This window comes from Chenopodium quinoa, unplaced genomic scaffold (genome assembly GCF_001683475.1).
Source record: "Chenopodium quinoa cultivar QQ74 unplaced genomic scaffold, ASM168347v1, whole genome shotgun sequence".
In the NCBI taxonomy this organism is placed as follows: domain Eukaryota; kingdom Viridiplantae; phylum Streptophyta; class Magnoliopsida; order Caryophyllales; family Amaranthaceae; genus Chenopodium; species Chenopodium quinoa.
In genome coordinates, this window is record NW_018744080.1 from 1,130,589 (window position 1) to 1,202,677 (window position 72,089).

The 72,089-nt window shown below is 37.7% G+C and overlaps 1 protein-coding gene across 1 annotated transcript; it reads right to left on the reverse strand.

Annotated features, from left to right (window-relative positions):
- Nucleotides 1–5,439: 5,439 nt before the first annotated feature.
- Nucleotides 5,440–10,688, reverse strand: LOC110691422 (protein ABHD18-like). Its single transcript, XM_021868344.1, has 5 exons — nucleotides 9,680–10,688; nucleotides 8,255–8,339; nucleotides 7,963–8,129; nucleotides 7,517–7,791; nucleotides 5,440–5,762 (listed from the first exon to the last, which is right to left on the reverse strand). Exons 1-5 carry the CDS (start codon nucleotides 10,059–10,061, stop codon nucleotides 5,586–5,588), a joined length of 1,086 nt encoding a protein of 361 aa, XP_021724036.1. The 5' UTR covers nucleotides 10,062–10,688; the 3' UTR covers nucleotides 5,440–5,585.
- Nucleotides 10,689–72,089: the final 61,401 nt, after the last annotated feature.

A 72,089-nucleotide genomic window follows, 5' to 3' on the forward strand; every position in this document is an offset into this window, starting at 1 on the left:
GGTCGGGTAATGGGCTGCCTAATTCACTACTCGCATTTCTGGATAACCGCAATTTCGGATACCCGAAAACCTGGGCACCCGGTTATGAACACCCCTAATTAGAGCTGCCTTTACACATCTACCTGAACTTGAACTCGCTAAGCCTGCACTATGTAATCCACACTACATTCGTCCTCGGTAATGGTACATTCAGCAGGAGGATCCTTATTCAAGTCAAAAACCTCCCATACATCATCATTCAAATCATCATTCACATCAAAAATGTTCACTTTCATCACTGTATGAACAACTATATGAACTACAACTTACGTATGTTCCCCCCTCCATATCCTGGTTCCAATTCACAACAATACACACCTAACCAAACCAATCAAAAAATTAATTAAAACGTAGTTTTCCCTAATCATAATAAAACACAAATCAAGAACAAAACACCATAACAGGATCAACACATGTCATGAAATAGCAGAGAGTAGATATTTCCGCCTATATAAGTAGTTCATTTACCTTTTACCCATTTATAGTTCACATGTACTAACTAGTATTTCATGTATGATTGTTGGTATTACCAGTACGTACCATTAACGATTTAGATGGTATACAAACGTTAACGTTGTTGATATATTTTATCTTCAGTATGATAATGTGTACCAGCAACACTTGTATTCATACATGATGGTATTTTTAGAATTGTGTATTGTTGCATAACTAGAAGATAAGTAACTATAAATCAAATACAAATTAATCAATTACTGAAAATTATACTTTTTGACGCATACTCAAGAAAAAACAAATGTCACCATATTGTTCAATTTCTCAAAATTCGACTCTCAAATTTCAGTTCTCAACATTAGGAAACCGATTTCATAAATATGAAACTAAAATAAATTGTTTAATTTCTCAAAAATTTGTCAAAATTCAGTTCTCAACTTCAGGAAACCAATTTAATTTTTTTGGGTACAAAATAAAACAAATCAAAATCATAACTTACCCCAATCATCTCATTATCTTTGTTCCCCGAATTACCATAATCCCTTCCACCAACCGCACCTACCACCTACAAATCTTCACCAAAACTTTATTTTCATATCCATAGCTGTAGCTCACTCAATTTCTGATGTGTCTATTTTATATAGTATTTTACCCCCGTCCCTTGATCATAATTAGTAGTGTTTTTGGCTCTTTAGAGCCACTTTTATTATTAATTGGTGTTTTCTAGTGTTTTCTAGATTTGGTTGACTTTTGCAGGGATTTATACTTTTGGAGTATTTTCCCGAGATATTTTGGAGCAATCACGAGCACTGGAGAAGCACGACCAGAGTTTATAGCCCAGGGCCGGTTAGAGCCATCGAACCGGTGATTAAGGGCTTGGTATGTGTGATACCGGGTCATTTGGACCGAGTATTCAAGACCCGAAGAGGAACCCCAGATTGGCCCGAAGAATTGGAGCCCAATCGTAGTTCAAATTGTGGCCCAAGAGAGCCGCCCGGCCAAAAAGGCTAGCGCCCGGAGGCGCGCCCGAAGGGCGGGAGAAGCAAAGGTCGGCGCCCGAAGGCGCGCCCAATCGGGCGGTTCCTCGCCCGATCGGGCGCGTGTTATTGTTAACCGCCCGATTGGGCGCGTGTTATTGTTAGGAGACGATTAGCGTCGTTTAAGTTTGTTTTAGTTTAGGATTCTTACGGAGTATAAATACTTCTCCGCAAAACGAATTTAGTACTTTTCTTTACCTTCTTTTTACTCTTTCTTAATTTTTCTGAGACTTTCTCTCTCTAAATCTTTTCTCTCTCCTCTTAAACTCTTAGTATTATTTTCTCTCTATATAACTCTTGGTTTAATTTCAGTAATTTATTCTCTTTCTTTGATCATGTTTCCTCTAATATTCTTGATTAGTTTAGTTTTAATTATGTGTGAGTAGTTTTATTTCTAGGGTTTGTGGGGATCCATAAATAATATGAAGGGGTAATTTATTATTGTTAATTGTCAATGTTAGATTAATTTCCTATTGATTGATTTAATGCTTTGTGACTAGATTTGCGCGGATCTTTTATGCATGAGTTTGGCAATATTGATTCGAGATTCGACAGATGAGAATTGATGTTTAGGTCTAGTTTCAATAGGCAGGTTAATTTATAAATGGTTGAGTCGAGATTCGAAAGATGAGATTTAATACCGGTAAATTAATTGTGTGATTGTAATACGTAGTGAAAGCCCTTTATGATCTGATTAATGTATGCATTGATGATTGATTATTATGTTTTACCCTGAAATATTATTTATTGGTGAACCTATACCCTAGGTCTTTTATTCATTGTTTCTCCACCCACTTTTATTATTTCCCACTTTTACTCTTAGTAGTTTAGTTTCCTTCTATTATTATATTTTGGTTACTTTATAATCTAGATTATATTAATTAATTAGGAATAGAAAGACTCGTTTCTCTGTGGATTCGACCCTACTTCCCTATCTACATTAGTTAGAGGATTTAGGAATTACTTTTGATTAGGGGATACGATTTTACCCTGTCAATTTCCGGGAATTAATTACTCGCAAAATAAGGGCTTCTCTCAAATTTGGGGCCTTTACATCACTTTGGAGCTTCAATTTACTGTTTTGTGCATTTCTCTTGCTTTGAGGTGGGGGAATAGGGGAGGGAACTCCATTAATTATTTCACCAAAATTTGAGAGGGAAAAAATTGGGGGAAATTTTGGGGATTCTATTCCCTGCTGTAGTTTCATTGTTGTTGCTGGTGAAATTTTGGGGAGCGAATCTGATTTTACAAACTGGTGGTCCTCTTCTCTTTTTTATTTATTTTGTTTTATTAAGCCTTTTTATTTTATTTTTTCACCTAGTTGAGTCCAAAGTATAGACCAATAAAATCTCTTTTACCTCATTGGGTTTTGACTTTATTTCAAAGCTGATGCATGAGTTTTATGTATCTACCCAACAATATACTACCTCCTTTAAGTTTTATTTGCAACTTTGAGGTGCAACACGGATCCCAAGTCAAAATTTCATGATGGTGATTATAGAATGAAAGGGTTTGTGATTAAGGAGGAGAGAGATAAATTAAACAAGATTAATAAACTACCCAAGCCACCACTATTAGAAAACAACTTGTTTCCGACGGAAACGGAGACACCCCAAAATCCATCGGAACCGGTTGCAGGAAAAGCCCTTGTAGGAAAAACGACATCTTTTGACAAAATTCCGTCGAAAAGTGTTTCCGACGGAATTTTTTCGTTGGAAAAGGTTTTTCGAGGCCGGAAAAATCCGTCATAAATCTACGACGGACACAATTCCGTCGTATAATTTCGAGGAAATTTCCGCGGAAATTGCAACAAAAATAAAAAAAAAATACGTCGCACCACCATCAGCGCGGTGTATCACCACCACCGCCACTACCACCCCCGAACCCTAAACCCAACTAAGCCTATATGCACCAAACCCTTACCCAAATCCACCCACTGCCACCACCAAACCCTTACCTATGCCTAGACCAAGATCCACCCAGACCCATACCCAGACCCAACACCAACCAAAACCCCACCAAACCCATACCCAGATCCAGCCAAACCCACCTCTCACCAAATTAACCCACACCACCCTAACCCTTAGCCCCTGGCGGCGATTTGGAAAACCCAGCAAAGACCACCGCCACCAACAACCCCCCCACCACCACCACCGCAATTACCCGAACTCAAACCCCCCACCACCGCCACCGCAATTCATCCAAAAACCATAAAATAAAAAAAAAGTCTCACAAGCCAAAAATAAGTAAAGAAAAATATAACATACATGTCTTGAATTTCACAAAAAAAAAAAAAAAAAAAAAAAAAAAAAAAAAAAAAAATCGAAATTGGCTTGAATTTGGGTTTTAAAGGTCAAATTCGACCATGAAAACTCTAGAAGCGAATTTGACATGAAAAACCTTACTTTGTTCATAAATTAAAACCTTGTTCATTAATTCACTAGTAGAAAAAACATAGTGGTTTTAAAAATCCGCCTGTCATTTACCCAATTTTTTTTAAAAAACAAACCCTCTAATATTGAATGGCAAGCGGTTTTGGCGAGAACCGCTTGCCAATATATATAATGACAAGCGATTTGGGGTTGAATCGCTTGCCATTAGATATATTGGCAAGCGGTTCAACCCCAAACCACTTGCCATTTTTAAAAAAAAAAAAAAAAAAAAAAAAAAAAAAAAAAAAAAAAAACCCTAAAACTAATAGTACTTGTAGCCGCCCACCCCTTATTAGCTCCTTCTCCCTTCATTTCCCTATTCTCTCTACTCTTTCTTTATTCTCATTTTCGCTGCTCTCTCTGTCTCTCCTCTTCCATATCTCCCGTTCTCCCTCTCTCTCTTCTTCTCTTCCCTTTTCATCTTCGATCTCCTTCTCTCTTCTCTGTCCTTCGCTCCTCTCTTCTTTCACTTTCTCATCTCCAAAAATTCGAACCAAAACCGGATAATAAAACCCCCAGTAAAATTTCGAGCAGATTTCGAGGACAATTTCGAGCAAATTTCGAGTACGATTTCGAGAAAATTCGTGCATGCGTGTGGGTGTTCAAGTTTTTAGGGTCCCATGAAAACTCTAGATTTAAAAAGACAAACCACAATCACATATATGACACATGTCATCATAATTCACCCATATGTCACATAACACATCCATTAATATTGCCTCTTTATACACCCTTTCAAAGTAAAAGATAAAATAAAATGTTATTGAATACTTAAGTCTTTATGCATTCCTAACTTGCAAATTTGAGTAAGAAAATGGAGTGTTCCATCTTCACTATAAAAAAAAAAAGTTGTACTCCTCTCTATATCTCTTTTAATGTAAAAGTTAAAACAACAAATTATTTAATGTTAAATTCTTTATGTGTTCCAAACTTTTAAATTATAAGTAAGAAAATTAAGCAAATTATTACAAAAAATCACCGACACATACAACACAAATAAGCAACACATTTCATGAAAAATAAAATGAGCTACAACCCGTTTGTTAAACGGGCCAAAATGATAGTTTTGCACTTTTGCTCTATCTTCCACCATGAAGAAGTCACGAGCACGATGTAATAGGTGAAAGGAAAAATTCCGAGCACAATGTAATAGGTGAAAGGAAAAATTCAACTGAAAGGAAGGCCATTATGCTCAGTTTAAACCAACTACTCAAATGATACTGGTACCAATTCTTGTACATCACGAGAGGTTGTTATACTTACCCGGGTGTACCATACACGCATGAGTATTTGTTCTCATTTTGATGATTTTTTTTTATTATTATTTTTTTTTATGATCAAATGAATAGCAAAAACTAACCTTAGGTTAGCTGGGTATATGCTACGCCCGGGTATACATAAAATATTCTAGCACATCCTCTCTAGTAAAGCAGCAATGACTAAAGGGGGAAAAAATAATTAACTTACGACATGTAAAGTGGATACCCTAATTTTTTCTTTATGGAAGGGTTCTCCCTAATTTTTTTCCATTATTTCCATTCAAATAGAGAAAAATAATCAGAAAGATTAAAATTTACAGTTTACAGATCTGTAACTTTGAACATAATAATTGCTATTGTATTTGTCACAAGGGAGATCCCTTCCACTTTAATCTGTCAAGTCCATCAACAATCGCCCTGCGAAACTCACCATTATGAAGAATGAAAGATGATACGTGCCCGCCACTAACCCACCTCACTTCTGATCCTGGCCAAGCTTTCTGAAGCTCCAGCACTGAGTGATTTGGTATATACCCATCATCCTGAAACGCATAAACATGGTCAAGATATAAGTTCAATCGATTATTATTTTAATATTGCCCTCTAGCCAGGAAAATCCTGCAATCCGTCCACATATACAGAAATGTATACACACTGGAATAAAAGATGGGCTCATCAATGCTTAAAAAAACCATCCAAACAGATGAATCTTATAAAACACAAATGCCCGAGAAAGTATACACATACACAAGTAGTCAAGTACACAACTAACAAAGGCTAATGCATATTTCAAATGACATAATTCGTACATTTGAAGAATGTCTATGACTTAGTTTTAAAGGTCGCAAGGCACACCAATGCGCAAAAAGTCCTTAAAGCCTAGGCGCAAGGTAAACGCACATGCCTTTTCTAGGTGAGGCGCACTGTATTCATATAGAAAAGAAATAATAATTTCAATTATAAGTGTAAAAATGAAATTATGAGAAAAGGTGAAAGGGCCATGTGATCAATAATAAGGGTTCTTCAAATCGAATTATAGGATATGAGATTTCTCTCCCCACTAGAATTGAAGAAAAACTGCCCATAACAAATTCTCATGGTATACTTGAATAAAAAAAACTTACACAATAGCTATTGATGCTTTAAAACATTGAGCGCAAAATAAGGTGCAAAAGCGCAAAAAGCAACCTAGAAAAAAGCACAAAGGCGCTAACTCTCGAGCCTCACCCTGCCTTGCGCCTAGGCACACTTTTTAAAACTAAGGTCTATGATTGAGTATATTTGGGGTTAATAGCCTAATACATCTTGTGCACTCTTCTAAGCAATATTAGACTTTGTTTTCCTCACCTTATAGTCACTTATTTCAAGTCAAATAAGTTCAGCTAATATAAGTGGCAAGTAGCTCCAAATGAGCTAATAAGTTCATCTAAAATAAGTTTGGGACTCATATGTTCAAATAAAAATTTGATGGCTCAATTCTCCCCTCATTATTACTTATTTCAGGTTTGATAAGTTTTAAAAAGATAAGTTTAAGGCTAATAGGTTCCAATAAGATGCCCGTAAAAAAAAAATAATAAAAAAAAAAATAAATAAGTGGAGAGAATCCTGACTTGCTTGTGTGTCTCAAACCATTTTCTTGGGTGAAAAAAGAGGAAAGAAATAAAAGGACCAAGGGAGCAGAGGATTATATCAGCATCAGAGGTTAATAGGATTGGCATGAATTTGACTAGCCACAAGAAGCAGAAAAGGAAACAGAGCATGTAACCCACAGGATAATTCAAATTATACTAATTGGAGAGTGCATCTATGCAAAAATGATTGTAAAAATTAAAATTATGACAAAATCGCTATCTTACAACATCATTTAAAAGTTTAATATGAGAATCCTAATAAAAATTTCACTACACAGGAATTCATAGGAAGAAAATAACACTAGATTAACAGACATATAAGAAACTGAAAAGGCAAAAAGTTTTGCCATCAAGAAGAGTGAACAGTGCAGCAGTGACTATAGTACTAAACTGCATTTTCAAAAGCATCACATGTACCCCGAGAATGGTTCAATGTGAACTAAGGGTTTGGCAATGATCAAACAATGCAAACATCCAGATGAAAGAGATACAATGATAGAAAGCAAAAGGTTCAGAAGCTTGTTTTACTTTCTTTTAGACCTAGTTGAACAGGTGTTCATGAAGTAAGTTAGATAATTCAACATTAATACAGTATAGCACACTTGTTCAGCTAATACAAATAATATAAACCATTACTGCCTGAGCATATGAAAAAGGTCACTTACAGTAGCAGCAACAAATATAACTGAATTAGGATTTTTAGGAATTGGAAAGCGGGTGACATCTGTGAGAGACAGCACCTCTCTCATCCTCTGTCTGACATCTTCTTGAGTCAATGTAGCCTGCTGTACTTCAAGTTCAGCTCTCAATGCGTCCCATGCAGTAGCATGCTTCAGAACGCCTTCACAAAATGCTACAACAGCAGAATGAGGGGAGAGAAACGGGAGGGTTGCTATTGGCGTAGGGTGCAAAGATCCAACCATCGCAGCATGCACTCCACCTAGTAGAAACAGAATTGATCGTCACATATGTTTTATTTGGTCTGAAGGCAGAGCTCTACATAAAATGGTCAAGCTAAAAGTCTAAAACGTATATTAGAGTTTTTAGACAATGGCTAAAATCTTAAACGTTCAAGTAAAAAATTTCAGCATTCAGAATTCAGACGCCTAACCCATGCTAAGTCCACAAACACCAAGCTTGCCAAACCCTTCCTCATCTAACCAGTGTAAAAGAGACCGAGCTTCATCTATAGTCGCTCTACCTAATAGCAACAAATCACTTACACAACGAAGTTTTGAGCCATATTGAAGCATGGGACGCCTCTGTCCATAGAAAGGGCTGCAAGTTGTCAAGATTATGGAGTTAGAAACTTTAAAGGCCGACAAATATAGATTTCAATTTACCCAACATAAAAACTGACTGATTTGCAATAGTGAAGTAAAATATGACACAGGGGTTCCCACCTCTCAAGAACCATTGTTGCTATATTTTCCTTTAGCAACGGTCCACCTAAACGCAACCTCCGTTCAAAAGTGTGGTCCCCAGTGCCTATGCAAATAGCCATACACATCGTTAACTCATACAAGTATCAAATTTTTGATATAAAAAAATGACTGCAAGTCTGCAACAATGACAGATTGACAAGAACCACAGTATAGCACCACAACATGGAGCATGTAACGTGCATTGCATCACATTTAATGCATTATTACATGATCATTTACAAAATATCAAATTGGCAAAGACAGTAAAACGTTAGTAAAACTGCAAATTGGTAAAACCCGAAACTTATCAGTACAATTAGATTGAGATAGAAAAGAAAGAAAACAACAGCTACAAAATAAATCCACAAACTACCCCAATCAAAATACCAAAAGTTCCAAACTTCCAATTCTGAAAGAAAAGTTCATATTGCTGAAAGTCCACAAGAAGCAAGTTGCTCTTCTTCAACAATTCACATAACAATTCATTTAATTTGGAACACTTAGAAAATTATACAACCAAAGCTTCCTAATGTATTAACTCCTAACCTGACTACAAGACTTTATTCTGCTAGCTATTAAGGGGGTGTTTGGTGCAAATATTGGAGAGGAAAGGAAACAAATAACATGGCAGAAAGAATCATTAAATTCTTACCTTTTGATTTGTTTGGTTTGACCATTAAAAGGATTTACTCAAACTTAACTTCCTTTCTTTTTGTTTAAGGAGGGTAAGGGTAATTGTTACCTTAGATTTTAGAGAGAGAACAAATAGGTGGAAACCATTATCCTTAAGTAATGGTAATTGCTACGCAAACCTTCAAACGAAACACTTGGTAACAATAATGGTTTAGTTGAACCTGTTTCCAACCCAAAATATACCCTTACTGAAAATGCTTTTGATGTTTTCATTGATCACACTACCTGTAAGGCTGTAACTCTATAAGAAACGCGTACAAAAATGCCTTTTCTAAGATGGGATAGCGTAGGATATACTAGGTCTAACATCAAACCAGGCAGTCAGGCACCTTCAATTTGACTACATTGCTCCAATCAATAACATATGTCATCTCACACTCCCCCGTCTAGTAACTCAAATGGAGGAATTTATGGATAACCAATCTTTAAAATTAATCCAGCTAGAGCAATTTGAATCATAATTGAAGAAATTAATTATCAAACAATCAAAATTAACAAGTTTTAACTCTAAACTTAACCAATCATATCAACCTTTCATCAAAATTAACCTCACTAGTTAAGCATACATGCTAATCTAAACTCAAATAATTCATGCTTGAGACTAAATTACAACAAATCAATCAACACTACCATTTCTATAACAAAACTCAAACAATTAATGATCAAAATTATGTCATGGAATCGAAACCGAGCATTAAAACAACAATGTACCTGCAAGATGAACCACACAGGCCATCTTCTCCGGATCAAACGACTTAGGAGTTAGAAAAGCAACCCTAGCAACATGACTTTCAGGGGGCAATGCGCTCAAAAGCTGTTCATCACAAGGAGTTTTGAAAACCCCTTCTCTCAAACAAGCAGTTTTCGTCTCCCAAACAGTTTTCCAACTTGGTTGAATCAATTGAGGCGGCCAATTCTGGCCTTCAATTTCTGGAAAAAGCTGCTTAATTAGCCTTTCTAGCAAATCAAGCTTGGTTCCACCCCAACCTCTTGAAAAAAATAGTGGGCTTATTCTTGTTCTGTGTACAAATGCACCGTATACATGGTCTAATACATAGTGTAACATTCCCAGTTTCACTTTCACTGCCACCATTTCAAACAATTCTCAGAAAAATAATTCACCCAAAAATCCAATTTTTTACACAAATTGGGCGATTGATTTGTATTGAACCCAGAAGATCTTATCCTAAATTATATCAAAAATAATAATAATGACAATATTATTAAGATGATTCACTCAGGAATCTCAACTATAACCCAAACTTATCAATTTGGATTGAACCAAGAAAAGCTTATCCTATAATAACAATGCAGAATCATACCCAGATGCAATTTCAGTATATTTGACACAACCCCATGAAATTTTTCACTGAATATTTCAAATTTAGAGCAATTTGAACAAATTTGTAATTAACCCAGAAATATTTACACTTCAAATCTTCAATGAGGCCAAATTACTGGTAAAAAACCCAGATTATGGAAGCTCATAATATACCAGATCTGGAATAATGAACAATTAGGAAGAAATTTAATGTTTAATAATTGATTTAAAATAAATTGAAGTTTAATTTGAAAAAGGATTTGTTGTTAGGAAAGATAAAAAGATAGAAATCGAAATCAACATTGAGGAGAAGAAAAGAAAACCAGGGGCAGAGGAAAAAAAAAAACTGGTAAAGAAATGGATTGGCAGAAAGGAGAAGATGGGACCCACTATGACGACACGTGGCACCACGACAGGCTCTGACAGTTGATGGGTTAAAGGTCAACATCATATCGTACGACGTAAAAAATAATTATGGATAACATTTGATTGGATTACTCGAATATGCTTAATTTTGTGTTTATGTGAATAAATTGTTGTTCGGTGACATTTAGTGGTGGGTCGGTTGGTCGGTTTTTTTTTTTTTTTTTTTTTTTTTTTTTTACAAAGGGAACACCAAAAAAAAACTAAAAAACAAAAGAAAGCAAATTTCTACGACGAGCAGCTCCAGCTAAGAAATGGGCTTCAGCAATCACTGATCTGGAGACTTTCTGAATCAGACAAGTAGAAAAGGCAGACAAGAACTCCCGAATCTCTTCTAACACCCAAACCACAGAGATATCTTTGGAACCAGAATCCAAAAGAGAAGTAGTGAGGAGCATACTATCAGTATACATTCGAAGCCAAGTAACACCTGTTTCGGGGTTTTCTGATGTCCTGCGGGAGAGTTACAATTCTGAGACTGGAACCGGACGCCTGTACCTGCAAAACAAACGGATGCTCCGGATGATTGGAGATCCGCCTCCAACGGTCAAGTTAGTACTTGATTAAGGAGTAATTAATGCGGAAATTAAAGTGATTGGGTCTCTCTAGGTGAGAGTGTTTAATGTGTGTAATCTGCGTTTTCTGCGTAATCTCCCTTAATGAGGATTAAGGGAGGTATTTATAACCTCGGGAAACGTGCCAATCTAGGTTTAGGTTAACCTTGGGCTGATTGGGCTTCCCTCGGAAGTTGGGCCTAGGTGACCGGTTATCCCAGGTGTCATGGGAAGGACACGTGTCGTGTCGTAATTGGTCCATAGTGGACGGATCATTGCTTCACACGTGGCAGGCTCCTATTGGCCCATGTGACGGACACATGGCGGAACCTGATTGGTCCACTTGTCAGATGGTGATTGGTGGGGAAAAATCCCCTAATCATTTGCCCCTCACAGGTGGCACGTGACTGGTCACGTGTTACCTGTGACAGGTATCGCCCTGTAACAGGCCACGGCCTGCTACAGGTGTCACTCGGCGAGAGGCCGAGAGATTCTCCCGCCAAAATTTTGAATTCTGGAAGTGACCCTTCGCCTTCTCACTTCGCCTATATAAAGGAGTGTTGACTTCGGTCATTTTCACACTTGAAAACTTTGTGAGAGAACATTCGGACCCCTGAACTTGCTCTGACATTTTGGACCCTTTCTGCCTACCGCCTGCTCTGACAAGCCGACTGCAAAGGATTTTCAGAACTTCATCAATCGTCACTCGTTCAGGTAACCGTCGGTTCTCTTACTCTTAATTTTCTCTTTACTTTATTCTTTTTTGAAATGGCACCACGGAAGCACACGACACGACCTAGGTTAGTGATTAACCGGTCACCGGGGACGGCTGAATCTAGGACTAGGAGTGCCGCCTGCCTTTTTCTGGACCCATCTTTGCCCTTTATACAAAGTCCGACTGTATCTGTGTCTATGCAGAGCATGATGGCCAGAACAAAAAAGACTGCCAGGATCTCAAACTCAGACGGCTCCTCCCACAGGGTGCCGATTAGTGAAACATCTGACCAGGCGCCAGATGTGGAAGTGAAACAAAGCGGCTTGAAAGCCGGCAGTTCTGAGGGAGGAGTCAAAGTGACCCCTTCCCATTTTACAGTTGACAATTCTACATTCTCTCCTGCTCCTTTTAAAGGAGAGGAGGCGGGCCCCTCCGGGAGAGGGGAGAAGTCGTCCTCTTCGGACTCGTCAGAGGACGATTCCGAGTCTAGCTCTTCTGGCCATGCTTCTCTGGACACAGAAGAGAAAAACAGTCGCCTACAAGAGGCGAGGCTTTCTCACGCAGTTGAGAAGGGGGACGATTGGGCGGAGCCATCCGCCTCTCACCGAGAGCAAAATACCCCCTACTACTGCACGGTACCTCGGGGCCGGATCACAGCCATGCAAGAGAAAGTGGAGAGCTTTATCGCAAACCACACAATGGGCCCCGACTTTTTAGTGTTCGTGCCGGATCCAGAAGACACAGTCGTCTGGCCGGCTGGTACCAGTTATGATGGCGCCTGCTTTGGCTGCTACGAGGTGGCCATCAAGGCTGGGCTGCGCTTCCCACTACATCCGGCTGTTCAGCGGATCTTGGATGGGTATGAGTTGGGGTTATGGCAGTTAGCCCCGAACTCCTGGGTCAACGTACTCGGCTATGTGGCCGGGTGCGAACTGCACGGGGTGGAGCCGAACTTCGAGGCTTTCGCCCACATGAACTACCTCAGCCGGACCCCTAAGGCAGGCGGTACCGGCTGGTATCAATTGACGAGCCACAGGGGCTACCTCATGACGAGAGGTAAAGCAAACAAATGGAAGGACTGGCGGAGCACCTTCCTTATCATTGAGAGTTCAGACACAGAGCTGAACAAGCGCTTCAACAGGTGGAACAGGAATCCGCCCCTTCTTACAGGCGGTCGCAGCATGCCGCCTGTTCCCCCCAAGGCTAAGAAAGAGATCCTAGATAAAGGACTCTTCAAAGTAGAGTCGAAGGTGAACTCTACTTCAGGGGTACGAGAGCAAGTACCCCTGCACTGCGTCCCGAGCTTCAAATGGCTCTACGACGAGTACTTTTTGGCCGCCTGTGGCCTCAGCAGTCGGTGCTCAAGAGGTAGCCGGCCTGTCGAATACTCTGTTGTTCCATGCATTTCTTGTTATGACTTTTATTAACTTTGCTATTTGTTTTTGCAGCGGACGCCATGAGCAAAATTACCGCCTCCAAGACTGCGGCGGCCATGTTGCGGGCCTCCATCATGCAACAGTCTTCAACCGACTCCCCCAACAAGGGGGCACCCTTGGTGGGCTTCGAACCTTTCACCCTCTTTTTGGAGTTGTGTTTATGCATATACTGACTCTTTTCTTCTTTTTTAGACGGGCGCTCCAAGAGCTTCTTCTTCCCAACAGCCGGACCCCAAGGCCCGGAAGACGACTGTTGCGAGCTCTCCTGGTTCTGCCAGGAAACATGTGGCGGCTGAGAAACAGCCGACCACTTCTTCTAAAACTCCAGCTGGGCCACCTAGAAGTATGAAATTGTCCTTGTAAATTTTAGACTTGCTCCCTCCTTTACTAGGTCTAATCCGTTTGTTTATGCTTGATGCAGCCGGCCCTCAGGAGCCTGACTTGGTCGAGGTGGCCAAGTCTATGATTAAGGCCGTTCCTCCAGCTGAAAGGGAGGCGGTCAGGGGTGTCGGCACCCTTGACCTAGACGGGATTGCAGGGGTCCTTGCTGAGGTATACTTAGCATATTTTTGAGTATTTGAATTCCAGGACGCCTGTTTTCTTTTTTGTTTGGAAACTGACGCCTGTTCCCCTTTTTACTTAGGCCCTGCTCCGAGTGAACGGCCTTCGCAAGTCGCTTGACCGGAAGAACAAAGAGGTAAAGGCTGCAAAAGCTATGGCCGCCTCTGACTGTGATAAGACAATGTTTCAAATTGCCCAAAATGAAGTTCTGACCATTGATATTCTTTATTATCAGGCGCAGGCTACCGCCGCTATCCGGGCTCAGTTAGAGGCGGCCCAGAAGAGGAATAGCGAGCTGGAGGCGACCATCAACAACCTCAAGGCCGAGCTGAGACCTCTTCGCCAAAAGATGTCCTCATACGAAACCTTGGAGAAATCCTTGGCGAGCGTAAAGGAACGCCTGGTGACCCAGGAGAAGAGTCTTACTCAGGAGCTCTCTGAAAAGGCCGAGCAAGAAAAGAAAGAGCTAGTCCGGGAGATGATGGAAGACTCTGCTCAAATCCAGCGCATGACTTGGGGCCGCCTCTTCCCCAATGCCGACTTTGCCTCATGGGAAAAAACGTACCGCCAGTGTTCTGATAGATATAATCAAGAGATCCTGGCGGCTGCTGAGGAAGAGGCGTTGGAGGAGGAGGAGCAGCCGGTAGTGGCGCTTGTGCCGCTTGGGGGTAATGCATCAAAGAAGGATGCAGCTGAAGCCGAGTCCAGCAAGAAGAGTGCTGACCAGGCGGCAGCTGCTAATATTGAAGATCTGCCCCCTTCTTAAGCTTTATTTCTTCTTTCCACGGCCTGCGTGCCGTTTGTTTGTATTTACCCGGCCAGGGGGCCGGGGCTCTGAATATTTTGCCGGTCTTTAATGACCGGCTTCTTTTTAATGAATATTTTTGTTTTGCTTCAAATTTGTTTAAGTATTGAATATTCTGATATCCAATTGTACACTATACCGACTGTTTTACATGGCCGATAGTTGCAGACAGGTACGGATAGTTAGTCACGCCGCCTATGCCCCTGGACGACTGGTTGTCTGTTTCCAGGCTAGACGATCAGTCGGCCATTTATCCAATCGGTATTCGAACCATTTTAAAGACTGGATCCCCTTTAGACAGGCGGTCCTGTCATTTGTAAAATTAACCAAGTAGGAAAGTTGTTTCCTACTTGTCATGCTTTTAGGCTAGAGACTTTAGGCCGTCTAGGCCGACTGTTTCCCGCCATATTTAATCTAGTGTGAACAGGTGCTGTATGAACACCTTTTTAGTTTCATACTAAATTTTTAAGGAGTGACCAAGTAAACATGATTGTTACCTAGTCGCCAAGTAACTGAGTAGTAGAGGTATCAAGCGGTGGGTACCGGTTGTTCCCCTTTATTCGCCAATGTTTGTTGGCTTTTAACTCATAGGTTGTTAGCCTAGCAGGAGTAGTGGTTGAGAGCCCCTGTTTGCTAAAAACAGGCGGACGACTCATACCTTTTAGGCTCCATACTAAGTTTGAGAGAGTGACTATGAGTTAACTTTGGTGTTACTCAGTCGCCGTCACTCCTGCTTGAGTAGTAATGGTACCAGGCGGCGGAGGCCGGCTGAACCTTTTGATTCGCCAATGTTTGTTGGCTATTAACTCAAGAGGTACCCCCTGCATTTATCCCAAGTAATACAGGCGATCATCTGACTCAGATGCCAACTGCTACCACTAGTTTGGTTAGTGATAGAGTTATCCTTGTCTCAAAAACGGCTACGTGGTTGCCCTTGGGGACAGTCGTATAGGTGCCGTGTAATTAGTTTATAGAGCAATGTTCCACCCAAAAGGGAGCTGCTCTCTGCGACGAATTTCATCCGGAGGGATGCCGCCGGACGCCTGCTATGATGTTGGGACAGGTCGTATTAGTTTAAAGATTGGATCAGTTGACAGGTCGTATTAGTTTAAAGATGCTTGTGGAATTGGTTAGTTCTTGGTGAACGTAGGTGCTAAGTAAGAGGAGGGTAGCCGCCTGTTTAGGCACAGGGTCGGCCAGGCCCTGATCATTTTTAGCTAAGTATAAGGGGGGTGGCTGGTGCTTTGGAACCAGTCGGCCCTCTTCTATGGAGAGTAGCCGACTATATATCCAGACGGCATGCCCCTATGGTGATAGAGTAAAATATTCAATGGAGAGTAGCCGACTGTAAAGGTACAGGCGGCATGCCCCTCTGAAGATAGAGTAAAATACTCAATGGAGAGTAGCCGACTGTAAAGGTACAGACGGCATGCCCCTCTAAAGATAGAGTAAAATACTCAATGGAGAGTAGCCGACTGTAAATGTATAGGTGGCCTGCCCCTCTTAAGTAAGAATAAAAATTAAACATGGAGAGTAGCCGACTGTTTGTCAGTAGGCATGCCCCTCTTAAGTAAAAATGAAAACTGAGTATGGAGAGTAGCCGACTGTTTGTTAGTAGGCGTGCCCCTCTTAGTACAAAATTGAATATTAAGTATGCAAACTTTTATTAAGTAGCCCTTGACTATTTATATCATTCAAAAGAAATATTTCTTAAGATTATCTGCATTCCAAGTTCGAGGCAACGGTTGGCCATCTGGTGTTTCCAGACGGTAGGTACCGTCCCTGACCTCTTCACAGATTCGGTAGGGTCCTTCCCAGTTGGGAGTTAGTTTGCCAGACTCATTAGCCCTTCCAACTGCTTCCATTTTTCTAAGTACAAAGTCCCCCACTTTGAGTGGACGCCTGTGTACTTTTTTGTTGTATGATCTAGTCATTCTTAGGCGGTAAATTTCATGGCGCAAGACAGCATTGCCCCTCCTTTCAGGAAGTGAGTCTAATGCCAGGCGCATGGCTTCCCAGTTTGCCTCTTCGTCATATAGCATTACTCGAAGAGTCGGCTCGTAGTGTTCTATTGGAAGAACAGCTTCCGCACCATAAGTTAGGAGGAATGGAGTTTCTCCAGTCGCCCCTTTTTCAGTCGTCCTAATGGCCCAGAGAACATGTGGTAATTCATCCGCCCATAGGCCGCCTGCTCGTTCAATCTTTTTCTTGAGACCGTCTGAGATGATTTTATTAAAGGCTTCTACCTGGCCGTTTGCTTGTGGACGGCCGACAGATGCAAAGTAGTGTGCAATTCCTTGGTCACCCAACCAGCTTTTGAGAACAGGCGTCTCAAATTGGGGACCATTATCAAAAACCATAGACATGGGAACCCCGAACCGAGTGATGACATTTTTCCAAATGAATGAAATTACATCCTTCGTCTTGATTCCCTTTACAGCCTCCGCCTCTACCCATTTAGTGAAGTAGTCGACGGCAACAAGTATGTACCTCCTTCCGCCTGTAGCAGGCGTATATGGACCTAGAATATCCATGCCCTACTTAGCAAACGGTAGTGGGCTATGAATGGTAGTGAGGTCAGTAGCCGGACGGTGAATTAGTTTGCCAAACCTTTGGCACTTGTCACATTTTTTCACCATCTCCATCGCATCTGCTTCTAAAGTAGGCCAAAAGTAGCCCTGCCGCCTTGCCCGTTGAGCAAGCGTCCTACCGCCTATATGGGAAGCACAGTAACCAGAGTGAAGATCATCTAGTATCTCTCGCCCCTTTTCAGGAGTAACACACTTTAAGAAGGGTTGAAGGTACCCCCTTTTGTGAAGTTCTCCCTTTATTATTTCAAAACTGGTTGCTCGTTTTTTCAGTGCTGCCGCCTGTTGATGATCATCCGGCAGGGTACCATTTGTCAGATATGCCCTGATTGGATCCATCCAGGTTGAGCTTCTGTCTAAGATTCCAATAGGTTCTTCCTCAATGCTTCTCCTCTCCATTACTTCCCAAAAAACAGTTCGAGGAGTATCACAGGAGGCGGATGATGCTAATTTTGAAAGTGCATCCGCCTGGTTGTTTTCTGATCTCGGCACTTGGGTCAGATGGAAATCCTCAAGGGAGCCGACTGCTTGTCGGACCGCCTGTAAATACTTGATCATGGCCGGATGGGTTGCTTCGTATTCGCCATTGTACTGACTCACTATCAATTGTGAATCGGAACAGGCGTCTATTTTTCTTGCTCCTGCCGCCTTGCACATGCGGATTCCGGCTAGTAAAGCTTCATATTCTGCCTCATTGTTTGAGGCCTGAAAACTGAAGCGTAAAGCATACTCGTACCTGTCGTCCTCTGGCGACTGACATATGACTCCTGCTCCACAACCATTTGAAGTAGAGCTTCCATCCACATATACCTTCCAGACTTGGTCTGTAACTTGAGAGTCAGGAGGACGAGTCATGTCAACAATAAAGTCAGCAAAGGCTTGCCCCTTCACTGCTTTTCTAGGCTCGAAAGTAACTTCGAGGCTCTGTATTTCTATGGCCCATTTGATCATTCGGCCTGACGACTCCATGATGGTCAGTGGCCGCTTGATAGGTTGGTCTGTATACACGACGACTGCATGTGCCAAAAAGTAGGGCTTCAATTTTTTAACAGCCATGAAGAGTGCAAGACCAAATTTCTCCACTAAGGGATACCTCAACTCGGCATTTTTCAGTACATGACTGACAAAGTAGACTGGGAGCTGACAGCTGTCTCTTTCAGCAAGGAGAACAGCGCTTAACGCATGATCAGAGACGGCCAGGTACATGTAGAGTACTTCTTTGGGCAAAGGGCTGACCAGCCTCGGCAAGGAATGCAAGTGAACTTTCAATTTCTGGAAGGCCGCCTCAGCATCCGGCCCCCATTCAAACCTTGCCTTTTTCTTAATTGCCTGGAAAAAGTATAGGCATTTGTCGCCTGATCGGCTTAGAAATCTTCCCAAGGCCGCCAGACAACCTGTTAACTTCTGAACCTCTCGGATGGTACGAGGCGACTGCATGTCGATGACCGCCTGCACCTTCTCAGGGTTCGCCTCTATTCCTCTCTGATTGATAAGGAATCCGAGAAATTTCCCAGACTTAACTCCAAAGACACATTTCTTGGGATTGAGCATGACATGGTGCCGCCTGAGTGTGGCGAAAGTTTCTCGGAGGTCCGACAGATGATCTTTCTGAAGTTTAGACTTGACAATCATATCATCAATATATGCCTCGACATTTCTCCCAATCTGATCAAAGAACACAGTGTTTATCATTCGCTGGAAAGTGGCCGGGGCATTCTTAAGACCAAACGGCATGACCGTGTAACAGTATAACCCCTGATCAGTGACGAAGGCCGTCTTCTCCTGATCTTTCTCCCATAAAGGAATTTGATGGAAACCAGAGTAGGCGTCCATAAAGCTCATCAAAGCATGGCCGGCTGTTGAGTCGACCAGGTTATCAATTTTAGGCAGAGGGTAACTGTCTTTGGGGCACGCCTTGTTTAAGTCTGTGTAGTCTACACACATTCGCCAGGTGCCATTCGGCTTTTTAACAAGCACCACATTTGCAACCCAGTCTGCGAAGTGACATTGCCGAATGAACCCTGCATCAAGTAATTTTTTAACTTCGGCGGCTACCGCCTGACTTCTTTCTTCGCCATGGTTCCGCTTCTTCTGTCGTACCGGCTTCTTTTTCGGATCCACGGCCAGTTTATGTACCGCCAGATCAGGACTAATGCCTGGCATTTCATGGACTTCGAATGCAAAGATGTCCTTGTATTCTTTCAATAGTTTGTGAAAGTCGTCACCCAGGTCCCTTAGAGCAGTCGTCCCAACCTTGATTGTTCTGTCAGGACGCGAGTCATCTAACATCAGGTCCGTATGCTCACCAGCTGGCTGAGGGCGGAATTCATCCGACCGCTCCTCTGCCAATGATTGCTATTTTCTGTCTTTTCTTGCGGCCCCTGTCTGGGATGCCTTTCTCTTCTTGCCGCCTGCTTCTTGAACAGGTGCACTCTCCTTGACATTGTCAAGGTCTATTTTTCCACCGCTCGACATAGTGGACATAACAGTGGGCTTGACATCCGAGAGATAGCACTCTCGGGCCATCCTCTGATCTCCCCTTAGGGACCCGACTGTTCCATTATCCCTCTCAAGCTTGAGCAACATAAGAGATGGGATTATAACAGCCTTGGAATTATTCAGGGTTGGTCGTCCCAGAATCATGTTGTAGGCCGAGAGTTCTTCTACTACCAAGAACCGGACTACCATGTGTCGTCCTTCCCCTTTTTCACCCAGGCGGATGGGTAAATCCACTCGTCCCACTAGGTGGACGACTCCCCCTCCAAACCCTACTAAAGGGTGGGATGCCGGATGTATGCAATCAGTCTGATATTTTAGTTTCGACAGACATTTGCTACTGATGAGATCTGAGGAGCTTCCGGTATCTATGAGGATTCGGCCAACTCTCTGGTTGGCCACTTTACATTCAATAACGATAGGGTCGTCATGCGGCCCTCTTACCCCTCCTAGATCTTCTTCAGTGATGACAATCTCAGGAAATGAATATTTGGAGGGCCGTTCTTGGTGAACGGAATTTACATCTAACCGTCTGATATTGTCTTTGTTGCCCCTAATAGTGGGGCCGCCTCCTGAGAAGCCGCCTGCAATGGTGTAGACGACTGCATCATCTGTATCGGAGCTGTCGGCCTGTTGATTCTTTTTGGCCGACTGCTTTTTCGAGGAAGTGTTCCCCGTAGATTTCTTGACATAAGTGTCAAGATCACCTTGCTCAGCCAGGCGGTCCAGATACCGCATGAGACTGATGCATTCATTGGTGTGATGACCAACATCTTCATGATAATCACAGAATTTTTCTTGGTTCCGGTTGTTTGCAGAACCCTTCATGGGGACCGGCTTCTCAATTGAGATCCATCCCTTGATTTCCTTTAGGATAAATTGGCTATCCTTGTTAAACGCATACTTTGGGGAGTATGGTTTGAATTCTTTTTTCTTTTTCTGGGCCGGCTGTTTAGAGGAATCAGCCGCCCAGACCTCTTTTCTCTTCTCGTCTTTTTTTGACGACTGTTTCTGTCGTCCTTCTCTTTTGTCGGACCTTTTCCCGTCTGACTGTTTTACCGTACTACAAAGATCAGTCGCCTGTATATAGGCTTCCGCTTCAATCAAGGCCTCTTGAAGAGTCGCTACCCTTTTTCGGACCAAATCAAATTTGAAGGTCGACCCGTCTTTGAGACCTCTGAAAAAGTCAGTATAGGCTACTTCATCCGGTAACCCTTGAATCTGTATTCTCATCAGGTTAAACCGCCTGATGTAAGAACGAAGCCCCTCCTTCTCGCCCTGCTGAAGTGTTCCTAAATCAAGGGTCGTCTTCTTCGCAGGGATGTTCATGGCGAAGTTGGAGGTGAATAAGTAAGCAAGCGTCTTGAAGTTATTTACACAACCAGTCGGCAGGTTGCCGAACCATTGTTGTGCGATTCCTTTGAGAGTCGCTGGGAAACACTTGCACCAAGTGGGATCATCCAACCCTTGAAGGTACATCAGGTTGGTGAATGCCATCAGATGGTCTTCTGGGTTAGTAGTGCCGTCATAGGCGCCTACTAATACATTTTTCACTTTGGCCGGCTGAGCGGCTTCAGTAATTTCCTTGGAGAAGGCCGACGGCTGTTCACCAAGTCTAAGCAACCGTAGCTGCCAGTCCATAGGTTGGACATTTTTTGCTGCATGTCCACCAAACGGAGGTGGCTGTAAAAAATACTGTTGTTGCGGTACAAACGGTAAGTTTGGTACCGCCTGGTCGCTATGAAAGCCGGACTGACGGGAGGTGCCGCCTGACTGAATCTCATGATACGACTGAGTATGCCTCATCGAGGTATTTCGCAGACTGTCTTGGAAGTTTGAAGTAGAGGCCGACTCTGACAATCGGTCACTCTTCTTCTGTTCTAGCAGTAGCCGAGCGTCTGTGTATGTTTTCCTCGACCCGTCCGCCTGAATATGACGAACAGGTTTCCTATTTCCTGGAGTAGGAAAACGGTATTTTGTGAAATCAAGGGCAGGTGGCTCCCACTTCCTAGATTTAGGATGAGGGGTCGCCTCTCGCCCTTGAACTGGTTCCTCTTCCGTGAAGTGGAGGGTTTCTTAGCCGATTGCTCCTTGTCCAGAGCAGGCGGCTTCTTGTTGATCAACTCTTGAATTTCTCCCTTGAAGTCCCTCATGAAGGTCATGAGTTCGTTCCTTGTGATGGGAGCAGACCCATCAGTCGGCTGCTGCCGAACAGGCGGTGCGCCTGCTGGCTCGCTTCCAGTTTGAAGATGTTCCCGTTCCCTCCTTTCGGTATGACGGGTATGTCGGGCCCTTAGGGTCCCGTCTGAAGCTGTGTGAGCTTCAACTTCAAATTCATTCTCAGTATCGTGGTCCGACTGAACTAGAGGGTCGTCCAGGGGACGTCTCTCTTCAGGAGCCGGTACAAACGTGGATGCCATCTCAGAAGTACTCTCCCCACAGACGGCGCCAAAATGTTTCGGGGTTTTCTGATGTCCTGCGGGAGAGTTACAATTCCGAGACTGGAACCGGACGCCTGTACCTGCAAAACAAACGGATGCTCCGGATGATTGGAGATCCGCCTCCGACGGTCAAGTTAGTACTTGATTAAGGAGTAATTAATGCGGAAATTAAAGTGATTGGGTCTCTCTAGGTGAGAGTGTTTAATGTGTGTAATCTGCGTTTTCTGCGTAATCTCCCTTAATGAGGATTAAGGGAGGTATTTATAACCTCGGGAAACGTGCCAATCTAGGTTTAGGTTAACCTTGGGCTGATTGGGCTTCCCTCGGAAGTTGGGCCTAGGTGACCGGTTATCCCAGGTGTCATGGGAAGGACACGTGTCGTGTCGTAATTGGTCCATAGTGGACGGTTCATTGCTTGACACGTGGCAGGCTCCTATTGGCCCATGTGACGGACACATGGCGGAACCTGATTGGTCCACTTGTCAGATGGTGATTGGTGGGGAAAAATCCCCTAATCAACACCCATCCTAGAAGCATGCTTGAGGCCCCACAGACAAGCTAACAACTCGGAATGAAACGGAGAATTAGTAACAATAGCCTTGGCCCCACCAGCAAAGGTTTGAGCAGAAATTGGATCTCGAAACACCCAACCTGCACCTGCTGAATGAGTACCCCGATCCCAGGCGCCGTCAAAGAAAAGAGACACATTCCAAGAATCGTGAAGGGAACCTCTAAGAACATGGAGCCCAGGAGGGATTGAAAATCTCGGAGGAGAAGACAATGGAGATAAACCGAATTTCCTAGCATCTTCACTGCGCTTGCTGTAAGTAGAAGCCAAATCAAGCACAGTTTCAGGAGAATAGACCTCCGACCAAAAGCGAACATTGTTCCTGGTCAGCCAAATAGCCCAACATAAACCAAAGAAATTATCCAAACAACCCCAGTTCTTAACAGCAGCCAAACCAGACACAAACTCGACAAACCAAATATGGAAAGGAGAAACAGTCATCGGGTTAGGGAGAGAACCCCAAGCAACCTTACCCCAAATCATTTTAGTGAAAAGACAATCCCGGAATAAGTGTTCAACCGATTCCGGATCCCGACCACAAAGCACACACATTGGGTCGATAGGAAGGCCCTTAATGTAACACCCTAGAAATTCCTTTATTTTAAAATACCTGTTTTGCCCTGTATAAAACTTTAAATAGGAATATCTAAGACATTACCGCCACCGTGGAAACGGTTAAGGAAAATATCATAGATACACAGCGGAAGACTAATTTTAAAAACCTTTCCAAAACAAACCAACTTGAAAAGCTAACCAAACGAAAGTAAAGTTAAAACCAAAATGAGCGAAGTAAAATGAAAATCAACCTACAACTTGGAACCATTAAAGGCCCTTATTAAAAACCAAACCAAATCCAAAACTTGATGTTAGCTCCACATATAAAGATTAGCATAAATAATTAAAGCAGAAACACATTGTAACTAATATAAACTAGCATGATTCGCTCTTCACTCGTGCCCCATCATGAATATGCCTAAATACCTGAAAAGATTATCTCTACTTGTCTCCACTACTCTCCATTAAAAATGGGTCATCATAGGGCCAAGATAAAGACATGGCCAAAACACACAAACACACACAATTAGCAAAGCTGAATACATAAGCGTAATTAAACACACTATCATGCTTTCACTTATCAACACACACTTACCTCAATGCACCTGTGAACAAGCACACACAACATTCAACAAGACTTTTAACTAGACACTAAATAATTTATTTAGCGTTGATTACGCATCGAACGGGTTTCCTCCTACTAACCTCCCCCAAATAAATTGAGGTTTACTGACACGGGAGCTAACCGTGCCAGCGACAAAACCACTCAAAGGTGGCGGAATTCCTGCGCATAATAATAAATAAAAAGAAATGTACAGCGTCCTGTACTCCATTAGAAGTTATGGTTAAATATAAAACCCCATAACTCCCCCCATTGTTCATACTCAAGGTATATACGTTCCAAGAGTTTTGGTGCGTAATCTCTTTCACTTTACGTTATTTACCTTTTATTGGACTTGGTGATGACTCTCAAAGCATCAGAAACAATCAACAATAATTATTCAATCAACCAAACATACCAAATTAATTCTTGAACACTTAGTGACCACATATTATTTAATGTTGAACCCTTTTTAATTCTACCTCAGTGTCAAAGACACCTTAAACGCATAATGCGCCAAAAATCCTATACCTCGGTGTTAAAAACACCTTAAGTGCACAAAGGCACCAACATACAATTTATTCCTTGTGTACATAGACACTTATATAGCTCCTTCCTCATGCTTAAAGCATCAATAAAAATTATTTGAACCATAATAAAATTCCTTTTCAATATTCCAAACATAATTAAACATGTAGTTTAATTAATCATGCCTTCTAACATGCCATAAATAAAAATGTGGTTCAAACACAACATGCCAAACTTAATTTTCCAACTATTAATCCATCTCAAATAAATCATGCTTTCTAATTTAATCACCAATGTCAATAATCCAGAATTTCCAATCATAAATCTTGGCATGATACTATTTAGAATTAATTGAATCAAGCCGAGAATGATACTACATCACCAAAATACGCTAAGTACGCGAACGTACCTCAATTAAGCTCTTAAAATGGTCAATTACACTACAACACCTCTCGAACCAAGTCTCCTACATAAAGGGACAATAAACCTATATTAATTACCTTAGTATACACAAATTCCAGCAACTTTTAAACATTTTAAAACCTCACTAATAAGCTGAAATTTTGGTTTAAAACCTTTAAAACTCTCTCTTTAAGAGATTAATTAAAACCACAAAGTGAAAACTCAATTATAGTGTTCATATAAAAATTCCAGCATACTTTTTAAGGCTTAAACCCTTTAAATAAATCTGAAAATTATATTAAAACCACTTAAAATATTCTCTACTTATGGGTAATCAACTCCTTTTAATTATTACACAAAAGTAGTATGTAAATAAAAATTCCAGCATTATTCTATTAACAAAAACCCATTAAAACTTCATTAAAACTCCATAAAGATACAATCTTTAAGCTTTATTACCACTTACAATCAATGGGTATATAAAACCCCCAAATCAATTGTAAGTTAGAACCCTAAAAATCAACACTTTAATAATTAAAACCCTAACTTTTAATACTTCATAAAATCTGAAAATTTAACACTTTATAATCTAAAATTTACAATATTTAATCATTAAAATATAATTATCAAACATACTAATCATATTTAAACAATTAAAATCAAAAACCCAAATTATAAATTGTTAGAACAATAATTAAAACAAGAGGAGAGAGAAGGGAGGAAGACCGCCGGTGGTTGTTGGGGTGGCTGCAGCCGCCGGCTGCTGGTGGTCGACGGTGGTCCGGTGGCTAGAGGGTGACATTAAAATGGGTTCATGGAACCCACCCATGGACCTCACGTAAGGGGAACAAGAAAAAAAAAAATGGAAGTAAGGGAAAAAGAAGGAAAAAGAAAGAAAAAGGAAAAGGGAAAAAGGAAAGGAAAAATAAGGAGAAACTAACCTTTTGACTTGTTGATTTTGTGTGGGAAAATTTTGGGGATAAATGGAGTATTTATAGTGTAGAGTAGGTTAGGGTAGGTTTGGGCTTCATAAAAATAATGGACTTAAATGATGAAATAGGTGGCTTAAAAGTAAAAATAGGATGGTTGGGTTCATAATAAAGATGGGCTACGTTTGGATTAAATACTTATTGACCCAAATATAAATACTTGCTTATTTATAATACAATAATTAAAATTGTTTGACCAAAAATATTTTATAATTAAATAAATAATTTATAGAATACATTAAAAATACGGGGTATTACACTTAAGCCTAAGCAACGCAGCCATAGGAATGATATTATGTAAGATCTTCCAAGCAAACATCTTCCATTTTGGAAGAATAGGGAGACCCCATAATCGTTTCCACCAAGAAACGGGAAGCATAGCAGCCTGAAAAGGCAAATACTGAGAAAGAAGGCACGTATAGGCCAATTTAGTGGAAAATGAGCCATCCCGAGTATGCTTCCAATAAATATAATCATCCACTCTCTCTCTTGGCCTCTCCAAGCCCTAAATGGTCGCAGCCACATGCGGGGGGAAGAGACGTCTAATCAAGGAAGAGTTCCACTATAAAGACCCCGGAAGAAGTAAGTCTGACACCAAGGTAGGCCACTCGGCCTCAAGAATAGACATTCGAAAAGTAATATCAACACCAGGAAACTAACAATCATTTAGAATATCAATAGCTGCACCCGAACCTACTTTCCAAGCAATGCCATTAGCCAGAACACTACCCGCCTCCAAGAGACCACGAGTGCCCCAAGAAGGGCGAGCACAAGAGATACGAGGCGTAGGAGAAAGAAGGTTGGGATATTTGGCTTTAAGAACCTTTGAAACCAGGAGTTGAGGATGAAGCATAAGCCTCCAAGACTTCTTAGCTAGTAAAGCCATATTGAAGGAGCGGAAATGTCGAATACCCAAACCCCCTAACCCTTTAGGAAGATGCAACGACGCTGAAGAAGATAAAGCAAGACCCCTTGAATCTTTATTATATTGCCACCAAAATCGCGAAAGGAGAGAATCCAGTCTGTCACAAATGGTAGCTGGCACCTTAAAAACCGAGAGGATATGATTGAAAGAGGCTACCAAGACAGAGTTAATGATAACCAATTTTGCAGCCGCTGAAAGATGGAGAGAGGTAAAAGAAGAAAGTCGCTGAACCACCTTGTCAATCATAAACTGGAAATATTTACATTTACTACGACCCAAGTCAACTGGTAACCCCAAATAATCACCTATAGAAGGACGTGCCTGCATTCTAAGGCTAGAAGCTAAATAATCCCTGTAATCATCCGGAGTATTAGCACTAAACCTAACATAAGATTTCTGTAATTTTATCATCTGACCAGACACCGAAAAAAATTCATTCGTTACCGCAAGAATCTGGTCACAGGCCGCTGGGGAAACCCAAAAAAACAGTAAAGCATCATCTGCAAAAAAAAAAAATGGGAAATAGACGGAGCACGACACGAAATTCAAATACCCTGAAACAAACCGCTACGCTCGTCCCGCCGAAGAATCAGAGAAAAAATTTCCATACACAGAACAAAAAGATAGGGAGATAGGGGATCACCTTGACGTAAACCACACTTAGGAAGGGTCTTGGAAGGCGAACCATTAACCAGAATTCGATACGAAACTGTAGAAACACAATGCTGTAAAATGTGGACCCAGTAAGGAGGAAACCCAAACCGCCGAAGAGCTTCCCAAAGAAAATCCCAATTAACCCTATCATAAGCTTTATTCATATCTAATTTTAAGGCTGCAGAACAGACCTTAGAAGAAGAAGTGGCCATAAAAGAGAAAAGTTCATGAGCCAACAAACTATTATCAGCCATTAAACGCCCTGGAACAAAGGCCGTTTGAGTTTCCGAAACCAAAGAGGGCAAAACCTTGGGAAGCCTATTCATAAGGCATTTAGCAATGCATTTGTAAATCACATTGCATAAACCAATAGGGCGAAACTGAGAAGGCGTTTCCGAGTTTTCCACTTTGGGAAGCAGAACCATAAAAGTCTGATTCCATTCCTTTAATAAATACCCATGAGCAAAGAAATATTGAACCGCATCTGTGATTTACGGCCCAATTATAGTCCAGTGAGACTTGAAAAAGCACGGTGTGAAACCATCAGGCCCAGGCGATTTATCACTACCAACGTGAAACATTGCATCCTTGATTTCAGTAGTAGAAAACAGAGTCAACAGAAACTGAGTATCCAAGTCTGATAATGTTGGGATATCCAGACTATCCCAAGAGCACTCAGCCGACGAAGGAGAGGAGTTATGACAATTATAAATTGCTGAAAAATGCTGGTGCAGAAGTGAAGTAAGCCCCGAATGATCCGAAATCCAAATACCATTGTCATTTTTCAGACTCATAATTTTATTTCTACGACGCCAAATCTGGACTGATCTAAAAAGAAGGCGAGAATGAGACTCACCTAGAGCATCCCATTTAGTCTTACACCGCTGTTTCCAATATATAAACGATGTGTGAGCACACAAAACTTTGTCCTCCCGGAGCATAAGGAAAGAGCTACGATCAGAAGCCTCCCTCAAGTCAAGGGAATTAGTGTCCACCAGATTCTGCAAATCCTGCTTGTCAATACCCCACTGCCTCTTGTGAGAAACACACCAAGCCAAGAGATTACGTTTTAAATCTTCCAATTTCCTCGAAACATAAAACATTTGGGAACCAGGGTAGATATCCCTCCATTTCGAACAGACCATTGAAACAATTTCATTCAAACCCAGGCACGGGTCGGTTGGTCGTCAAATTCTTGTAAGTTTAAAATTACTTTTAGGGAATTTTTTTAACTAAGGGTCTATTCACTTTATCTTAATTTCAGTTTTAATTAGCTTAGTTAAGTTAAGTTCAGTTCCTAATTTTCTTCTCTTATAAAATATTCATTTCACCTCTATTAAGTTCAGTTTAGTTCAGCTCTAAACTATTCAGTTCAGTTTAGTTCAGTTCATCTAAGTTTAGTAAATGCAAACACGCCCTAAGGACGAGCATGATATCCGATCCGAAATCCATCTAAAATTGGATTTTGGATCGGATATCGTATCAAACAATGCTGATATTTAATATCCATATCTGATCCGAAATGTTTCAAATGTTCGATTCAGATATCCGAAAATTTTGGATTGGATAGTTCGGATATCTAATACCCGACCCTTTTAATAATATAGTTTTTTTAATAATATTTTATTACTAATATGGTAAAAAGGATACTACCTTCGTTAAGTTTTAGTTGCAACTTTTACCATAATTGAATGCTTAATATTAGTTGCAACTTTCCCAAATCTTTTCCCTTTTGGTAAGTTTTTTGGTTGGAAATGTCAATATTACCCTTAATTAAAAAATTAAACATTCACTTAGATAAAAAAAAATTGATTTGAATGTTAATCTAACAACTCACACCAAAAAATAACTCATTTCCACACCAACCAAATTTATTTCCCTCAATTAAAACCACATATATTCATCAATTTATTAGATTTGATAGATGAAGGAAAACCCTAGTTCTAGACCATTCTATCAAACTTGGCTCTTTATCTCTCCTCTCAATCTCCATTTATCTCAACCTCCATTTCATTTCGACTCTAGCAAGCACTAGCAGCAACGTCGTCGTGGCTATGGTGGTTTTGCAGCAAGAAGAGAAGCAACACTGTAGACACCCATTTGTGTCTCCCCAAAACCAAACCCGGTGATGAGTGCCTTTCACGTCGAATCATAATCGAATGAAGTGAAAGTGTGGAAAGTTTAGTGTTGCGGATAGTTTTAATTTCTTTTCTCTTCTCTCTATTTTTGAAAACCTATTTTAAGAAAACAGCCAATCCAGTTTGGTTGGTCCATGATATGGGTCCATTAATAGTGTAGTTGGGTAGGGCTTGAAAAGACCTTTCCGACGATATATTATAAGCCCAATTCCGATGAATATTGAGGAAGTTATGGCCAATTTACCGAACTCGGCCCGGTTTGAGCCTTATATGCGGCCCAATGATCTAGAGGAGGGCCTAATATAGATTTATCATTCCTAATGCAATTAGGAATGGTTTTAGTCTTCTAGATTCTTCTAGAAAGTTCTTTTCATTCCTAATTCAATTAGCATTGATAAATTTATTTTTGTTGACTTTTTAGAGTTTTAATCAGAATAAAAGAACGTTTTTGAGGAAAATACGATTTTATCCTCCCGTACGGTCAATTTCTATCAGATTCTAGAAAACGCGTCAAAATCTTAGTCAGTGCCAAACGCCAGCCTTAGCGCCTGACGCTAAGCTTGGCGCCTGGCGCTAGCGTTAGCGCCTGGCACTAATGTCAGCGTCTGGCGCTAACCTTGATTTTACGCGTCAGAACTCTATTTTGATTTTTTATCTTTTTGGTTGATTTTCTTTATAAATAGCCTTCTAAAAACTCCGTTTTCATTCACCAATTCTCATCAATTGTTTTTCTCTCTTTCACCAACTCTCATCAAGGATCTCTTGATTACTCTCTCTCTCTCTTTTTCTAAACTAGCCTTCTCTCAAATATAAAAATTCCGCATTCATTAGATTTTGATACACCTAGCCATATTCGAAGTTGCCTTCGCCCTAGACGTGAAAGGTTTTAATTTCTGAGGGTTTGGTTCCAAATCTCTTTTTCAATTATTTAATTTAATTGTTGTTTATTATTTTCCTTGAAGTTACTAACGTGTGTATTTTATTATTAGAAAGAGGTACGAGGCATCCAAGTAAGTAATTTAATGGTTTTTATTGATGTTATTATGTAGAAATCATGTCTAGGTTGTTATTATAATTCCTAGTATCATGTCTAGGGTAAATTTAATATCAAGTATGATTAAAAGTATGATGCTTCCTATGTTCTTCCTAATATTTATGGTTGTTAGTATCATGTTAGGGCTAAAGCTTTGATTTTTATTGTTTAGTGACATGCTAGGGTTTGTTATTAATCTTGTTAGTCTCATGCCTAGGATCTTACTATTATTATGCTTTAACATTATTATGATTATTTTTATGATTTATGATTATTATTATTATTATTATTATTATTATTATTATTATTATTATTATTGTTATGATGATATATATTATGTTGCTTGATATTTATTGTTATTGCTTGATCACACCTTTTATTCATGTTTAAAGAGAATTTGTTCTTGTAATCACGCTTAATAAGATAATTAATAATCTTGCTATGGTTAATGTGATTATAATTCAAGTGATTGCCAATAATAGATTTATTTGTGCATTAATATTCAACAAACATATATAGATAAACAGGTTTATGGTTAATCCTATTGATTGTATGTTAGTCAGAAAGCGCACATGAATACGATCAGAATAAAGTAGAGGCCTATTATTAGGGCAGATTCAATCTCTTTTAGGTTGGGTTTGTACCTTCATCCCCGAACCCTATTTGGTTCAAGACCTTATGGAGTTGACGATCTCATAAATCGTTAAGGGGTGTAACCTTCACCTCGTGAACGGTTTACAAGTTCCTAAAAAAACTTGTTGGCGACTCTTTTGCTCTATCTTCTTTCGTTTTGGACGCCACCGTACTTTAGTTTATGATCACAGTGGGGTTCAAGCTAGGGGTAATGCTTGAAATATTCCCTACAGTTTTTGGCAACTCCACTGGGGAGGATTTCTATTTTAATTCCTAAAATTTATTTCGGCAATGATTTAGAATGAGTGGATGAGACTCGAAAAGTTCTAAGTATTTCATGTGCGTAATTTTGATTAACATTATTGTCATATGCATAAAAAAGATCTCATTGGAAAGACCATCCGTAATGAGTTAAAACATAGGATTTTACACGTAGGAAATTCGAGGAATATCTTTCACAACTAGGACAGAAATAACACTGCGTGAAACTTAAAAATTTTATCGAGCATAGAAAGCTGCAGAGGTATGTAGGAATTAGCGTCAACGAAAAGAATATTAGCGCCGGAATTTTGACTGTAGCGCCAGACGACAGATCTGTCGCCAGGCGCTACAGCCAATAGCTGGCGCTAATCTCTGTTTGCTGGCACCAAATTCTTCCAATACCGAGCCAGAAATATGCGTTCTAATTTCGACCAGTTTTTAGCATTGTTTGCTCGATCCTACTTCCTGATTGAGTTTTTCTCACTTTTCTGAAACCCATATGTATTCTACATATGGACATAACCCTCTGGGAATTCATGCTCCATCTACCTGATTGAACGCTCTGAGCAACAAAGGGTACGTCCGAGAATGTTGAATTCACCAAACCACGGAAGCGAATTTTTTTCTAAATTCGCGGTGTCCCATCCACTCGCGCCAACCCTTCACGGTTAGGCTTCCGCGCGGTGCATCCGGACAATTAACCATGGACCCTCTATTGACTAACCCATATCCCGAACTTTAGAGAACTAGAGCCATGGTTAGGTTGCAAACTCATTGCATCATATTGTGCCTATTTGACTAATTGTGCATTATTTGTTGTGCATATGATATATGTTTTTCTTAACCGTTTGTTTGACTTGTTCTAAGATTAAATAAATTAATGACTAAAAGAACTTTGTCTAATTAATTAATTAATTAATTTGAGTCAATAAAGTCTAATATTTTTAATCGGAATTGACCTAGTACGACTTTAGGCATACCCATGTTGATTAGTAACACCGAAAACAGTCTCAGATCGAAGCTCCAGCAATGGCACCAAAGTCTGAACTGTAGCGCCACTCTGTGGAGTGTAGAGCCTGGCGACAGTTTTGTCGTCTGGCGCTGCACTGCAAAGAGAGGCGCCAGTCCTGTCGTTTTGACGACAGTTCGGATTATTGATCGAGTCATCACTTTGTGTCTAATTAACTAGTTTACTAATTAATTCGGTTAAATATTACTGTCAAAATACCTTGTTAAGTCATTAATTGAGTCTAGTCACATAGTCTAGCCACATGGTCATGACACGAGTCTTAACATGTCACCTACACTCACTAGTCTTAGCACACACTTTGAGTACATATCACCATGACCATGTCTTAGGTTCATGCATGAGTCGGTTTTTTCCGTCATTTGAGTTGAGGGCACATTCTATTCATAATTCTTCATATCCCTCCATCTATATCATTTTTCTTCACATTTTATTCCATCTTTCTTCACTTCCTCCACCCATTGCATGTTGAATAAAATTTGAGTCAAATAATTAACAATAAATATCCCCAAATTCCTTTTCCACAGTACTTGGTCGAGGAGAGAAGGGCGATTAATCAAGGATAACCTCTTTATTCAAGTATTACTTTTTGATAAACCGATTCGTCAAAAGAGGAAGGCTAAAAAGATAATGGCAACTCAAGAGGAAGTTAATGAACTTAGGAGTCAGTTGACTGACGTGACCGAGGTGTTAAAGGCTTTAACCCTCAAAATTGATGACCCTGTGAAGCAACAACAAATGAACCTCATGCAAGAAAGTTTGAGAAAGCTAGCTAGTGACTATAAATTTCAGGGCATTAGTTCACAAGGGGTCTTGGTGGATAAAGAACTTCTTCCGCATAAGTTCAATACCAACGACATCCCGAAATACAAGGCAACTGACAACCCTTATTTTCATCTAAGAGCTTTTGAAACCATAATGAACATTAAGGGAATTGATAAGAAAGTCTTTCATTCTTTGTTTTCTTTATCCCTTGAGACCGTTTGTCAACAATGGCTCTTTTCCCTTGACAAAGAGAAAACCTCTTCTTGGGAGTCAATAACAAACGCTTTCATAGATAGATATAAATGCAATATCCAAGTCGAAATTGATTATAGACAACTTGAAATGCTAAGACAAAAAGAGAATGAAGGCTTTACTTCTTTCTTCAATAAGTGGAGGGAAACTTCCGCTAAGATGATTGAGGTCCCCACCGAAAAGGAGTCCGTGAGGATGTTTATCAAGAATCTCCAAGAAAAGTATTCAAAGCACTTAAAATATCAACACAACTTGAATTCTTTCAGAGCTGTCTATGACCTAGGTATCGAGATCGAAGACGACCTTGCAAAGCAAAAAGCTACTAACAATAGTAACCACGGTAGCTGGAAAGGAAAGAAGAACGACAATCATTCTTCTTCCTAAAACGCCCACTCTAGTAATAATGTTAGTACCTTTGACCATAATGGTGTCTTAGCCATGGACAATCAAGGATCTAAAAGGAAACCCAGGCGAGAGTTCACACCCATTGGAATGACCTACGATGCTGCTTTCGACCGTCTTTACAATCGAGGATTAATCAAACCTATTGGCCCTCCCGAGGATCCAACGCAAGAAAATCGATCTTCGAGATGGAATCCAAACTCCTATTGCAAGTACCATCGAGGAAACGGTCATACCACTGATGAATGCTACAGGTTTCAAAACCTCATTCAAGATCTCATAAAGGCAAATAAGATCCCATTGCCTCTAGTAGCGAGAAGACTGGATGATGTTGGAGCAAACGACACAAGACATAGGCGAGCTTCAACGATGAGATTTCATGACCTCTTTTTTCTATTTCTTTTGTTTTATTTACCGTTTCCCCCAATAAGTCTAGCATAGGCACCTTTCTTTTCCCTTAGATTAATTTTGTAGAATCTTTCTTTTTCCCATTTAATAAAATGAGCATTTACTTTCCTTGCATATGATTATCGCATTGCTTTGCACTAAAAACAAAAAATCATTGTCGAATTAAGCACAAGGTATACCAATGATTTGAGGCACCCCTTGTAGCCACATCATATCACCTTTCACCCTTCAAATATACAATCTTTTTTTGATAAACCACTTTGAGCCTCGTCTAATGATAGACCTTTCATTTTTCAACCCAAATCTACCTAACCTTGGGATGGGATAGTGTGCAACTTATGCAGTTTTCAATATCATAAAAAGCTTGAGTGATTTCAAAAGATCAAAATAAATAAAATAAGCAAAAAATAAATAAAAGTGTACAAAAGGGAAATTGTTCCAATGTCTTTGACATGAACATGTCTTTGATATGAACACCTCTCAGATTGCGTCTCTTATCGAGTGCTCGGTACCGTGCCTAAGAAACATGAATGCCAAGTGAGTGATAGACCGCATGATCGAGATTGCCCACACTCATAAAAATAAATACTAAAAAAAAGAGCTAAAAAAGAGAAGCAAGCCTCAAGCATAAAAATATAAAGATTCAAAAGCAAGGTTGTACACCTTGGGGGCTTATCGAGGGTCTTGAGCCTTTATCCCCTTCTTCTATAACCTTTAGCCTTACCACGTTACAACCCTTAAAAAGACCTTTTTGAGGTATACAAACACTTGTGCGAGGTTCGGCTAGAGCTACGTTCGGCCTGAATCCTAACGGATACGTAGGCAACCTCACATCGAGGTGCGGCCGTAAAAAAATGCATTCATATTCACATTCACACACTCACACCATGATCATATCAAGGGATCTCCTAAACTCCGTTTTCATTCACCAACTCTCATCAAGATTTTCTTGATTATTCTCTCTCTCTCTTTTATAAACTAGCCTTTTTTCAAATACATAATTTCGCATTCATTAGACTTAGATACACCTAGCCATATTCGAAGTTGCCTTCGCCCTAGACGTGAAAGGTTTTAATTTCTGAGGGTTTGGTCCCAAATCTCTTTTTCAATAATTTAATGTAATTTTTGTTTATTATTTTCTTTGAAGTTACTAACGTGTGTATTTTGTTATTAGAAAGAGGTACGAGGCATCCAAGTAAGTACTTTAATGGTTTTTATTGATGTTATTATGTAGAAATCATGTCTAGGTTGTTACTATAATTCCTAGTATCATGTCTAGGGTAAATTTAATATCAATTATGATTAAAAGTATGATGCTTCCTATGTTCTTCCTAATATTTATGGTTGTTAGTATCATGTTAGGGCTAAAGCTTTGATTTTTATTGTTTAGTGACATGCTGGGTTTGTTATTAATCTTGTTAATATCATGCCTAGGATCTTACTATTATTATGCTTTAACATTATTATGATTATTTTATGATTTATGATTATTATTATTATTATTATTATTATTATTATTATTATTATTATTATTGTTATTGTTATTATTATTATTATTATTATTATTATTATTATTATTATTATTATTATTATTATTATTATTATTGTTATGATGATTATTATTATGTTGCTTGATATTTATTGTTATTGCTTGATCACACCTTTTATGCATGTTTAAAGGGAATTTGTACTTGTAATCACGCTTAATAAGATAATTAATAATCTTGTTAGGGTTAATGTGATTATAATTCAAGTGATCGCCAATAATAGATTTATTTGTGCATTAATTTTCGTGGGTTTGTGGGTGGTTTTGCTGGTGCGTGTTGATGGGTGGTTTCGATGATGCGTGTTGATGGGTGGTCTAAGTTTAAGTGGTGTCGATCGGTGGTCTGGGTTAAGGGGGTTTTAGTGGTGTTGGTGGAGGTGGTGGTCTAGGTTTAAGGTTTTCGGTGGTGTCGGTGGAAGTGGTGAACTAGGTTTGAGGGTTTTGGTGGTGTCGGTGGAAGTGGTGGTCTGGGTTTGAGGGTTTCGATGGTTTCGGTGGAGGTGGTGGTATGGGTTTAAGGGTTTCAGTGGGTGGTGGTGGTCTAAGTTTGAGATTTTTTGTTGGTGGTGGTGGTTTGGGTTTTTAGGGGTTTGGTGGTGGTTGCCTGGTCAATCCGGTCATTAGCTTTGTTGGTTTATTAATCATGTTTATATTATCTCACTCCTCATTAATCACATACTTTTTCATCCTATGATCACCATTATGAAATTTTGACTTGAGATCCGTGTTGCACCTCAAAGTTGCAACTAAAACTTAACGAAGACAGTATTTTAATAGCTAAAAAATCTTTTTTGTAAAAGGAAAATTTATACTTCATATTTTATGGCAAAACCGAAAAAAAAAATGTGAAGAAAAACAAAAGTAGGACACAATTCATATTTTTCTAGTAAATTAAATCTTGATATTCATGGCTACAAAATCAATTCATAATTACAACATTTACAAGCTACAGTTATACATATAATTCGTATTTTAAATCTAATAATCAAGAAAAAAAAACTCAACTAACAGAAACAAAAGTTAAGGTAAAATTGTCAAAAATAATATAAACTTTGAGCGATTCGCTAATTAAAAACAACTCAAACTTTTAACTATTTCTAAATAATACAAAGTTTAAGGGATATCTGCTTTAAACAAGTTATTTTACCTACATACAACTTATTTAACCAGTCATTTTTTTATTTATCTTATAAAGTTGTTTAATAGTTTTTAAAAAAATAATACAATGTCACGTGTTCCATGTAACCTATTCATGAGGTAACTAATCAGTTTTAACTTGTTTAAAGCGGATAACCCTCAAAGTTTGTATTATTCAAAAATAATTAAAAGTTTGACTTGTTTTTGGTGGATTGCTCAAAGTTTGTATTGTTTTTGACAATTTTTCCAAAGATTAATTTGGTATAAAATCAAAATCTTTAACAAAAACCCAGAAAATTGTACCACTTTCCTACAAAACAAGTTAATTAAAACTAAAGTAAATGAGAAAAAAAATCAGAAAAAAAATGTAGGGACGTTCATTGGTAGGGATGAGAAAGAGAGGCGAGGTAAGAGTGATATAGATCCGCCGCTGAGAAGTTGTTGTTGGAGGAGCCGTGGAGCATCCGTGAGGAAGGAAGTCGTCGTTGCTTGAGAAGGAGATGACTACTATTATCAAAACTTTAGTGTGGGATTTGATGATTTCTAGAATTCTAGAGTAGAATTCAATTTCTAGAATTCTAGAGTAGGATGGGTTTGAGATCTAATAGGAGAAAGAGAAGATAGAGAGAGAGGGGAGGAGAGAGAGCCGCGGTTGGGGCCTTTGGGGGAGGGGGTTGTGTTTGATGGGAATAAATAAGGGTTTTGGTAGAAATGTTAGTGCGGGCGGGTCTAGTAGGAGACCCGCCCCGATGGGGCGAGGATGGGCCTAGCTTTGGCGGGTCGCGGGTGAGGATGGGTCTAAAATCTATACCCGCCATGGGTGATGGGGCGGGGTGCATTTTAAGAAATACCCGCCCCGCCCTGCCTGACCCACCTCATACCCGCCCAATACCCGCATTATACCCAACCCATATGTACATAAAATTATTGTGTATACAACATAAAAAAAATACTGACTAATTAATGAAGTTTCTAGACTTCCTGGAAAAAAAAAACCCACACTTATTCATTCTCATTCTTAAAATTTCAATCCTAGCCGTCATACACTCACACTACTCTCACTACAAGAAAACATGTAAATAGCGATGGACTCGTTCCGACGGACACATTATTCCGCCGCAAAAGTTGAAATTTCTGACGGATTTTTTTTTCCGTCGGATATTTTCGACGAATTCAACAATTCCGTCGGAAATTCCGACGAAATATAAATCCGTAGGAATATATGTACTTTCCAAAAGAAAAATCCGTTGGAATTTACCTTTTCTGACGGAGTATATTTTTTTTTTAGAAAAAAACCATAGAAAACCCTAATACCCTTTTTCCCACTTGCTTCCGCCTCTTTCCACTTCTCCCTCTCTCCTCTCCTCTTTCCCCTCCTCTCTCCTCTCCGTTCTTCTTTAAGCTCTCTCCTCTTCTTTCTTCTTCTCTTTCATCTCCTTCTTCTTCTCTTCGTTCTCCCTCTGTCTCCTCTTCTTTCCCCACTTTATCTCCCACCGCCGCAACTCAACACCACCACAGCCGACATGATCAACAACAACACCAATTTCATTCTTTTTCGCCAATTTCCTCCTTTTTCGCCCTTTCTCTCTTCTCATGATGAAAACAAAGGTTTTCAGGCCAAATTCGACCATGAAAACTCTAGATCTAGAGTTTTTGTGGTCGAAATTAACCTCGTAAACCCAATTTCAAGGTTTTATTTGATCGAATTAAGGTATGTGTAATTTTTTTTGTTATTTTATCATATTTTTTTGAATTTTGGGGTTCTAATTTTGGGGGTTGGGTTGGGATTTTTTTTTCTTAATTTTTGGGTTGTGGTTGGCTTGTTCCGGTGGCGGTAGTGGTGGTTTTAGGTGGGTGGTTGATTGTGGTTTAGCGGCGGTGGTGGTTTTAGGTGGGTGGTAATTAGGGTTGTAAATCTGTATTTGGGTGGGTTAGGGTTAGGTGGGTAGGGGTTATGGTGTAGGTTTTGGTGGTTTGGTTGTGGGTGGTGGTGTAGGCTGGTGGTACGCGTTAAGGGGTGGTGGGGTGGTGAGGGTAGGAGGCGTTTTTTTTAATAAAGCATTTTCTGACGGAATTTTCATCGAAAATCTCCGGCGGAATACAGTCCGTCGGATATTTTCGACAGACTTTCCCAAGCCTAAAGTTCACTTCCGACAGACTGAATTCCGTCGGAATTTCCGTCGAAAACACGTTTCCAACGGAAATTCCGCCGAAAAAGGCCCTTTTTCCGACAACATGTTTTGCAACAACCAGTTTCGACGGAATTTCCGTCAGAAACCTTTTTTCCGACGATAAACAAGGTGTTTTTGATGGAATTTTTCTGTCGTTATTTGACTGTTTTCTAGTAGTGCTCTCGGTCTCTCCTCAGTCCTCTCACCTTACTTCCTCTAAGTCACCACCTCCGAGGCTCTAAATCTCATCGCCGGTCAACGCTCTGAGCCGACCAGTAATCCGATCTGCGCGCACTTCTTCCTATTCGGTAATCTCTCTAACCCTCTCTCTTTTTTTTCCCCCAATTATTTTTCCCTTACCATTTTTTTTTATGAAAAATAAATTGACTAATTAGCTAAGAAATTAAGAAGCCATTCAGATTTTGGATGCTTAAAACTACAAATTTGATTATGTATGAGTTAATTTAATTTATTTACGTCTGACCTAGGTAACAAAATCATTTTTTATTGAAAAATAATTTGACTAATTTTCTGAATAATTTGCTATGATGTTTAATTACTTGTTTTATGAGTTGCATGATATTGATACAAATGATCTGTCTAATTGTATTTGATTTTGTGAAGAAAATCCCAACTAAATAATTTGTATTTGTATTAATTCTGTTTTGTCTACTGTTAACTTGAGAGGAGTGTATGGGAAATTGGGAGGTTCAAGGGTCCGATACTAGAAGAGAGATTCATGACTACTGCGAATTTTTATTACCCATATTTGATCTCTTTGATTGTGGGTAGTGTAGACACCCAAATGTGTCTCCCCAAAACCAAACCTAGTGATGATTACCTTTCACGCTATTTGATTATCGAACTAGTGATGTGGATGTTTTTAATAAAATATCTCTCTTTCTGTTTTTGAAAATATTTCTTTCTACACTCTATTTATGAAAATAGCCAATCCAATTTAGTTTGGTCCATGATAAGGGTCCAATAATAGTGTAGTTGGATTGGGATCAAAAAGAGATTTCCAACGATATATTATAAGCCCAATTCAGATGAATATATAATGAGAAAGTTATGGATTAAATTAAATTTAGCCCAAAATGAATTTTATATGTGGCCCAATGATCTAGCGGAGGGCCTATTAATTATTATTCCTAAAGTTATCAGGATTGATTTTAATCTTATAGAATAATCTAGAAGATTCTTTTAAATTCTAATGAGATTAGGATTAATAATTATATTTTAAAGAGTTTTATTTTGAATAAAATAAGTGATTTGTCACTAACCCGATTTTAATCTGATCAACGCGGAATTAGCTGTTTAATTGTATTAAGAAGAGGATTACGCGTACAAAATGCGTTTGATTTCTGACAAGTCTGTCGTCTGGCGCTAACCCCTGTCGTTGGCGGTAGGAGGTATTTTATTTCAAATAGGACTTTATTTGTTTTCGGACTATTTTTTCTATAAATTGGGGTCATATCTCCCCGTTTTTAACATTGACAATCATCATTCAAAACCATCATCTCCCTTTATTCTCTCTCTAAAGCTAGAAGCTTTCTCTCTCTCTAAAGCTAGAAGCTTTCTCTCTCTCTATTCTTTTTCTAAACCTTCCCTCTCATAAAATTCCATATACATTAGTTCTAGACACACCTAGCCAAGTTCGAAGTTGCCTTTGCCCTAGACGTGAAAGGTTTATAATTTCTGATGGTTTGGTCCCAAATCTCTATCTCTATTATTTAATTTAATTGTTTAATATTTTCCTTAAAGTTACTAACGTGTGTATTTTGTTATTAGAAAGAGATACGAGGCATCCAAGTAAGTAATTTAATTATTCTTTTGACATAGAAAGTATGCTTTGATTATTTTAATTCCTAGTATCATGTTAGGATGTTTATGATTCCTAGTATTATGTTTAGGGTAATAAATAAAATTTCTAATATCATGTATGTTTATGATTCTTCCTATTTATTTTCTTCTATCATGTTAGTATCATGATAGGGTTAAAGATTTGCACTTTATTGTTTAGTGACGTGGTAGGGTTTGTTATTAATCTTGTTAGTATCATGCCTAGGATCTTGCTATTAATATTATGCTTTAAAGAGAATATCATTATTATTATGATTATTATTGTTGCTTGATATATATTATTGTTATTGCTTGACCACACCTTTTATGCATGTTTGAAGGGAATTTGTACTTGTAATCACGCTTAATAAGATAATTGATAGTCTTGTTTAGGTTAATATGACTATAATTCAAGTGATCTATCGCCAATAATAGTTTTATTTGTACATTAATGTTAAACCAATATATATTAAACAAGTTTAGGGTTAATATATTGATCGCATGTTAGTCAGAAAGCGCACATGAATACGAGAAGAATAAAGTAGAGGCCTATTTTTAGGGCAGGTTCAATCTCTTTTAGGTTGGATTTGTACCTTCATCCTGAATATCAAGTCATGGTTGCAGACCACTATGGAGTTAGCGATCTCATGGATCGTGAAGGGGTGCAACCTTCATCTTATGAACGGTTTACAAGTTCCTAAAATTTGTTGGCGACTCTTTTGCTTTAGCTTCCTTCCTTTTGGACGCCGCCATGCTTAAGTGTATGATCACAGTGGGGCTCAATTGTGGAATGCTTGAAATATTCCCTACAGGTAGTTATTAATCTTATACGGTGAATCAAAATTTTATTTAATTAATATTAATATTAATTATTATTATTATTATTATTATTATTATTATTATTATTATTATTATTATTATTATTATTATGATTATTATTATTTTTAATTAAGTCACATTGTATTTGCAGATTGTGGAGAATTCAAGGATGATGAATATGCTAAATAATTGGGAGAATTAGAGGAAGAACTTGAAACATGGGATATCAATTCCGGAACAAGTGGAGTTTGCACTGAATAATTCAAGGCCTAATGGATTTCTTATTATGTATTTTAATATTTGTAGACTTGTAGTATTTTTAATATTTGAACTTTGGACAATTTGGAGTTACTGGTTTTTTTTTTCTTCAATATGTTAAGTATGTTGTATTGTTGTATGTACTATATTTTTATTTGAGCTGTAGGCAGAAGGCCTGACTGTAGTACATATTTTTTTTTGGAATAGATTTAAATATATTATTTGTGGTGGATTTCAGGTGGGGATTTGGTGGGGATGGGGCGGGGATTATGTGGGGCTGAGACGGGGATGAATATCCACATGGGGATGGGGTGGGGATATGGATAATTTCCAAATCCGCCCTGGGGATGGGGATGAAAATGGGAGGCGGGGATGGGGATGGGAATACCAAAACTCGACCCGCCCCGTTGATATCCTAGGTTTGGGTTTAGGCTTGGGAGTAATACATACTCTCTCTCTATTTTAAATACTTACTCTATTTCTCCATGCGCGGAGTTTTAGAAGAAATTGGAGAAAGTAATAAAATATGGAGGTAGTGGGGTAGGAGAACAATACAAAATTGTAAAAACCAAAAATAGTTGAGAAAATTGGAGGAAAAAAATTATGAAATTACTTAAATATGATTTATGTTGGATCCCCTAGATGAGAGAAATAATTTAAATATTGTATAAAATTTCTAAGTAAGGAAATGAATCAAGTATTTAAAAACGGTCGAAAAAGGAAAGTAGAGCAAGTATTTAAACACGGAGGGAGTATGAAATAAAATGGAAATTATCATAAAGTACCCCGTTAGTGTTTTTTTTTTTCGGATATCGGATATCCGAAATCCAATTTTTGGATATCTGATTCCCGAATTTTTTAGATCGTTTATCTATAATTTTCGGATCGAATGAAGATCGAATTTTAAGATAGTTTTGCTTAGTCCTATTTTTAACAGAGATCTTCAACTATTGGTTTATTTTTCTCAATGGTATTTCCTCCTTATTTAAATAAATTATAGTGTATTCGTACTAACGCACAATATATATGTAACATGTATATATTTTAGAAAGAAAAACCATAGGAGATATGGAAGCTATAAAAAAAATAAAAATTGAAGAAATAAAAGTTATTTAATTTGAGGTTATAACAAAAAAAAAGCATAAGATTTGAGAATTGAGAATTGAGATTTTAGAGGCATGTGGTTAAATGACTTTAAAATTATATGAAAGATTTTCTTTCATTTTTTTAAGTGCCCCATAGTGACATGACATACATGCTGATACAAAACTTTGACTAATAAATCTTTAATTATAATCAATTATAAATTATAATAATTGAATATTAATAATCTACTCGTTGAGATGTTTCCAATAAGTAACCAAAAGACTATATTTTCTTGTATATAACAAACATTATTCAAAGTATTTTTGATGAATAGTGACAAAATCCCCAATGGGACACTTAAAAAAACAGAGAGAATAAACGTTTTGATTTTTACGGAGTTTTAAAAAGATTAGTTAAATTTAATAAAATAATAGGTAGCTGGTATAAGTTTGAGGAAAGAGAAAAAAGTAAGGGGCTTTGTGAGGTTATAAGTTAATAGAATATTATTTTAAAAATATAGAAATTTTTTATATTAAATAATGAAACAAAAAAGGAAATAATTTATTTATTTAAACACGGCTGGAAAAGAAAAACGTTATATTAATTTAAACACGGAGGGAGTAGTAATTTTATTTTTATTCTCATTGGTAGCCCTGAACTTTACATTTATATTATAAATATGACCTTAATGATAAGTTTTTTCATTAAAGCTAACTTAGAGCATTAATAGTGGGAGAGGCTTAAGGGCTCGTTCACTTCACCTTATTTTTGATGAACTGGAATTTTTTTTTTACTAAAGTGAAATTATTTTCGCGGAACTGTAATTATTTTTACTAAACTGAAATTAATTTTACTGAACTGAAATTATTTTTACTGAAGTGAAATTAATTTTGCAAAACTTAACTTATTTTTGTTGAACTGAAATTAATTATGCTGAACTGAAAATATTTTTACAGAACATTATTTTTTTAAGTGAACTGAATAGAGCCAGAGTAGTTCTTAAGGAGCGAGAAAACTTAAGAGATAGGTCTTATATACAAGAAATGGGAGTTTCTTAAATTGATCTTTGTGTAGTTGGCAGTTCTGAAAAAAGATACTACTCGGTCTTATAAATTAGTTATGCTGACTAAGGCCCTGTTCTCTTCACCTTAAAAAAATAATATTAAGTAAAAATAATTTCAGTTCAGTAAAACTAAGTTCAGTTTAGTAAAATTAATTTCAGTTCAGTAAAAATAATTTTAGTTTAGTAAAAATAATTTCAGTTTAGTAAAAATAAGTTCAGTTCAGTAAAATTCAGTTTTCTTAAAGAAGAATTATAATAGAAAATCAGTAAAAATAATTTTACTTCAGCAAAAAATAATTTCATTTCAGTAAAATTAATTTAATTCAGTAAAAATAATTTAAGTTCAGCAAATAATTTTGTTTCAATAAAAATAATTTCAATTCAGCAAAAATAAGGTGAAGAGAACGGGGCCTAAGCACAAAATGAAAAAATTTAGTACTACTATTGCTACATTTTTTCATATAATTTTGCATATATATTTAAAAAGATGTACAAAATTACAATAGTAATTCTTAATGAGAGCTAGTTCATTTATTAGGTTATATGAAGGATAACTTTTCACAGGAGTTGCCATAGGAGACAGGTTAAGAGCCCCTATATAAGATACTCTCCACTATTGATGCTCTTAGAGTTATACCAAGGTTAATTATTTCTATTAAAACGGAGGGAGTAATATATATATATATATATATATATATATATATATATATATACACCCTAACAAAGAAATACCCCAAAACCCTCCACAAATACCAATTTCTTCATCCTTCTTATCTCTTTACTTCCTCCAAACAACCTTTAACACTGCTAGTTTACTACTATAGCTCAAGCCTCTGCTACCAAAATCCTACTCACCATTTTCCCCCAATTGAACTTTACTACACTTAAAATGAGCGGTTGATGATGTTGAACTTAAGATTTGGGATTGACATATAGAAATTAGGGTGACTGGTTTGAGGTGGTGCCGTGATAATGGTTGTGTTGTTATTGAAGTATGGTTCGTTCAGAGTATTTTTTGTTTTCGTGGTTTCATTAGGGGTGTTTTTCATGGGTGGTGGGCCAAATTTTTCGTAGGCTGAGGCCGGGAATTTTGGGGTGGGAATTTGGTGAGTATCCAATTTTGTGGTGGTGTAGGCGTCGTTCGAAGTGCTCCTACGTTAAGCATGTGTGAACATGCTTGGCACTCATAGGTAGGCCTGTACAAAACTATCCGAGAATCCGATAATCCGATCTGCAACCGATCCAAATTTTTGGATATCTGATTCCGAGATTTCATTTTGGATCGGATATCCGATCCGAAAAAGCGGATATCAAATGTGGATTTGGATATTAATTTTCAAAATTTCAAATATCCGATATCCGAAAGATATCCGAAATATAAAGCCTAAAATAGTGAAATATATATAATTTTTTAAAATTGTTCATATAAAACTAACCTTATATTATTATCTTATTATAATATTCTTAATATATTTGATGATAATATTTATTGCAAAAGGACTACTATATTATTAAAATATGTTGTACAACTTAGCGATAAAAAAAAACGGTAAAATTAGTGAAATTTAGAAAGTAGTTATAACAATTTTACTTAATATTGGATAATGGATATCCGAAGCATCTGATCCGAAAATTTTGGATATCCGAATATCGGATATCCGAAATTTTCAAATCGGATTTGGATATCAATTTCTGATATCCGATTATTCGGATATCCGTTCCAAAATCACATTTCGGATCGGAGTGAACAGGCCTACTCATAGGATGTGAGAATTGACATTGTACGATTAGGGACAAAGAAAATAGGGAGATGCCAACAAGTATTTAAGGAACTTATAAACCGTTCACGGATCATAAAAGGCAACCATGATAAGGGACAACGATAGGCAACAACGATTGACCCGTGAAGGTTTGTAATCCCTCACGATTTCATTATTATTATAATTATATTTTATTATTAATTATTATAGATTTTGGGTTAAGTTTCGAGGACGAAACTTCTTTTAAGAGGGGAAGATTGTAATCCCCCATGATTTTGTAATTATTATATCTATATTTTATTATTAATTATATGATTATTTTACGATAATTTTATATTTTTATAAATATTTTGAAAATATTAAATTAATTTTAAGTTATTTAGTCATTACTAACTATTGTCAATAGCAATTCTACCCATACAACTTAAGAGCCTAGTCCAAATCAGCTCGAAGCCCAACTTGAAATCTTATTTCTTAACTTTGGCATATATTTTGGCCTAAACAAGTCTTCCTAATTATATTTGGATTAGGAAACCCCAAAACCCACTTCTTATTATTTATACCCACCTACAATATTTTCCCCATTCACTCAAAAACCTCACGTAAGTTGCTGCTATAGCATTCCCTTTTGCTTCCCCTTGTTTTCACGACTTCCCGACAACACCAGCCAGCACCGACACTGCCACCGCTGTTCCGACGTCCATTGCGGCCCCTCATCGACAGCAGTTCGCCTCTCTCTCCTTTCTCCCTCTTGTTTTCTCTTCTTTTGTTAATTCAACCCAAGTTTAAATCTTTATCAATATGACGAGGTTAAGATTGTGGGGTGCTTTATGCACTCAAGGTGTTTATACACCGAGGTAGTTAAAGGAATAAATAATAAATGTTGCTTGTCACTAATAAATCAAGAATTGAAATTGGAAGTTTGCTTTTCTTGATTGAATTGATATTGGATTGATTGTATTATTTTGAAAATGAGTCATCACCAAGTCTAAACTTGTAAATCACGTAAAGTGCAAGATGGATGAGCAATAAAACTCTGGATTTGTGCACATCTAGAGTAATGACAATCAGGGGTTGGGCTACACGGGGTATTAGTCGTGCACTTTTCTTGAGGACGTTTGATCTACGAGTCTCTTATTTCAAATACTTTTTAAGAACTAGGAGTTAGATGAGATCTCATACTAGCTATGATCATGGAGTCGCGCCTGTGGTCGTTGGATGTTTTATTGATGTTTCCAAAAGGAGACATTTTTCTTTTATTGATGTTCCAAATGGAGCATGGGATGGACAACCTTGTCTATTGCTTAATCCAATGAATAAAATGAAATGATCTAATTACTATTAACTAGTGAAGTCTTAGTAAAACTGATAGTTGAGTCGTGTGTTGAGTCTATAGTTTAATGATGCGTGATGATTGATTATTAGTAGCATGCTAGAGATTTCTTATCATATTTCGTAGCTTGTATGCACTCAGCTTTGTTGATTGCATGCTTTGTGTGTTTTTCTTTGGTCATGGCCTTTGCCTTTCAATGACCCTGTGACGATCCAATTTTTACACTTGTAATATTGAGGAGCAGATTAGCAACAAGTTCTTACACATGCAGCATTCACATCTGGGTAGTGGGATTTTGAGTGGAGTGTTGGTTACTTTGCACAATTTAATTTGCTACTAACCTTTGAATTTATTTAAACTCAGTTTTATTTTTATACCACTTATTCTAGTTTGGATTTTGAATAAGGGCCTTAATGGTTCCGAGTTGTAAGACATAATCTGGTTTTGTTTGTTGGTTTTGAAACTTATTTATAACTAAGTTAGTTTTTCCGCTGCAAATTTCTAATATAGTCTTAACGTTTGAACAAGTGGCGGTAGTACATCAGTATTTTTCTTGGATTTTGTTCAGGGTACTTACAGGTTTAAAGAGAGAATTATTGGGGTGTTACAAGGTTACATCCCATTCATAATCCATGAGATTACTATCTACATATGGTTCGGAACCACGAAAAGAGGATCGAGAATGATTGTACGAAGTGAGTCATGGCGTCACATTCGCCCGTATTGGTCTCTACTCGATTCTTATAGTGAAAAGTAATTCCTGTGATCTCAAAGGCATACAAACAAAATATCCAATTCGCTTCAAACTATCATTATGTAACACCCCAATAATTCTCTCTTAAAACCCGTGAATACCCTGAACAAAATCCAAGAGAATTACTGGCGTGCTACCGCCACGTGTTCAAACGTTAAGACTTTATCAGAAATTAGCAGCGGAAAAACTAAATAAGTTATAAATAAATTTCAAAACCAATAACCAAAACCAAATTAAATCTTACAACTTGGAACCATTAAGGCCCTTATTCAAAACCCCACAAAATTAGTAAGTAAATAAAACCAGAGTTTAAATAAATTCAAACTTATGAAAAGAAATAAACTGCGAACACAATAACCAACTCTCCACTCAAAATCCCACCACCTTGATGCAAGTCCAAACTATGTAAACACCTGTGATGAGTCTGCTCCCCAATATTACAAGTGTAAAGATTGGATCATTACAGGATCATTGAAAGACGAAGGCCATGACCAAAGAAAGACACACAAAGAACGCAATCAGCAAAGCTGAGTACATACAAGCTGCGAAACAAATAAGAAATCCATAACATGCTACTAAAAGTCAATCATCATGCATCAGACTCAACACACGACTCAATTATCAATTTTATTAAGACTTCACTAGTTAATAGTAGCAAACTTATTTTTATTAACTTATTTTATTTATTTCTTTGGATTAAGCAATAGACAAGGTTGTCCAACCCATGCTCCATTTGGAACATCAATAAAGAAAACCCCATGCCTCCTTTCGGAAACATCAATAAACATCCAACGACCATTGGTGCGACTCCGTGACCGTAGTTAGTATGAGATCTCACCTAACTCCTAGTTTTGAAAAATATTTGAAATAAGAGACTTGTAGATCAGACGACCTCGAGAAAAGTACACGGCTAATACCCCGTGTACCCCAACCCCTGATTGTCATTACTCCAGAAGTGCACCAATCCAGAGTTTTATTGCTGATCCATTTTGCACTTTACGTGATTTACAGGTTTAGACTTGGTGATGACTCATATGCAAACAATACAATCAATCCAATATCAATTTAATTAAGTAAAACAACTTTCCAATTTCAATTCTTGATTTATTAGTGACAAGCAACATTTATTATTTATTCCTTTAACTACCTCGGTGTATCAACACCTTGAGTGCATAAGGCACCCCAAAACCTTAACCTCGTCTTATAAGACTTGAATTCTTCCTTTACTCATCCTATTTCAATAATCATGAATGAGTAATAAATAAATAATTCCACATATTCACATATCTGTGCCTCTCAGCTCATCATGCAAATTTAATGCATAAATAATATTTACAAAGTAGCATAGTGCACATCATACGGAAATCACAATGTATAACCAAACAATCATTCCCAGTCTTCTTTATACATGATACTAGGTTCTCGTTACATTCCTAAAAATGTTTATAAAGGCAAGGTTTCGTAACTCATACGCACCTTGAATAAACGAATTGGTATGCCACTTTACTATCTAGAAATCACCTTCAATAAACTCCTCTCCTAAACCAAACAATAGCATCTCAATCAATACCCAATCAATCAAATTTATAGCAATACTAACTTAGTTTAAAAACCTTCAAAATCCAAATCAAACAACACTTTAAAACCTTCCCTTTAGTTAAAATTAAAGGTTTATACTCTTATACATGAAATTACAGCAAGTTTAAAGTTTAATAAAAATCTTAAAATTATTTAAAAACCCCTATTAATCTCCCTTTTTAATGGGTGATTAAACCCTTTTTATAAAACATCAAAAGTAGTACTTAGAAACTATTTTCAGCACTTAAAACTTCAATAAAAACATATATTTATGCTTAATTAACTGTAAACATAATTAAATTTATTAATCAAACTCAAGGATAATATTTTAAGTATAAAAAAACTTGTTAAAATAAAAAACTGCCTGAAATTTAGAAGCTGAATTTGGCCACGAGAGGTGGTAGTGATTCTTTCTTAAAACGTTGTTTCTACATGGAAAACTGTACTATTTTATCAAAATCGGATGAGTTCAGAACCTGACCGGGATTAAAACGGGATTAATTTTAACGAACGGAAATCTAAAAATTAAAACACGAATTTACGTGTTCAAAATAATCTAGAATTAAGTTAAACTAATTATTAGTTATAATCACCAAAATTTCAAAACATCATTACTATGAAATCCCTAAATTAATTGTTCATAAAAACCCTAAAATCATGATTTTCAATAATTAAAAACCCTAGGTTATAAAATTTACAAAATCTGAAAATTATGACATTTATAAAATCTGAAATTATAAAGTTTAATCATCAATATACAATTTGATACTAATTAAATTAATTTCAAACAATAAAATCAAAACCCATAAATCAATACTTATAATTACACAAATTAATAAAACAAAGGAGAATGAAAATAAGACTAACCTTTTTGTGTGGGAAATTTTGGGGATTAATGGGGTATTTATAGGAGAGAATATTGTAGGGTAAGTAAGAAGATTGGGCCTCATAAAAATAATGGGTCAATTAAGTAAACAAATGGATTAGGCTTGTCTGATTGGACATAAATTGTAGAATAAAGGTGCATAAAATAATTTGTTCAAATAATTTTTACCCAGATTAATAATTTGAAACTTTTGAAATTAAATCCCGGAAAATAACAAATAAATATTATAAATAAAATAAAATTTCATTTATAAAATATTTAAAAAATACGGGGGATTACATATTAGGCTAAATTGGTTGAATATATATGCAACACATAATTCTAAAATATCGTGATCACTTTAATTGATAACAAGATTAGAAGGAACCTAAACCGATCGTCCAAATTATCTTATTAGTCGGGATTTTCAATTAAATATTCCCTTAAACATGCAATATAGTGATCATAATAATAATAGAATTAACATTAATATTGGAAGCTATTGAACAATAATATTGTTAGTCAAATCAAATATAAATAAACCTAATCATGATACTAGCTAAAAGCATAAAATAAGAGTAATTAAGTGATTTAATTACTCACTTTCCGCGTTTCCTTGAATTGCCACATCATGAATAAGCTGCTAGTAACTTCAATAAATATATAAATCAAATTGAAACAATTAAATTAAATAAAAAGTAGATTTGATTTGGTCCAAACCCTCAGTTAATTCCACTTTTCACGCCTTGGTTTAAGGATGGAACCTCGGGTCAAGTATGGACTCCTTGAAGTGCTTAAGGGATGTATGGTGGAAGAATAGGGAAGGCTAGAAATTAGGCTAAAGAGGGAGAAGATAATGATTTTGTGATCAAACTTATTGATGATTGAAAAATGGTTATATGAATTCTATTTATAAAGAAAAAATAAGGGTCGAAGAATTAAGATATAATTCGAATTCGAATTGAAATAAAACTCTTGCGATAGGTAGCAGTTTTTGTGGATTTTGTTTTTATCATATCTTTTTATCCAAAAATTGGAATAAGATAAATAATATGGCGTTGGAAAGCTATTGAAGTCTACGTTCTAAAACAATTAGAATTGGACTAAAATCATTTGTATAATAAAATATATGGCCGAAATAGTGGAACAGTTTTAGTTTTGGATAGAGTTTCGTATTTCTTTATTATCTTTTTTGTTATAGCTCGGAATTAATATTATGATATATCATTGAAAATATAATTTCAAGGGATATCCAACCATCTAATATTTAGATAAAAACTGTGAGGCACAAAAATCATATTTGACTATCTTTGAACGTCTTTCAATTCGAATAGAATTAGGACTTTCAAAAATAGGAATTTTATTCAATTTCAAACTCTTTAATCTTATCTTTTCTTAAAGGATAATTAAGATCTTTTAGAAACTTATAGAAGCTTCTAATTAATCCTAATTGGTTTAGGAATGGGATTAAATTCTTTGGACTCTCCACATGATTAGAGTTGTCAAAAGCTGACCCGACCCGAAGTACCGACCCGAACCCGATTATTAATCGACCCATCTGAACCCGAAAAAAATGGTGACTCAAACTCAACTTGACTCGACCTAAAACCAACCCCAGACTCGAGTTGACCCGAGTATGTGAGACTCGAGCCCAAACATGAACCGAGCTGGAGATGACCCGACCCGAATGTTACCCGTAAATTATTGACCTGAATCGAACCTGACTTGAACCGAAATTGACCCAAACCCGTTTTAACCCGTCAAAACCCAAATTTAACCCGAATTATTACTAACCCGACCTGAATTCAACCCGACCCGTTCCTAAACCGACCCAAATTTACCCGGCCTGTTACAAACCCGACCCAAAATCAGCCCGACTTGTTATTAACCCGACCCAAATTTTACCCAGCCTATTACTAACCTAACCCAAAAATTCAACCTGATCTCTTACTAACCCGACTTGAAATCAACACGACTTGTTATTGACCGACCTAATTTCAACCCAAATTGTTCCTAACCCGATTTCGAATCACCTTAAATGCAATTTAGACCATCTTATTATTGTTGATCAAAGCATTTTGTCTAGGGTGACCAAGTTGGTCCAAGCTAGCGAAAGAAAGGAGCACCATCCCCAAATTTAAGAGTTAAATATAATATATATTTGTTCTATGGTTAAACCTTAATTATAGACTATAGTTCCCTGGTATGTCACCATATATAATATAGTCAAAGGAAGTAATTAGCTTGATAAAAATGATAATTATCTATTTATGGTTAGTTGAACCCGAATATGACCCGACATGGAAATGACCCAACCTGATTGTAACTCGCAAATTATTGACTTGAACTTAACCCGAATTGAACTTGAGAATGACCCGACTTGGAAGTGACCCAACCTGATTATAACCCGCAAATTATTGACTTGAATCGAAACCCACTTGAACCCAAGAATGACCCGACTTGAAAATGACCCGACCTGATTATAACCCGCAAATTATTGACTTGAACCGAACCCGACTCAAACTCGAGAATGACCCGACCTAATTCTAACCCGCAAATTACTGTGTCGAACCGAACCCGACTCGAACCCGATAATTACCCTAACCCATTTTAACCTGTTGTAGGGAATATTTCAAGCATTACCCCTAGCTTGAACCCCACTGTGATCATACACTAAAGTACGGTGGTGTCCAAAGGGAAAGAAGATAGAGCAAAAGAGTCGCCAACAAGTTTTAGGAACTTGTAAATCGTTCATAGGGTGAAGGTTACACCCTTTAACGATCCAGGAGATTAACAACTCCAATAGGTCTGGAACCATGACTGGTAGTTCGGGGATGAAGGTACAAATTCAACCTAAAAGAGATTGAACCTGCCCTAATAATAGGCCTCTACTTTATTCTGATCGTATTCATGTGCGCTTTCTGACTAACATGCAATCAATAGGTTTACCCTAAACCTGTTTCTCTATGTTTGTTGAATATTAATGCACAAATAAAACTATTATTGGCGATAACTTGAATTATAATCAAATTAACCCTAAACAAGATTATTAATTATCTTATTAAGCGTGATTACAAGTACAAATTCCCTTTAAACATGCATAAAAGGCGTGATCAAGCAATAACAATATATATATATCAAGCAACATAATAATAAAAATAATCATAATCATAATCATAATCATAATCATTCATGTTAAAGCATAATAATAGCAAGATCCTAGGAATGATACTAACAAGATTAATAACAAACCCTAGCATGTCACTAAACAATAAAAATCAAATATTTATCCCTAACATGATACTAACATGAATATTATGAAAGAGAATAGGAAGCATCATAGAAATTATACTTGATTTAAGGAACTTATTCTTTACCCTAAACATGATACTAGGAAACAATAAAACATCCTAACATGATACTAGGAATCAAAATAACAATCTAAGCATGATTTCTATATCATAATATCAATTAAACCATTAAAGTACTTACTTGGATGCCTTGTATCTCTTTCTAATAACAAAATACACGCGTTAGTAACTTCAAGGAAAATAATAAACAATTAAATTAAATAATAATTGAAAGTGAGATTTGGGACCAAACCCTCAGAAATTAAAACCTTTCACATCTAGGGCGAAGGCAACTTCGAACTTGGCTAGGTGTGTCTAGTGCTAATGTATGAGGAATTCTTGATGAGAGTTGGTGATAGAGAGAATAAGAATTGATAGTTGTTGATGAAAAATGGAGGATTTTAGGAGGCTATTTATAGAGAAAAATCTGCCAAACTGATAGAAAAACAAATCAGAGTTTCGACGAGGAAAAAAGAAATTAGCGCCAGACACTGACCATTAGAGCCAGGCGCTAAGGCTAGCGCCTGGCGCCAGGCATTAGCGCCAGGCGCTAATGTCTGTCGTCAGGCGCTAATTATTATTTTCACGCGTTTTTTTAATTCAGATAAAATTTAGCCGTACAGAAGGGCAAAATCGTATTTTCCTTAAAAACACTCTTTTATTCTAATTAAAACTGTAAAAAGTCAACAAAAGTCAATTTATCAATGCTAATTGAATTAGGAATTATAAGAACCTTCTAGAAGAATCTAGAAGACTAAAATCAATTCTAATTGCATTAGGAATGATAAATCCATATTAGGCCCTCATCTAGATCAATGGGCCGCATATAAGGATCAAACCGGACCCAGTTTAGTAATTTGGCCAAAACTTCCTCATTATTCATTGGAATTGGGCTTATAATATATCGCTGGAAAGCTCTTTTCAAGCCCCATCCAACTACACCATTATTGGACCCATACTATGGACCAAACCAAACTGGATTGGTTGTTTTCTTAAAATAGGTTTTCAAAAACAGAGAGAGGAGAAAAGAAATTAAAATTATCCGCAACACTAGACTTTCTACACTTTCACTTCATTCGATTATGATTTGACGTGAAAGGTACTCATCACCGGGTTTGGTTTTGGGGAGACACAAATGGGTGTGTACACCTGTGAAAACTCAAATTAAACCTGACCTATTGTTCACCCGATCCAAATGTAACCCGACCTGTTATTAACCCGACCTAAACCCAATCAAAACCCGATAAGATGTATGACTCCACGTGACCCGACTCAAGCATGACCCAACGCGAACCCGACCCACATAGGTTACAACATTAATCCGAATTGACCCAACCCGAGTTAACCCAACCAACTCTTACCCGAACCAAAACCGACCCGTTTATGCAAATTGACATGTCTATACATGATCATTGGGTCGTAGGTAAGGTGGGCTTAGGTTCGATTTAGGCTTAGTTTAGTATTTTAACCATAATTTATTCTTTATAACTCGGATTTGGGCTTATAATATATTGTTGGAAAGCTCTTTTCAAGTCCCATCCAAACTATTCAATCATTGGACCCAGAATAAGGACCAAAATATACTAGTCTAAACGTTTTTATAAAAAGGACACGAAATGAATGATTTTAAGGGATACGAAATGAATTATTTTTGGTTTAAAGGCATGAAAAGAGGAAAATAAGTTATGGTTTGGAGAAATGGGCTAGGAATTGGGTTGGTTTATGAAATGTATTGGGATTGAATATAGATTTAAGCATTCCAAGATTAAATAACCAAACTGGCCAATAATGGCGGTGAAAGGTTGTTCATCATCGGGTTTGGTTTTAGGGAGATATTTTTAGGTGTTTACAAGTGGGTGGTCGGGTGGTCACCCACAAAAACCCCACCCACACAAAACACCCCACGAAATTAGCCACCCACCAAAGATATCCCCACCCATGAAAAATCAAGGTGTTAATCTATGACGAGAGTGAATAAAACTCCTTCCATTTTTTAATACTTGTTACATTTTTCCATGCGCGGAGTTATAGGAGAAATTGGAGAAAAAATAAAATATGGAGGTAGTGGAGTTGGTAGAAGAATAAAAAATTGTAAAAAGCAAAAGTAGTTGAGAAAATTGGAGGAGAGAGAATATGAAATTACTAAAATATGATTTATGTTGGGTCCACTAGGTGAGAGAAATGAATTAAATATTGCAAAATCTTTTCAAATAAGGAAATGGAGCAAGTATTTAAAAACGGTCGAAAATGAAAAGTGGAGCAAGTATTTAAAAATAGAGGGAGTAATTAGAGTATCAAGGTGATGTACACGTTTTATACCATATTTTACCCTCATTTTATAGCTATTTTTGTATGGTTTTTGAGCTCTACAGAGCTACTTCTCGCTAATATTCTCTTTTCTAGTGTGGCTTGGTCTATTTAATTGATTTTGTAGACACATGAAGATTAAAAGCTTGAAAAAAGACCTTATGACCTTCGTGCATAGTATTGTGTTCATGTGAAACGAGTCTTTTGTCAAAATGTTGGAGTATTTGTCACATTTCGAGTCGACTTTTGACTAGGTTGAGCGGCATCATCACCCTTTAAACACGCGAGTGTTGTGAGATAAAGGGGGTTATCATCATTAGTGGGGATAGAGAGAGATCGGGCTCATTCTTAGCTCGCCACATAAAATTGTGCGGAGTGACCACTAAGTGAGATATTCTAGTCATCGATTCCTTATGTGTACATGGTTGACTCCGTTTGATGGCCATTCAGGTTGATTGATAGTTTGAATGAGGTGATTGGTTGGCTAAGATGCTTGTGTGTCCGATTTCGATTTTAAGTATGATATTTTAAAATGTATTATGGGGTGAAGTATGTTTATCTGGTTGTTGATAGTCATTGATAGTCTTGCTTGAGGGCAAGCAAGAAGTTAGCTTGGGGGAATTTGATGTACACGTTTTATACCATATTTTACCCTCATTTTATAGCTATTTTCGTATGGTTTTTGAGCTCCACGGAGCTACTTCTCGCTAATATTCTCTTCTCTAGTGTGGCTTGGTCTATTTAATTGATTCTGTAGGCACATGAAGATTTTCGGATGATTTGGACTTGTTTTGGATAGCCATGAGAGATTATTAAGATGGAGAGAATTTTACCCGTGTCCGCCCTGGAGGGCAACATTGCCCTGGCAGCCAGGGCGAAGAAGGAAAGAAGAGAAGCCATGAGAGAGAAAGTATGAAAGTATGAAGAGTTCGATTTCTGTCCGCCCGGACCGGGCAGCCTGGGTAGACGAGGTACTACACGAGGAGGCTACGTGAAGAAGCATTTGGGCGAGATTGTCTGTCGCGTCGACTGAGCAGCATTGCCCGGTCAGCCCGGGCAATGTGTCGAAGACCCCATTTTCCTATTTTTTAGGATTTCTTAATTAAGGGATATAAATACCCTTTGTAAAACCCGACTAAAACAGACTTAGTTATTATTTTGAAGCTTATAAACCTTCATTAGAACCCTAATATTCTCTCTAGATCTATATTAAATTGCACTTTTGATAAATGGTTTATTTGACCACTTATTGTGTAAATTTAAACCCGATTTTGCGATCATTTCCCCTCTTTCTAACCCAATTTTGAATGAAAATGTTTTGTCTCGGCTTTCCCCTTCTTGGTTTGTGTTTGTCCATGTTTTGCAGGTCTATGGACTCAATTAGGCAGGCTTTCGGTGCATGAATCGTGTTTAAGACAAGAGGATTGAGGATTGGAGAGGGCGCTCCAGGGGAGCGGGCGCTCCTCGACTCTAGCTACGTTCTGCCCAAGTTCAGGTGCTGTTAGGAGCGGGCGTGCTCCTCACCAGGAGCGGGCGCTACTCCCTTTGAAGATTGAATCTGCCCATGCTGCTGGAACAGGGGAGCGGGCGTGCATCATGTGAGGAGCGGGCGCTCCTCCCTGGCACTTTCAAATCTGATCCTTCATTGAAGCATTCTGGAGAGGGCGTGCAGCCGAAAGGAGCGGGCGCTCCTCGCTTAGGAGCGGGCGCTCCTCATTGTGGAGCGGGCGCTCCTCGCTGGGAATCCGTTTTCTTTTGACGGATTTCCCTATGTGTTTCGGGGAGTATAAATACTTCCCCTTTAGCTCATTTAGAGAGAGGGTACAGTAGCCTAGTTTTCAGAAACCTCTCTTAGTTTGAAACATTCCTTAGGATTAATTTAGCTTAGTTTTCATCAAATCAAATCATTGTATTAGTGAAATTCAAGAATTATTCTCAAAGTTTGGCAATTTATATTCAACATTTGAAGCTTCAATTAGTAATTTATCCAACCTTTTTCCACTTAATTTCAGATTTTATTTGGTATTTGCATGTTATTTAAATCTTCTTAGTTCTTGGTAATTTGTTATTGGATGATAGTTATTTCAATTGTTAACCACTTTTCCCCAATTATTGAAGTATTTAGAACCCTAATTCTTGATTGCATGTTGATAAACATGAGTTGTGAGTAGTCTTCTTGCTAGGGGTTGGGTGAAGCTCGACCTTTTGGGTTTACTATGCAAATGTGGGAGAAGCATTGATGTTTGTATTGCAATTAAATTGATTATATGAGATTGCTTGTTAGTTCCTCATGATAGGTTTAGCTACCCTTGACTTAGGAGCTTGATAGTATGATATGCCTAATTAGACATGGAAGTGTAAATTGAGTACGTCATTACTTATTGTAATTTGATTATGTATCATCTATTGCTAAACTAATGAGGAATCTAAGTTTAGTAGTGTGAGTTGTTTTCTAATTGCATGAGGTTGATTTTACATATAGCCCTTGCTATATCTTGTCTATTCTACTCCCCGTTTGCCTATTTGCCTTGGTTGAGTGGATCTCATTCCCTAGTATCTTTAATTCATTGATTTAGAACCATAGTTTGTTTGTCTTCTTGACGAACCCCAATTCACCAATTGACTTCGAATTAGCTTAAGTGTAAAGATCTTTGGCAACCATATCCCGTTCCTTGTGGACCGAACTCTTACTTGTCATTATGCTTGGTTTGTAAGGTGTTTGTTAATAAATGTGTTTGATTGAGTGTGGAATGTACGACCGTTCTAACGCCCATCAACTTTCAAGTTTTAATCCTTGTTCATCAACAATTGGAACTTTTCTTCATTCAAGCAATTGGTATTCATCTTTATTTCTTCTTTTACTTTTAATTACTTATTAATCATGTTTTCTTCATTGATTATTGTTTTTTCTTTCATTAATATGTGTGAGTAGTTTCTTTATTCTAAGATCTAGCGGAACCCGAACATGATTAATGCATGAATTAATTCTTTAAATTCTCTATTAATAATTGTAATTGATATGCTTAATTGATTATGCTTATGCCAATACTAGATTAGGGATAATTGGTATTGTTATTAATCCTTTTTCTTAATCGCAACGGGAGTTGGGTTTTGACGGATTTGAATATAAATCAATTAAGGGTTTGAAGTTCATCACGGGAGTAGTTGAATGGATGTTTAGGAAGTTAGAGTAATGTGCTTAAGGTCTTTAATTTACATTATTCCACAGAAGTAGGCTTGATTGTGATTAGAGAAGCCATTGACAACTCGGGAGGGACCATTGGTATTATTCATGGATTACTTTTCCTCTTTAATCAATTGAATTATGTGTTAGGGGTAGAACGACTATTGCATTAATTGTATTCGTGGTGATGCTTGATCTTGGATGTTTTTAGCATTGATTTGTCATATTGTTTTGATTTAATCGTTTTAATTAGTTCTCTAGTTATTGATTATCATTCATTTGATTTGGTTACTTGCTTAGTAATTGCTTGAGTCTATTTAATTAGTTGAATCATAGTCTCTTGGGATCTGACCCTTGCTTGCCCGTCTACATAGTAGTGGTCTAGTTTGGTTTATTTTTGCTAGGTACGCGACACGCCTATCATAAGGCAATGACGTTAATCTTTGAGGAGAGAGAAAATCTTGCCCTAAATTTTCCTTATGAAGAAGAAAAAGGGGAATGAAAATGAAGATGGCCTAGGTTATTGTGGTTTGGGTGATAAAGTTAAGCCTGGTTTTGAGTAAAGTTAGATTTAACAAAAATATTACGGAAAACATCATTAAGGTCATTGCTAGAAATTTTAAAAGTATAGGATGGAGTACCAAAGATAATCGAAAAAAGTTGGCTATCATGAGAAAAAGCAATAATAGAGGGCTATTATTGAGAATTTCCCTTACTTTTAGGGTAATTATGCTGCACTGTCAAATATTAAACTAAAATCGTTTAACTACGTACCTGAAATCGACCAACTCAAATGAGAATCGAACCGATTAAAAATCGATTATTTAAAACCGAAAAATCGAAATTCAACCTAAACCATATTTTATTACAGCCAAAACCTAATGGATCTGAATAATGTTAAACCATAGAGTACCGAACTACGTTAATTAACCAAGCTAGTTCTAAACTGAACAAAAATAAAACCAAATCGAAAAAGAACCGAATCATTTTAACCCGAAACAAAAACCATAGCAAACTGCAACCCGTTTACACCAAACTGTGTACAAACCAAACCGTTTATAAATTGAACCATTATAAACCAAATTGTTTACAAACCACTTACTTTAATAAATCGGTAACCTTAGTAGAATTAATCGTGTAATGTTAATATAAACGCATGAACTATAAAGAAAGATTAATGATATTATTAACATTATGGATGTTATCGAGATAAACACGGGTTGAGCTTATACTAATGGAAAAATGACTTCAAACGATTCTTGTTTCTTTTTACTCTAAAACGGTTTTGTGACCTTTGGATTATTGGCCCTATCAGGTTATTTTGAATTATTGATCCAAATAAACTAATATTACTAATCCATTATGTTTGCACTAATAAAAACATTTACTTTAAAAAAATTGATTAACCTTATTTAACATATAATTTATTAGCCAGTGCGATACCTTGGGTCATTATAAATTTTACTTTAATTAAACAATGCTTTGGCCTTGTTTGTTGGTTTGAGCTTTAGTGGCTTTAGTGGGTTCCACTCATGCCAAAGGAATCCACTAATATATCCGGAATCTCTATACTTGAACTTCAAAGTAGGTTAATAGTTCGACCATGCATCATTCATGCATATCTAAGTGATTGACTAATATATCCGGGAAACATCCTTTATAGTACCCTTTTACAGCATGACATTGGAAATAACCAGGAAACATCCTTTATAGTCCCCTTTTACGGCATGACATTCACAGTTAAATCGATCATTGAATAAAATCAATGTTCCACTCATGTCAAAGGAATCCACTAATATATCCGGAATTTCTATATTTGAACTTCAAAGTAGGTCAATAGTTCGATCATGCATCATTCATGCATATCTAAGTGATTGACCGAGCATCACTATGCCTCTATAGCCCATGAATCTGCACTATCCAATCAATCTTACATGCTAGTTCGTTTATTGAAATCATTTATGTCCACTTTTATGATTTCGAACTAGGAACTCAAATAATATATGAATTTTGTTCACCTGTGGGGTTTCATTCACCAGGTCATTAACATGATGAGCCCATAAATTCATAATTATTTTTGACATTTTATTTAATTTCCAAAACCATAATTAAATAAGAGAAATGAAATTTCTATTTAACATAATTTTGCAAATATATGTATTCCTTATGTAATATGCTTTTCTCAAAACATACACAACTTAAATTATATAACTTACTACAATCAAAGACTTTAGCATGACTATCATGCCTGAGTCCATGGAAAGGGTTTAATAAGTAAATAAGTGATATTCTCACTTATAATAAAACTTTTCAGATCATGACATCCTGCTGGTCAATGATCTAAAAAACGAGGTGATATCTCAAACCTATTTGTTTGGATTTGGGTGTGACCCTGGCTCTTTTGTTCTAGCAAAGGCACTGTAGGGAATATTTCAAGCATCCCACACTTGAGCCCCACTGTGATCAATACACTAAATTATGGTGGCGTCCAAAGGGAAGGAAGCCAGAGTAAAAGAGTCGCCAACAAGTTTTAGGAACTTGTAAACCGTTCACAGGGTGAAGGTTACACCCCTTCACGATCCATGAGATCGTTAACTCCATAGTGGTCCTGAACCATGACTGGTTATTTGGGAATGAAGGTGCAAATCCAACCTAAAAGAGATTGAACCTGCTTAAACAATAGGACTCTACTTTATTCTTTTCATATTCATGTGCGCTTTCCGACTAATATACAATCATCATATTAATCCTAAGCATATTTAATCATATTGGTTGAATATTAATGCAAAAACAAATCTATTATTGGCGATCACTTGAATTAAAATTACATAAGCCTAAATAAAATTAGTAATTATCTTATTAAGCGTGATTACAAGTACAAATTCCCTTTAAATCTACAAGAGAGGGCGTGATCAAGCAATAACAATAATATATCAAGGAACAACAACAATAATAATAACAGGATCTTGGTACCTTACGATCCCGAGATTGAGCAAACTTATAGAAGGAGAAAAAGAGCCGGTTCTAGGCTGTTTACTACTCCCCCAGCTAGAGAGACCAATTTCGAGGAGGATCGAGATCAAATGGGTGACGCGGAACCACCACCTCAAAGACCTTTAAAGGAGTTGGGAACTCCGGGAGCTTATAGAGCTTCAAGCGGCATTGCTCCACCCGTTACTCAAGCCAATGACTTCGAGATTCGGCCCGCAATGATTAATTTGATTGAAAGGAGGCAATATAGTGGAGCAAAACATGAGAGCCCTCTTGCACACTTGAACGAGTTCGAAAAATATTGCAACACGATCAAGGTAAATGGGGTAACTCAAGAGTTTGTGAGACTAAAGCTGTTTCCTTTTTCTTTGATAGGAAGGGCTCTTGAATGGCTTGAGAAGGAGGTGAGGCCTAACTCCTTGAGAACTTGGGACGAGGTCACCACGGCTTTCTTAGGAAGATTCTATTCCCAAAAGAAGACGGCCGAGGCAAGAGCTTTGATCCAAGGTTTCCGTCAAAAAGCTAGTGAAACCATTTATGAAGCATGGGAACGATACAAGGAATATCAAAGGGAGTGCCCTCATCATGGCATTCCGTCATATCAAGTGCTTCAAATTTTCTATGGGGGCTTGAGCCCACAAGGAAAGACTAGCTTGGATGCAGGAGCGGGTGGCCCGATTATGAACAAGACGGAGGAGAAAGTCATAGAGATAATTGAGGATGTGGTGAGGCACCACATGGATTGGCAAGAAGGAGAGAGAGATTCTCTAAACAAGGGAGGAAATGCGGTTTACTCCGTTGATCACCTTAATGCCATCATTAATTTGACCTCCCAAATCGCCAACCTTGGAAAGGAGATGACGTCCATTAAGGCAAAACTAGAGACCTCTAGTTCAACACAAGAGCATCCCTCCCAATCTAAGGGGAGAGGTATGAATTCTAACTCTTCTCCCTCTACTTCTAATAACATGCCTCATGGATGTTTGTTTTGTGAAAATTGTGGGTCTTATGACCATGATACCTCTTCTTGTAATTATGATTTCCAACCCCAACCCCAATACGAAGATGGTAATGAAAATGAAAATGAACAAGTAAATGCCTTGTCTTATGATAATAGACATAGGAATGATAATCAAAGATACTTACCACCAAATAGAAGAGAACAAGGGGGGAATTCCTATAACCAAAGAGGAAATGATTACGATTACCATAATCAAAATCAATGGGGAAATAGGAACCAAAGGGACCAAAATCCCCAAGGTAACTACAACCAACAAGGTGGTTATGGTAACCATAATCATAATAATCAAGGAAACTATGGGAATCAAGGGCAATTTCACCAAGGGGGAAACTCTAATAATCGGAACAATTGGAACAACAATAATAATAGAGGTTCTTCAAATCAAAATGCGTCCAATTCGAATGTTAGAGGTAATAGGGCTTCCCAAGACAACCACTATGCACAAGCACCACATAGTAGGTCTAGCTTGGAGGAAATGATGGAAAATAAAACTAAAATGTTCAATTCTTTCATGGCCTCAAGTGAAAAGAAATTTAGTGAAGTGATGACCCATAATAAAATGCTAGAGACACAAATTTCACAATTGGCCAATGCTTTGAAGGAAGGGACTAGCACTTCTAAACTACCACCCCAAGGACTAGATCCTAAGAGGCCCGTAAATGTTATATCAACAAGGAGTGGTAAAGTTTTGGAAGAAAGTGTTCCTAAAAAAAGCAATGAGAGAATGAACATGAGTGAGCCTCCCTTTAAAAGTGATTTTGAACAAGAGAGAGAGCAAAACCATGAGAATGAAAAGGAGAAAGAATGTGAGAAAGAAAAAGAATTTGAGAAAGAGAAAGATTTTGAAAAAGAGAGTGAAGAGAGAAGAGAAAAAGAGAGATAAACAAAACAATTGCAAAAACTACCATATCCTCACAAATTTGTTAGAAACAAATTAGATGTGCAATTTGGAAAATTTCTTGAAACATTGAAACAAATTCACCTTTCAATTCCTTTTACCGATGCTATCAAGCAAATGCCTAACTATGCTAGGTTTTTGAAAGATATTTTGAGTGGAAGGAGAAAGTGTGAATTGGTTGAAACGGTGAGTCTCACCGAGAATTGTAGTGCAATTATCATGAACAAGATGCCACCCAAATTAAAAGACCCCGGTAACTTTTCTATCCCATGTGCAATATACAAGATGCAAATTGATAATGCTTTGTGTGACCTAGGGGCTAGTGTTAGCCTAATGCCATACTCGGTATACCAAAGACTTGGGATAGGGGAACTTCTACCCACCAACATCACCCTACAACTGGCCGATCGCTCTATTAAATTCCCAAAGGGTAAGGTAGAGGATGTTCCTCTAAGGGTGGGGAAGTTTGTAATCCCGGTGGATTTTGTTGTGTTAGAGATGGATGAAGATGTTAACATTCCAATAATTCTAGGAAGACCTTTTCTTGCTACTTCGGGTGCTTTAATAGATGTTCAAAGTGCTAAAATTTCACTAAAAGTAGGAGATGAGGTGATAGAATTTGATTTGAATGAGAGCATGAAATATCCAAGCTCTAGTCTTGATAATTGCATGATGATTGATACTATTGATTCTATTGTAACTTCTATGCATGAGCACTTGCTCACTACTAACGATGCCCTTGAGAATGTCCTTTTGAACAAGGAAAAGATAGGTGACCAAAGCAAAGAGATGGCATTGTATGAAGAGATGCTTGAAGGAAGTACGGAATCAAGCAATGAGCAAGTGTGCATGGGAATCACAACACATGATGCATTAGAAGTAGCTACCTCAAGAGAAGGTAAGGGTGTTCCAATGGTAGAGTTGAAACCTCTACCATCACACCTAAGGTATGAGTTTTTGGGCCCCAATTCAACTTTTCCGGTTATTGTGAATTCTTCTTTGAACGAGTGCCAAACTCAAATGTTATGTGGTGTTTTGAGAGATCACCAAGGTGCTTTAGGCTATACCATAGATAACCTCAAAGGTATTAGCCCCGCTTTATGTATGCACCACATAACACTTGAGGAGGGTGCTAAGCCTTCCATTGAGAGGCAAAGGAAACTCAATCCTCAAATGGGGGAGGTGGTGAAGAAAGAAATCACCAAACTCCTTGATGCCGGCATCATCTTCCCCATTTCGAGTTCTAGATGGGTTTCCCCCGTTCATGTGGTCCCTAAAAAGGGAGGAATGACCGTAGTTGAAAATGAGAATGGTAATCTCATTTCAACTAGAACGGTGACCGGTTGGAGGATGTGCATAGACTATAGACGTCTAAATGCATCCACCAACAAGGATCATTTTCCTCTCCCTTTTATTGACCAAATGCTTGAAAGACTAACCAAGCACAAGTATTATTGCTTTCTTGATGGTTATTCGGGTTTCTTTCAAATCCCTATAAACCCGGATGACCAAGAGAAAACAACTTTTACTTGTCCCTATGGAACTTTTGCATATAGGAAGATGCCCTTCGGGCTTTGCAACGCACCGGCAACCTTCCAAAGATGCATGATGAGTATTTTTGGGGACATGCTTGAAGCCGAAATGGAAGTTTTCATGGATGATTTCTCGGTAGGGGGCCTTTCGTTCGAGGATTGTTTGTCCAACTTGGGCAAGTGCTTGACAAGATGTGAGAAGGTAAATTTGGTTTTGAATTGGGAGAAATGCCACTTTATGGTGGAAGAGGGAATTGTCCTTGGTCACAAGATTTCAAGCAAAGGGATTGAGGTTGACAAGGCCAAAGTTGAAGTGATAGAAAAGCTTCCGCCACCAATCAATGTGAGAGGAGTAAGGTCATTTTTGGGGCATGCCGGGTTCTATAGGAGATTCATCAAGGATTTCTCACAAATTGCTAGACCCCTAAATGCTCTTCTTCAAAAAGATGCCATCTTTATTTTTGATGAAGAGTGTCTCCAAACTTTCAACAAATTAAAGGAGGATTTAATCTCAACTCCAATTGTGCAAGGGCCAAGATGGGATTTACCATTTGAACTTATGTGCGATGCAAGTGATGTTGCGATTGGAGGAGTATTGGGGCAAAGGGTATAGAAGAGGCTTCACGTGATTTACTACATGTCTAAGACTTTGAATGAAGCTCAACGGAACTACACCACAACGGAGAAAGAGTTTCTTGCCGTGGTTCATGCTTTTGAGAAGTTTTGGAACTACCTCATTGGTTCCAAAACTATTGTTTATACCGATCACGCAGCCATTAGGTACCTTATTGCAAAGAAAGAATCCAAGCCACGTCTTGTTCGGTGGGTCCTATCTCTCCAACAATTTGATGTTGAAATCCGTGATAAAAAGGGGGCCGAGAATGTGGTTGCGGACCATCTTTCCCGACTAGAGAATGTGCAAGCTAGTGATGATGAAATCCCTATATGTGATGAATTGAGAGATGATATGCTTTACATCTTGAATGAAAAGGAGCTTCCTTGGTTCGCCGACTTGGTAAACTACTTGGCTTGTGGAGAATGCCCACCCGATTTCTCCAAGAATCAAAGGAAGAAGCTAAAAAGGGAAGCAAGACATTATGTATGGGATGATCCCATTCTCTACAAACGAGGAGTAGACGGTTTGCTCCGTAGGTGTGTCCCGGATAAACAAGTGCAAGGAGTGCTCAAGATGTGTCATTCCGATCCATGTGGAGGGCATATGGGAGCCAACAAAACTGCATTGAAAATCTTGCATAGCGGTTTGTGGTGGCCTCACATCTTCAAGGACGCTTGGGGATTTGTGAAGACTTGTGACCGGTGTCAACGAACCGGCAACATATCCAAGCGCAATGAGATGCCCCAACAACCGATTCTTGAGCTTGAGGTATTTGATGTATGGGGTATGGATTTCATGGGGCCATTCCCAAATTCTCATGGGAATCAATACATCCTTGTGGCGGTCGACTATGTATCAAAATGGGTGGAAGCCATTGCCTCCCCAACTAATGACCACAAGGTTGTCATGAAGATGTTCAAAAAAGTCATATTTCCAAGATTCGGTATTCCAAGGGCGGTGGAGGGAGTTGGTTCACAAGCATATGGAGAGGGTATTTATCATTGAGATGTCAAGTGCTCTAAACCTTCTTTGGTCTATTTTTCTTTCGGCTCCTTCGAGGAGTCATGAGACATTACCATTAGGGGGAATTTGAACTTTGTGTTGGGGACGCGGTAAGATTGGTTGAATGGACCAAAGTTGAGTACATTCGGGAAGGTTAGCTAGGCCTTGGCTAGTCATGACTGTGGTTGATCTTAGGCATATACCTCATGCTCGAGTTTTATTGCTTAAGGATTCTCATATCTATGCATGTGCTTTTCTTTGAGCAAATTGATCTTTGGGTTTGTTTTTGGGCAATGTGAATTGCTTGAGGACAAGCATTTGGCTAGCTTGGGGGGATTTGATAAGTGGTTTATTTGACCACTTATTGTGTAAATTTAAACCCGATTTTGCGATCATTTCCCCTCTTTCTAACCCAATTTTGAATGAAAATGTTTTGTCTCGGCTTTCCCCCTCTTGGTTTGTGTTTGTCCATGTTTTGCAGGTCTATGGACTCAATTAGGCAGGCTTTCGATGCATGAATCGTGTTTAAGACAAGAGGATTGAGGATTGGAGAGGGCGCTCCAGGGGAGCGGGCGTGCACCTCTCATGGAGCGGGCGCTCCTCGACTCTAGCTACGTTCTGCCCAAGTTCAGGTGCTGTTAGGAGCGGGCGTGCTCCTCACCAGGAGCGGGCGCTACTCCCTTTGAAGATTGAATCTGCCCATGCTGCTGGAACAGGGGAGCGGGCGTGCATCATGTGAGGAGCGGGCGCTCCTCCCTGGCACTTTCAAATCTGATCCTTCATTGAAGCATTCTGGAGAGGGCGTGCAGCCGAAAGGAGCGGGCGCTCCTCGCTTAGGAGCGGGCGCTCCTCATTGTGGAGCGGGCGCTCCTCGCTGGGAATCCGTTTTCTTTTGACGGATTTCCCTATGTGTTTCGGGGAGTATAAATACTTCCCCTTTAGCTCATTTAGAGAGAGGGTACAGTAGCCTAGTTTTCAGAAACCTCTCTTAGTTTGAAACATTCCTTAGGATTAATTTAGCTTAGTTTTCATCAAATCAAATCATTGTATTAGTGAAATTCAAGAATTATTCTCAAAGTTTGGCAATTTGTATTCAACATTTGAAGCTTCAATTAGTAATTTATCCAACCTTTTTCCACTTAATTTCAGATTTTATTTGGTATTTGCATGTTATTTAAATCTTCTTAGTTCTTGGTAATTTGTTATTGGATGATAGTTATTTCAATTGTTAACCACTTTTCCCCAATTATTGAAGTATTTAGAACCCTAATTCTTGATTGCATGTTGATAAACATGAGTTGTGAGTAGTCTTCTTGCTAGGGGTTGGGTGAAGCTCGACCTTTTGGGTTAACTATGCAAATGTGGGAGAAGCATTGATGTTTGTATTGCAATTAAATTGATTATATGAGATTGCTTGTTAGTTCCTCATGATAGGTTTAGCTACCCTTGACTTAGGAGCTTGATAGTATGATATGCCTAATTAGACATGGAAGTGTAAATTGAGTACGTCATTACTTATTGTAATTTGATTATGTATCATCTATTGCTAAACTAATGAGGAATCTAAGTTTAGTAGTGTGAGTTGTTTTCTAATTGCATGAGGTTGATTTTACATATAGTCCTTGCTATATCTTGTCTATTCTACTCCCCGTTTGCCTATTTGCCTTGGTTGAGTGGATCTCATTCCCTAGTATCTTTAATTCATTGATTTAGAACCATAGTTTGTTTGTCTTCTTGACGAACCCCAATTCACCAATTGACTTCGAATTAGCTTAAGTGTAAAGATCTTTGGCAACCATATCCCGTTCCTTGTGGACCGAACTCTTACTTGTCATTATGCTTGGTTTGTAAGGTGTTTGTTAATAAATGTGTTTGATTGAGTGTGGAATGTACGACCGTTCTAACGCCCATCAACTTTCAAGTTTTAATCCTTGTTCATCAACAATTGGAACTTTTCTTCATTCAAGCAATTGGTATTCATCTTTATTTCTTCTTTTACTTTTAATTACTTATTAATCATGTTTTCTTCATTGATTATTGTTTTTTCTTTCATTAATATGTGTGAGTAGTTTCTTTATTCTAAGATCTAGCGGAACCCGAACATGATTAATGCATGAATTAATTCTTTAAATTCTCTATTAATAATTGTAATTGATATGCTTAATTGATTATGCTTATGCCAATACTAGATTAGGGATAATTGGTATTGTTATTAATCCTTTTTTTTAATCGCAACGGGAGTTGGGTTTTGACGGATTTGAATATAAATCAATTAAGGGTTTGAAGTTCATCACGGGAGTAGTTGAATGGATGTTTAGGAAGTTAGAGTAATGTGCTTAAGGTCTTTAATTTACATTATTCCACAGAAGTAGGCTTGATTGTGATTAGAGAAGCCATTGACAACTCGGGAGGGACCATTGGTATTATTCATGGATTACTTTTCCTCTTTAATCAATTGAATTATGTGTTAGGGGTAGAACGACTATTGCGTTAATTGTATTCGTGGTGATGCTTGATCTTGGATGTTTTTAGCATTGATTTGTCATATTGTTTTGATTTAATCGTTTTAATTAGTTCTCTAGTTATTGATTATCATTCATTTGATTTGGTTACTTGCTTAGTAATTGCTTGAGTCTATTTAATTAGTTGAATCATAGTCTCTTGGGATCTGACCCTTGCTTGCCCGTCTACATAGTAGTGGTCTAGTTTGGTTTATTTTTGCTAGGTACGCGACACGCCTATCATAAGGCAATGACGTTAATCTTTGAGGAGAGAGAAAATCTTGCCCTAAATTTTCCTTATGAAGAAGAAAAAGGGGAATGAAAATGAAGATGGCCTAGGTTATTGTGGTTTGGGTGATAAAGTTAAGCCTGGTTTTGAGTAAAGTTAGATTTAACAAAAATATTACGAAAAACATCATTAAGGTCATTGCTAGAAATTTTAAAAGTATAGGATGGAGTACCAAAGATAATCGAAAAAAGTTGGCTATCATGAGAAAAAGCAATAATAGAGGGCTATTATTGAGAATTTCCCTTACTTTTAGGGTAATTATGCTGCACTGTCAAATATTAAACTAAAATCGTTTAACTACGTACCTGAAATCGACCAACTCAAATGAGAATCGAACCGATTAAAAATCGATTATTTAAAACCGAAAAATCGAAATTCAACCTAAACCATATTTTATTACAGCCAAAACCTAATGGATCTGAATAATGTTAAACCATAGAGTACCGAACTACGTTAATTAACCAAGCTAGTTCTAAACTGAACAAAAATAAAACCAAATCGAAAAAGAACCGAATCATTTTAACCCGAAACAAAAACCATAGCAAACTGCAACCCGTTTACACCAAACTGTGTACAAACCAAACCGTTTATAAATTGAACCATTATAAACCAAATTGTTTACAAACCACTTACTTTAATAAATCGGTAACCTTAGTAGAATTAATCGTGTAATGTTAATATAAACGCATGAACTATAAAGAAAGATTAATGATATTATTAACATTATGGATGTTATCGAGATAAACACGGGTTGAGCTTATACTAATGGAAAAATGACTTCAAACGATTCTTGTTTCTTTTTACTCTAAAACGGTTTTGTGACCTTTGGATTATTGGCCCTATCAGGTTATTTTGAATTATTGATCCAAATAAACTAATATTACTAATCCATTATGTTTGCACTAATAAAAACATTTACTTTAAAAAAATTGATTAACCTTATTTAACATATAATTTATTAGCCAGTGCGATACCTTGGGTCATTATAAATTTTACTTTAATTAAACAATGCTTTGGCCTTGTTTGTTGGTTTGAGCTTTAGTGGCTTTAGTGGGTTCCACTCATGCCAAAGGAATCCACTAATATATCCGGAATCTCTATACTTGAACTTCAAAGTAGGTTAATAGTTCGACCATGCATCATTCATGCATATCTAAGTGATTGACTAATATATCCGGGAAACATCCTTTATAGTACCCTTTTACAGCATGACATTGGAAGTAACCAGGAAACATCCTTTATAGTCCCCTTTTACGGCATGACATTCACAGTTAAATCGATCATTGAATAAAATCAATGTTCCACTCATGTCAAAGGAATCCACTAATATATCCGGAATTTCTATATTTGAACTTCAAAGTAGGTCAATAGTTCGATCATGCATCATTCATGCATATCTAAGTGATTGACCGAGCATCACTATGCCTCTATAGCCCATGAATCTGCACTATCCAATCAATCTTACATGCTAGTTCGTTTATTGAAATCATTTATGTCCACTTTTATGATTTCGAACTAGGAACTCAAATAATATATGAATTTTGTTCACCTGTGGGGTTTCATTCACCAGGTCATTAACATGATGAGCCCATAAATTCATAATTATTTTTGACATTTTATTTAATTTCCAAAACCATAATTAAATAAGAGAAATGAAATTTCTATTTAACATAATTTTGCAAATATATGTATTCCTTATGTAATATGCTTTTCTCAAAACATACACAACTTAAATTA

Excerpts from the sequence above, each read along its gene's own strand:
- LOC110691422 (XM_021868344.1), bottom strand. The coding sequence starts at position 10,061 with ATGGTGGCAGTGAAAGTGAAACTGGGAATGTTACACTATGTATTAGAC. Across the intron at positions 8,130-8,254 it reads GCAACAATGGTTCTTGAGAG|CCCTTTCTATGGACAGAGGC; the intron begins GTGGGAACCCCT and ends GACAACTTGCAG. Across the intron at positions 7,792-7,962 it reads TGTTTGTGGACTTAGCATGG|GTGGAGTGCATGCTGCGATG; the intron begins GTTAGGCGTCTG and ends TGTTTCTACTAG.